At 33.1% G+C, this 72,089-nt stretch overlaps 3 protein-coding genes across 4 annotated transcripts in view; 2 read left to right on the top strand and 1 right to left on the bottom strand.

Annotated features, from left to right (window-relative positions):
- LOC128185993 (uncharacterized) overlaps nucleotides 1–13,333 on the top strand; it is a 15,063-nt gene extending 1,730 nt beyond the window's left edge. Inside the window, exons 2-13 of one of the 2 annotated variants that reach the window (XM_052855726.1) lie at nucleotides 1,053–1,166; nucleotides 2,294–2,416; nucleotides 6,154–6,201; nucleotides 6,397–6,429; nucleotides 8,160–8,282; nucleotides 9,698–9,823; nucleotides 10,352–10,429; nucleotides 11,963–11,992; nucleotides 12,196–12,225; nucleotides 12,848–12,895; nucleotides 13,000–13,121; nucleotides 13,206–13,333. In XM_052855726.1, coding sequence (XP_052711686.1) covers nucleotides 1,053–1,166; nucleotides 2,294–2,416; nucleotides 6,154–6,201; nucleotides 6,397–6,429; nucleotides 8,160–8,282; nucleotides 9,698–9,823; nucleotides 10,352–10,429; nucleotides 11,963–11,992; nucleotides 12,196–12,225; nucleotides 12,848–12,895; nucleotides 13,000–13,121; nucleotides 13,206–13,298 — 968 coding nt within the window. In that variant the 3' untranslated portion in view covers nucleotides 13,299–13,333. The remainder of the gene's footprint in view (nucleotides 1–1,052; nucleotides 1,167–2,293; nucleotides 2,417–6,153; nucleotides 6,202–6,396; nucleotides 6,430–8,159; nucleotides 8,283–9,697; nucleotides 9,824–10,351; nucleotides 10,430–11,962; nucleotides 11,993–12,195; nucleotides 12,226–12,847; nucleotides 12,896–12,999; nucleotides 13,122–13,205) is intronic. The other variant, XM_052855727.1, reaches the window with a different exon arrangement.
- Nucleotides 13,334–13,853: 520 nt separating this feature from the next.
- LOC128185991 (E3 ubiquitin-protein ligase TRIM36-like) lies at nucleotides 13,854–21,174 on the top strand. Its single transcript, XM_052855722.1, has 2 exons — nucleotides 13,854–13,944; nucleotides 19,359–21,174. Exon 2 carries the CDS (start codon nucleotides 19,379–19,381, stop codon nucleotides 20,972–20,974), a length of 1,596 nt encoding a protein of 531 aa, XP_052711682.1. The 5' UTR covers nucleotides 13,854–13,944; nucleotides 19,359–19,378; the 3' UTR covers nucleotides 20,975–21,174.
- A 41,521-nt stretch (nucleotides 21,175–62,695) lies between these two features.
- LOC128186231 (uncharacterized) lies at nucleotides 62,696–71,854 on the bottom strand. The gene is made up of 10 exons (XM_052856011.1): nucleotides 71,765–71,854; nucleotides 71,223–71,484; nucleotides 68,501–68,651; nucleotides 67,996–68,083; nucleotides 67,417–67,563; nucleotides 66,502–66,605; nucleotides 65,853–65,902; nucleotides 64,493–64,567; nucleotides 63,767–63,943; nucleotides 62,696–63,182 (listed from the first exon to the last, which is right to left on the bottom strand). The coding sequence occupies exons 2-10, from the start codon at nucleotides 71,385–71,387 to the stop codon at nucleotides 62,874–62,876; spliced, it is 1,266 nt and encodes a 421-aa protein (XP_052711971.1). The 5' UTR covers nucleotides 71,388–71,484; nucleotides 71,765–71,854; the 3' UTR covers nucleotides 62,696–62,873.
- Nucleotides 71,855–72,089: the final 235 nt, after the last annotated feature.

Below are 72,089 nucleotides of genomic sequence, written 5' to 3'. Positions count from 1 at the left end.
GTCAGCATGCGACCCAGTGGAAGATTGTATTTTTTGACATTGTCGATGTATCGACCAAAGAACTTACGAAAAGAAGTTTTGTTGTAAGGTTACCACCAATGTCCATTTCCAGTAAAATATCCAAATATGAAGCAGATGACACAGACTCTGTGGTATCTTTTATTTCAGTTTCACTGGGATATATCGAGTCGACGTTAGTACGGAAGTAACAATTGTTAATTGATAATACGACGTCGATATACCTGAATGTTGAGTTGAGTAGAAGGCTACAGCAAGTGATTTATTTTTTTCACATAGACTAAATGGAATTAAATTTCAATTCTTAACAGGTTGATAAGATGTGAATAAATTCAATTTTTTCATACAATTTGGTTTAGGTATTGATCTTTATAATAAAGGTAAGACGTTGAACAGTCACCTAATTTAAATTGATTTAACGTTAGCAATATATACTATTGTATTATATAAAACAGTAAAAATTCTATATGTTTATACAAATAAATCGAAACAAGCCATAAGATAGATATTATTTTTTTTAGAATGTAATACACATGTGCATCTTTATCAGTTATTAAGTGATTTAAAATTACGTCAGTTAAAATGTCACAAAACTGTGACTGAATGACGTTACTGCCACTGGCTTTATTTTTCAGTTTATCTCACACCATTTTGTTTAAAAATGTAAAATGGAAATTGCATTTATGTTTTGTGTTATCTATCTATCTATCTATCTATCTATCTTTCTATCTATCTATCTATCTATCTATCTATCTATCTATCTATCTATCTATCTATCTATCTATCTATCTATCTTTCTATCTATCTATCTATCTATCTATCTATCTATCTTTCTATCTATCTATCTATCTATCTATCTATCTATCTATCTATCTATCTATCTATCTATCTATCTCTATATAGTGGTAGATATGCAAAATACACAGACCTATCAAACTAAATGTACTACAAAACACCTACAGTAAATTATTCAAACTTCACTGAGTGTTGTCATATAAGATACTAATTTAAGTACTTTGATTTTGTTCCCACAGCTTGCTACGATGTGCTGGGACGGGACTGTTTCCGGTACAAGGACACAGACTGTGTGGGACCGTTTGAGACCTGGGCTAGAAAGAACTGTAGTTTGAGGTGTGGATACTGCCCTCGTAAGTATATTGATAAGTAATGAAGTGGAAATGAAGAGTAAACCTGTTAATTAGATTCTTCCAAACAAAGAAAAATGGTAAAAATGAAAATAGGATGGATCGTTTCCATGCTTCATTCAGCTTTGAATCCCAAGCTTTATTGTACATCGTTTATCAAAGTTAATGAAATAAGACATGGAGGTAATGGGACGTAAAATTTGGCAAGTAAGAAAAGGTTGCATTTGGAATTTACAAGTTAGCTAATCATGGAACCCATGAATATCTACAAATATTAAAGGGGCATGGTCACGATTTTGGTCAAAAAATGTTATTCTAATGTTTATGTTTACAATGCTTCAGTGAGGCATTATTAAAAGCAACCGAAATTTGAGTGTCATTTGTTGAATTATAAGCGAGTTACAGAGCATACAATTCTTTGCTATGGATTTTAACAAAGCTTTTGTTTACATTATGAATGTTGAAGTGAAAATTTCAATTTTATACCTAAAATGAATCCGTTGAACGTTGGGAACTGTTTATCTATGCTTAAAATTAATAAGAAGATAAAAAAAAATCAGCTTGAAAAAGGTTTTTATTGGTATATTGAACCTATGAAAACAAAACATGGCACGAGCCTTGTTTACGTGACACAGATTTGTGAGCTCTGTATCTTGCTAAAACTTTCTAAAGCATTTCTAAAGCATTGCAAATAATAAAAATAGAATTTGACCAAAATCGTGACCATGCCCCTTTAATATAAATTAATTTTAATTTTACATCGATTTTTTCTTAAACAATGGCAATTTTCTGTTGATATCCTTCACTTAAAATAGCAAAAAATAACTTATCTGTTCAACTTATCTACAATAATATAAAATTACACAGAAGCAAATATTAACTATCTGCACCCCATCCTTAATCAAAGCAGATGCTTTTTTTTTTTTTTACATAAAATTGATAAATTTTTTATCTATAAATAACAAAAAAACCCAAACAAACAAACAAAACAAACCCCAACTAAATGTGAAGTATTTGCTTAGTTACTTCAGTCGTAAAATAACAAATTCTACTTGTTTCATTTCTGCCATCAACGAGATAAGATTCTTATTCTTTGGAAACCATGAATGTAAGAGGATTGTGTCTTTCAGAGAAACTTCCGTGTGTGGACAATTTAGATTACTGTAATGAGTTTGGTAAGGAGGTTTGTGATCAAGAGCAATATGGCCAATACATGAGAGAACATTGCAGGAAATTCTGTAACTTCTGCAGAGGTAATTCTTTTAACAACTATTTTTGTAATGCTGTTATATATTGGCAAGATAACAATTTTGTATCATAAAGTAGTTTTCTCTTCGTAATGTTATGTCTTTTTTAGATAATTTTTAGACGGGGTCACGTGACCCCGTCTATTGGTTTACTGTCAGCCGAAGTCTCAAACCGGAAGGCACGCGTAGAACACATGAATTGAGTATACGCGTAAGAAAATAGTGCAGAAAGTTTTCATGCATTTCAGTAAATATGTATTATAAAAACACGCATTAAATCTTTGTAAGTCCTCTGTGTATAAACAAAATTCTATTTAGAAAATAAACAAATACGGTAGTTTTATTTATCAAAATATTCTTGCTCGGTTTCAAATGTGGAATGAGTTACGTAACTGAATGCACAGCGCCGTTGACGATTCAGTAGATATACGAGTTCATTTATCAATAGAAGAGGTTGATGGTGGAATCGAAATTAAAGTTCCCAAACGCAATGTGCCATTATTGAAGGTTGTGAATTTTATTTTGACAATCTTTCACCATAATACTTCCAAACTTCATGCGCAAGCCGAAGTTAAAATCGGGACGAGTTATACACAGATGTTTTACAAATTAAATAGGTGTTTCATTGGCTTCCAGTCTACTTGCGGTATGACTGCTGTTCGTCTCTAAAGGAATTTTGTACAAAGAAAATAAAAACAAGTCTGAATTTGCCTTCTCGTTCGTTGGCTCTTTAGTTGATTAAACTGAATTTAAATTTTAAACAATGCATTGTAAGCAAAATCTATAATTATAGATTATACATTTTGGAAGAGTTATACAATTATACAATTTGGAAGACTTATCCAATTATACAATATAATATATACAATCTTATCAATTGACGAACCAAGTTAAATGTTAATGTTCATGTTTTCCGGCTTAGTTGGAATCAGGCTTGGGGTGAATTACATTGTAAAATAATGCATTACATTACCATTACTTCATGAATTAGGGTATTAAATTACCATTACCTTTACTTAATTTTCTTGAAGTAATGCATTACATTACCATTACACGAGTAAAGTAATGCATTTGCATTACTTTGTGAAAAGTCAATAAGTTTTAAAAAAGTAATTTGAAAACTAAATAAAGAGTTTTTGTAAATATTTCCTAGATAAAACATGCTTAACATATTTACAGGTTCATGTTCATGTTCACTATCAGGTTCAAATTTAATGACTTATACAAGATTGCTGTTGCACTTGTAGTTCTCAAAGTAAGGTTGGTCCCGTAACATTTACACGCTAATGGCGGAGTAGACAATCTCTGTAATTTATGTCTCTGATTTTCGAATTATGATTTTTAATGAAAGGAACGGTTGTATCGTAATTCGTGTAGGTGATGTACGAGTTTACACAAAAAAGTAGTAAGTGGCGAACGGATTTATTGTTACCAATTAATTTTGCATGAATCGCAAAGGAATAAAATCGTGTCAGATAAGTAGGTCTTAAAAATCAAAATGGCGACCGTGACAAATCTTTTTATTGTCAAAGTTCTTGGACTCTTATTGTGAAAAAAATATTTCTAACGTCAGGTGCTGTGTTTGTTATCGGTGAACAAATGTTCACTTTGTTTGTTAATTCAGCAGTTTTAGAGTTTTCGGGGTTTTCATAAAACTTTTATTACGGATATTACCGTCCGACTTGTGGATTTTCCCTTGGATCACAAAATTGAATAAATCTAATGATTAAAATTATCTACTTTAATTGATATAGTTGTTTAATTTTCCCGTTTAGTAGTAATTTTTTTAATTTTTCCTTGGGGTCTTATTTCGCATCATAAACCGTAGTGTCAATTTTCTACAATAAATTATCATAAGGGCCGGGATTGAGTAAAATTTAGACAAAGTATCAGACAATTGCAAAAATGCCGAATTATCATAGATTGTAACAACTAATTCAAACTCATAAATTTTGGAAGCATATTCGAGGAAATCTTCTTTTCTAGAACCGCTGGCCCAATTTAACCAAACATTTCACAAGCATTCTTTTAAGGAGATTCTTAATTATTTGATTAAAAGTCTGAATCCCTTTTAATGGGGAGCTAATCACGAAACAGTGAAAATAGGGTGTGTATCTTAAAACAGTTTCTTCCCAAGAACCACTGCATCTAATATGTTGATTTTCCCAGCATATAGAGGACAATTTCAGTTGTTAAGTCTATAATCCATAAAACAATACTGGGACCTCAAGAGGGTTGCAAGCCAATACCTGGGCCCCAGATGGGTTTGAATTTTCAGCATAGAACTATTTTGAAAAATAGTATTAAAATCTCCCCCCCGAGATCGAAAAAATAAGATATTATTACGCAATCATCCTGTGAAAGTGTAGATTCCAGAATGTACAGACTGTGGTCCCAGTTCAAAACTAGGACCCAAGGTGCTGTTTAAAGTTTAATAAATATTTATATAAGAAAACTGCTTAATAATTTTTTTTCTTAAAATATGTTACATTTAGTCATATTTCTATGTCCTTCTTTTTATCTTCATATCCTCATATCAAAGTCAGAATGACCTTGTTTAATTTTTTATATTTACATTTTCAAATGTCTTTGTTTGTGATAACAATATGAATGAAATTTGTAATGTATTGTCCAGTACAGTTTATCAACGACGCAAATGACGTACTGGAGGGTGCGAGCTGGGCTTGCATAATTAAAGGAAAAGAAAGAAATCCGTAAAATGTGTGACTGTAATTCATTATATGATGAAACAATTAGTAAAATTATATATAAATACAAGTAATAAGTGATGATTTTTTGAAATTATAAGGAGATCAAATACGATCGGGCATGATAAAATCTATCATAAAGCCTTTTGGACATGATTATGATCATGCCCGATCGCGTTTGATCACCTCTTTTTACTCTTTGAAAAATACTTAGTCCTTATAAAATAATTATTGTCAAATTATTAAAGCATTTGGTTTGTTATAATCAATTTATGTAAAACGTTGTATTGTATAACATCACTTAATATTTGTTCAAAAGTAAGTCACAGGACGCTACTTTTATTTGAGTTTGTTCATTATTTATTTTCAAATTTTATAATATTTGCTTATTGTTGATTAAGGGTTAGGAAAATAAGTTTGGTAAGTTAAAGCAAAGGTTGATCTCAAAAAGTGGTGTACGGGTGAACGATGTGACCCAAATGCCTTTTGGGTTTTTATTAAGTCAAAATAATTGCAACAGACTAAATGGGATATAAATTATGTGTGACAAATTTTTCTACACAGAAGTATTGTTTTATGGTACTTCTTATTTCAATGCAAATTTCTGTTTAAAAATGCATATGGAACATAATTCTTGTCATAAAGGAAAAGCTTGGTCGATATTATAGGACATTTGCCACGAAGAAAATATTTTAGGCGAATTAAACTATGCAGACATGCACAAATAGACCATTTCATACCCAACAAAGCTTTAACTACAGTAAGGTTAAACAATTTTGGACTTCCACTAACCCTACAGTAATGAATTTTGGAAGAGTATGACAGAATATTGTTCAAGGCTTAGTTATCTTAAATAATTGTATTGAAAAAATATAAAGTATTGATGTAAAATGAATGAATACGCAATGTAAAACTCTCTCTCTCTCTCTCTCTCTCTCTCTCTCTCTCTCTCTCTCTCTCTCTCGTTCAATGTACATTGATTTCAAAGTTCATTTGAGGATTTGTAATTAACCTTTGTCTTTACTTTTATTGTAGCCCCTACAGAATACCTGGTCTCTAGTACACTGCCGACAACCACCCCAGGTCAGTTTCCATGGTTATCAAGTCTTTGGAAGAGCAAACAATAATGAAAATAATTTGTGCACTAATTGGAGTTGATAATCAAAACAGCTATGCAACCAATATATGTATTTGTTTATTAATGAAAAAATAAACTTGAAACTTGATATTAAAAAGAAGGAAATATTATCTAAAATAGCGTCTATTATTTTGTTTTAGAACCTACAACAACGACAACGGCGTTTAACTCAGGTATCCATATTTCTGATGGTTCAGTAATATCATTATCAATCTGCTGGCTGAAATCTGATTGTTTAATAAGTCCTAATCAGTCTTAAAAAATTCTAAATGTTAAAAATATCAAAGGAGTCGGTCACATTGTCACATTATCACTCTTACTGCAGATCCATTGATGTCCGAATAGCTTTTCAAAATACCTGATCATTTTCCAACTTAGATCAAATCTCAGTAAAACTGTCAATCTTGCTATTAATCTCTAATAATTGCATTTGAGGAATTCGGATAGTATAAAATTATCATTTTGACAAATTTTAAAAAAAACTGTGGTATTTTTAATTTTGGATTGTAAATATCTAACATTTCAACCAATAAACTCGCAATAAACGATCATTATGATATCAAATGTGTATCAAATATATAACTTTTACACTAGTCTAGTCGTACATGAATGTTTTGCTCTTCTTTGAATTTAGACAGAAACGTTTATTTGCAAATGTAAGTATTGTATTCTAATATATCTTACCTCCTGTTAAATTGTAAGAAAATCGTTGGCTTACAGCAGTCACATGGAGACTATGTACATTCCATACATAGTCAATAGAAAATATCACCCCATTTGAGCATTATGACGTCATTTTAGAGCATTATGTCGTCAGGTTTCGTACTAAAATTGAAACTTGTAATAGTAATACAAAAGCTTTATTTCCATTGTTTTATTACATTTTTGTCATTATAAAAAGACAGACGGTAAGATATAATCGTTACATGGTTTGTAGTTGACCTAATATGGTTTATACAGGGTCAGTAAATTCCATATGGGAGCTCGAGCTCCGCTCTTGCCCTATTTAGAATTTACTAACCATGTTAAAACCATATTGGGTCAACTACAAACCATGTAACTAATATTGTGGATCCCAGATCACTGAACAGATTAAAAATCCTTTATTTTTTGGCATTTTAAAATTGCCAGTAGCCCTTTCATACAAAAAACAAAAAAACAAAAAAAACTTACGATTGATTTTTATCGTGAATAAAAACTTTAGGTTGTGCTACTTTTAATAAAATTATTCCGAGATCCTTATCGATAGCACATACCCTCTTTTAAAGGGGCATGGTCAAGATTTTGGTCAAATTTTATTTTTCTATTTCTATTGTTTATAATGCTTTACAAATGCATTTCTAATAATCAACCAAAATTTGAGAGTCAGTCGTAGACATACAAGCAAGATACAGGGCTCACAGTTCTTTGTCGTGTAAACAAGGCTCGATTCGAGGCTTGGTTCAATAAACAGGTAATTGTCCTTTTTTGAAGTTGATATGTATTTGTCATTTTTCATCTCTCTGTTCTGATTCGTTTTAAACATAAATAAATAGTTCCTAGAATTTATCACACTCAGTTTTGGTTTAAAACTGGAACTTTCACCTCAACATCCAAAATGTAAATAAAAACATAACGTAGATTTGTTTACATGACAATGAATTGTGAGCTCTGTATATCGCTTATAACACAACGTATGACACTCAAATGTTGATTAACTATTCAAAATGTCTTACTGAAGCGTTGTAAATATTCAAAAAAACCGGATAATCTTTATACCGAAATTGTGACCATGCCCGTTTTAAGTGTGAACAATTAAAAGTAATTCTTTTTGTGAAAAGGGCTGCATGTTTTCAAACTTAAACAACAGTGAAACATTTATAAAGGTGATTCTGAGTGAGGAACAAATACTCTCATTCTACAGTGTCTACGTGGTGTAGAGACAACTCGACGCTGAACTGCTGGCACTACCCTGACGATAAGTGTGTAGGAGTTTACGAGGGTTGGGCCAGAGTCTACTGTCCTTATAGATGTGGATACTGTCCAAGTAAGTTCAATGGATGTTACCGAACGTTAGTCAAATCATAAACGCATAAGGATTAAAACATACAAATACAAAATGGAAAGGTCCAACGTCAAAATAGAAGCTTAATAAGGGTCTTCACTAATTTTGATGTAATTAAATAAATAAATGAAATATAGCGTTCTTAACCATTAATTTAACTCTAAGATCGGAGTATTTGAACATTTCAGAAGACAAATTTTGTAATTTGGAGGTATGTTTCTCAAAACGTGGTCAATATCCTTATTGAACTCATGACCTAATATGTTTTACGGTGCTACCGTTGCTGCGGGCACAGCAAGAATTACACAAACCTTGCATCATTGTCAACTTAGTGTTATTTAGGTATCAACGAACGTCAAAGAATTTTTGAGAGAGTATTTCTCTCAAAAAGTATGCCAAAAGTACTAATTTTAATGGTTAAGATACATACAGCGCAGAGAGAGAGAGAGAAAAAAAAAAAGAGAGAGAGAGAGAGAGAGAGAGAGAGAGAGAGAGAGAGCGGTCTCTGTTTGCAGGTGTGTAATTTCCCTTTTTCAAATTTAATGGTTTGACTATTAAATTAAACTATATATACATTTTTTAACTGTTTATTTTTTATCTTTATTCCTTTTTATTTCGTTCAAAATGTCCTATTGCTTATTTCCTCCCTACTCATATACTTACCTGCCTACTGTACATGGATGCACAATTAGCTTAGACATGTATCGATATGACAGTAAAGTATGTCTCTTGCTAGTATATATTTATATTATCTCTATATATCGTGTATAAATTAAAAAACAAACCATGTGTCAATGAGGCAGGTATCGCAGTCTATACTGAAATAGCTATATTATATATATTCTCCATAAAGAGAAATACAAATTCAAAGCAGAGCAACACGGACCTCTACAAAAATTAGCGGTAGGATCAGGTGCGTAGGAGGAGTGAGCATCCTCTGCTGACCGGTCACACCCGCCGTGTGCTCTATGTCGTAATCGGGGGGGGGGGGGGGAACGGAAAAGTCAGTAGAAAATTAGGTACATAATTATGGTCTAACAATTAGTATGAAAAACGTCAGTCAGCATGCAACCCAGAAGAAGATTGTATTTGCTGACAGGGTCGATGTATCGACCATAGAACTTACAAAAAGATTTCAAACGAGACTGTTGATAGTCCTGTTTTATCAACTTAAAAAATAGATGACAGTAAAAAAAAAATTCTTACTTGTGATTTACAAATTATATTCACATCTACATTTGGCTATTTGGAAATGATAAACACAACAATGTGTAATTGCAAGAATCGGATCATCCTTTTTGACTAAAACCGTTTTTATACGTGACTGTATTATAATATATTGTAACATATTAAATTGGTTTAGACTAAAAGAAGTGTTGCTTTTTTAAATTGAATAGATTTACTGCCTCCCTGCCAAGACTGGGATGTAAACTGCAAAGCGTACGTGGATGGATCGTGTACAAATACGAATTACCGCGCCTATATGAGAGATCGCTGCAGGAAACATTGTAATGAGTGCAACTGTAAGTATAAGTTAAAGAGAAATAAGAGATAAAATTTTCTAAGAATGGTTTCGACATGCAATTGATTTAAAAGAATAAACTTTATTTATTCGTCTATGTGTAATTTTTTCTCTATAGTTTGTTTGGAGATGTTCAGTTTCTACAATCCTGAATCAAATTAAAGCTTTCAACTGATTTCAAACGTTTTTGCATTTTGACATAAAAATGAACATTAATCATATCATTAGAATGCAATATCATATCTTATGAGCAAATAGATGTACTATATACCATTATTTTGGTTAAGTTGAATGTAAACAAAATTAATTTTAGCAATTATTAAAGTTAAATACACAATTTGCATTTACATTTGTCTCTTTCTGTTTGCCTTAACTTGCTTTAAATGTTAAATAAATTTCTAGTGAATAAGGGGGAAATGTACAACGATTTCCAATAAGAACACCCGACTATTTCCTGTATAGATATAAAGCTCTCTGGTAAAATTTGAACAAATTTTAATGACATCATATTTTCTTAATGCGATCACAGATCCGGGACAATACTTGATGCCAAACACTCCACCCAGCACACAGTACTTCACTGTAAACACCGTGGCAGCCAATGGAGGTTTCTAGTACTTTAAGTATTCCTTTGGTGTTTTACAGAATTTCAGTAATATTTGTTGTTTGTCGGTAACTCCAGTAAAATTTGTTGTCACTGGCGATTCTACTTATGTGTTTTGCAGAAAAGATATTGGAAAGTATTAGAAAATCTTTAGGTCTTTTAAACTGTTTCTAATGGTGTTATCAACATGATGAGGACAAGAAAAAATATTATGAAGATCATTCACACTTGATATAAGAGAGTTTGATATATTTTCACGTTTACCGTTATTTTTGCGTGATGAAAAATGCATACAATAACATATTAACGAAAGACGTCTGTACGATTGATATATACAATGGATAGAATATTACTAGTAACATGCAAATAATATGAATCATTGAAGTGTCATTATATGACGTATTCTCCAAAAAAGAAGAAATGGTACAAGCTTTGGTGTATATGAAACATATAAACATATATGGATTAAAAAAGAACATTGTAAAAATATTACTCAATATTAAAAGATTCTAAATACATGTAATACATAATATTGCATATTATTGAATTGGTATTTTGATATTTAATATTGCATATTATTGAAATGGTATTTTAATATTTATTAATTCCAATTCATGTCTGGTGTCATGTATTGCTATAACGATTTCCATTTATGCTTTTTAAAAGCATTTTGTCTGAAGATATATTATTCTCTACATGTTAATTATAATTTTAAGAATAATAATATTCATATTTAACACATATTCAATATTCATTTTTAGACATTACATTATTTTGTTTTGGGTGTGAAATATGCAAATACATGTTATCTTATGAATTATGAACAATTATATTCCTAAAAACAGAAATAAATCAAGCATTAAAATTAAATAACTGAGAACATGATTTATAACACTTTTTTCAAATAAACCCAAATTAAAATTGCTCTATTAACTATATTGAACATGATAATGATTATTTGTAATATTTAAGGTGGAATGACACATCATCACAAAATGGCTGGCCGCTGATCGAAACGACGTTTCGTATAATTAACAGGATTTTATCGACTGCAACATGTAACTTACTCCATAGCCGAGTGGAAAAGTGTCGGACTTGTTATCCTTACATCCCAAGTTCGAATCCCGCAGGGGTTTTTGTTTTTACTTACAGGAATAATTATTCTAGATATTCATTTTTTATCCCCAAACTGCAAATGTTTCGCTTATTTGACATTTGTACAGTTTTTTTTATCAGCATTATTAAAAAAATCCTGTTATTTTGAGTGACTTTTTCAGGTGTGTTATTCCACCTTAAGATCATTTTCTCTATTTTTTTCACTTTCTAAATCTACTTCTACAACCCAGCCACAGTGAATATATGTTTTGTTTTAAAAAACAACAAATCAAGTGTTAATTTTTTATACGTCTGTTAAGAATGAAAGAAAAAAACTGCAGTTTTTCATCTGAATACTTTAATCCAAGTAAACGCAATTCTATCAATTATACCGAGAATATGATGTGTTACATTTGAGATCATTTTCTCTATTTATTTCAGTTTCTAAATCTACTTCTACATCCCCGCGAGGTTTGGTTTTTAATCACTTTGCATCTTTGTTTTGTTTTAAAATCAACAAATCACCTTAAAATATTTCATACGTCTGTTAAGAAAGAAAAACCTGAAGTTTTTCGTCTGAAAATAATTATTTTAATCCAAGTAAATGTTACTTTATCAATTATACTGAAAATATGATGGGTTACATTTAAAATAATTTTCTATATTTATTTCAGTGTCTAAGTCAACATCGACATCTCCGCCCGGTACGTTCTTACTTCCAATGCAGCTATGTTTTGTTCAAAACAATTCACCTATTATTTTTTACACGTCGATGAACGGGACTTAAACAAAATTAAGGATGACAATTTTATTTTTAATTTATTGAAAACTCTTAAAAGATTTACAAAAATTCTAATTCCTTTTCAAAATATTTCGTTGCAAACAAGTTAAACTAATTCAATGTGTTCATGAATAACTTTATTAACAACAAAAAGCAAAATTAGGTTGATATGTATACTAATACAATACGCATGTAAAAAGATAGCTGGACTCGAGTTTTGTTTTAAAAAAAAAACAAAGAGTTTTAATATCTTTAACTCTCTAAAGACACTAAAATCATGGTATCCATTACAGTAAGCACGCGACCACTATATTATTCAAACAGACTACACGCAATTTGCTGACAGATTTTAGCGCATCACCTCGCTGTCTATAGATTTAAACAATCTGACATATGTCCGTAGACAGTCATTATTAAATAACATATTGATCCTTCACGTATTACAAGATAATAATTCTAGTCTTTAATGTGCTGCTTTGTTAATAATCTGCATAATTATTGGTCATAGATTTCATAATTGTATTTCAATATAAATACTGTTTCAGTTTCTACTGATCATCTTGTCTTCATCACACTTACAACATTAACTACAGGTATAGCTATGCATTTTTATATATTCCGTACTTACTGAGTATATTTCAATATGATTGCTATTGCGAGTTTTACACTTTTTTATCAATCATAATTTATCATTAAGGTTTAGCATGCCCAGAATGTGACACAAACCTCAACTGTGTTTGGAATCGGACCTGCTCATCTGGAGACGTTTGCATGCTGCTTCAATATCACAACGACCCACTCACAGTGCATTGTTCTAAGGTAAATTATCGATACTTGCCTTTTGAATGTAGTAATATTTCTGTTGCCTACTTAACTTATTTCAGATTCACCTTTGTTTGCTAGAAACAAGACTGCATTTTTATGAAGACAAATATGCACGACGCGGTGATCAAATGTTGCGAGGATCGTCAATGTGTACATAATTTTATACCATAGAAAAACAATTACAATAAAATAATTGAAAACTATCATATGATTTTTGAAAAAATGTTAGTTCAAGTATTAAACAAAATGTTTTTGTAAGAGAGAGAGAGAGAGAGAGAGAGAGAGAGAGAGAGAGAGTCGACATAAAGTGTTTTATCGTGTACATGTATGTAAATATCTTAAAAAAGTAAAATTCCTCTCTAAGTCTAAAATTGATCCTATATCAAATTATCTTCATTTAGTCATTGTCAAAAAGAGGAGAAGGGAAATCGTCCTCAGTAAAGCATTAACAGATGACGGAATCAAATATTACAAATATATAGAACTTTTGCACCCGTCTAAGCTGCATATTTTGAAAAAATCAAATATGTCATATGTCCATTGATTCAGACACCATTGCTTTAAGAATAAACAGCCACTTTTGTTATCATCGCATCTCATCTGTCAGGTGAGACATTTACCTTTCAAAAATAAATTCCTATAGGAAAATAATTTACAACCGTGACGTACATTTTCTTCAGTATACAGATGATTTAAAAATTGTGTCAAGAGCTAGGACCAGGAAGAAGAGAATTCAAATTGTAAACAAGTTTCGGTTTTACAGCAGGTAGCAGCCGTAGCGCGATATTAGGAATTTACTTGTCGTATAGATATGAAGGTAAGCAGTTATTTATTGCGTTGACTAAAACTATTTTTTACGTGATAGAAAGTCAAATACTTAAGACCTATTTGAACAAACGAGTTGCAATATATTAGTTTTGAATTACTTATACTTGATCTCGAGGCTTAAAAAGTTCATAAAAGACGGAATATTAAGGTATTCCCTCTCAGTCTTTTGGACGTTATACTAATTTGTTGTTCTTTTATCTAGTATATTACATTGAGTATATATTATCAATGACGAGTTTTAATTGGCAATCTTAAAACAAAAAGCCATTAATGCGTATAAATATACGACTTTGTATATTACTGATTGTTCAAAGAATTTAAAAGGAATGGCGATTAGAAATCGGAACAATTACTATGGATGACACACACACACACACACACACACATACATATATATATATATATATATATATATATAAAGCACTGAATAGAATCAACAACACTAGGCATCTTTTAGGTGTCGGATCTAATATATAGATACTAAACCAGTAAACTGAATATATAAAGCACTAAAAATGGCTAACGACACGAACAATAGAAATTGTCAAATTTTCGGGACAACCCGTCCCTTCTTCAGGACCAAAAAATAAATTACATAAGTAAAAAACAAAGAAAACAAAATCTAAAGCTACTACTAAACTACTTAAGAAACTATGAAAAAGAACAGCTACATTATACACATCATTTGATCACATTCTTAAAGGTGTTGATACTGTCGCCGATCGCTATAAAGTAATCAATCGACTGCCAAACTTCACGCCTGATTAAGTTAATTAGCTAATTAAAATTGACGACCGAGTTAATAAATGAAAATTTGAACCCCCGTTGTTAACTCGTACGGCACTTAGGATATAGACTCGAATTTTTGATTAAAAAGAGATAAATTAAATGAAAATAAATAAATAAATAAATAAATAAATTAATAAATAAATAAATAAAATTAAGAAAAAAATGATTTACAAATAAAAGGTAGTAAAGAAACTAATAAATGAAAGAGGCGCAGTTGACAGATTAGATAAAATTACTATGTGGGTTTCAGGTGATATATGGCTATGAGACGTTCATTTTAGTGAAGTCCATTTGTTTGTTCATGCCATCAGGTCTGAATGATTTGAGTCTGTGCATCCAGAACTTTTCTTTGCTTTTCCTCTCCGCGTCTGTCCAATTAGGATTATGGTCAATAACCAATACTGTCATGTCTTCCCATTTGTGGCCACTGGTATTAAAATGTTCTCCGACGGGCTCCTTGACTTTTTTGGTCTTTATGGTAGAGCGGTGGTTGTTGATCCTTCTGCGGAGGTCACCTGTTTCACCGACGTATTGCTTAGAGCAGACTTTGCAACTGATGAGATAGATGCAGTTGTCTGTGCGGCAAGAAGTGTTGCCAAATATCTTGTACGTGCGACCCGTGGTGGGGCTTTTAAAACTGTCCGCGTTGGTGCTGTGTTTGCACAATAGGCACCTGACATCGGAACATGTTTTAAAACCGCCATTTGGCAACGGGTTGTCTAATCTTGCCCTCACTACCATATCCTTTAAGTTCCTCGGGCGTTTAAACGCAGCCATTGGTGGATCCTTGAAAAGATCAGCCATTCTTTCGTTAGTGTAAAGAATGGGCAGATTATTTCTAAGGATGCTGTTGAGGTTCTTAAGGGCGGGGTGATATGTAGTGACAAGTGGAACCCTGCTTTTGTCTGTTTTCTCTTTGTCAAAGAGAAAACAGACAAAAGCAGGGTTCCACTTGTCACTACATATCACCCCGCCCTTAAGAACCTCAACAGCATCCTTAGAAATAATCTGCCCATTCTTTACACTAACGAAAGAATGGCTGATCTTTTCAAGGATCCACCAATGGCTGCGTTTAAACGCCCGAGGAACTTAAAGGATATGGTAGTGAGGGCAAGATTAGACAACCCGTTGCCAAATGGCGGTTTTAAAACATGTTCCGATGTCAGGTGCCTATTGTGCAAACACAGCACCAACGCGGACAGTTTTAAAAGCCCCACCACGGGTCGCACGTACAAGATATTTGGCAACACTTCTTGCCGCACAGACAACTGCATCTATCTCATCAGTTGCAAAGTCTGCTCTAAGCAATACGTCGGTGAAACAGGTGACCTCCGCAGAAGGATCAACAACCACCGCTCTACCATAAAGACCAAAAAAGTCAAGGAGCCCGTCGGAGAACATTTTAATACCAGTGGCCACAAATGGGAAGACATGACAGTATTGGTTATTGACCATAATCCTAATTGGACAGACGCGGAGAGGAAAAGCAAAGAAAAGTTCTGGATGCACAGACTCAAATCATTCAGACCTGATGGCATGAACAAACAAATGGACTTCACTAAAATGAACGTCTCATAGCCATATATCACCTGAAACCCACATAGTAATTTTATCTAATCTGTCAACTGCGCCTCTTTCATTTATTAGTTTCTTTACTACCTTTTATTTGTAAATCATTTTTTTCTTAATTTTATTTATTTATTTATTTATTTATTTATTTATTTTCATTTAATTTATCTCTTTTTAATCAAAAATTCGAGTCTATATCCTAAGTGCCGTACGAGTTAACAACGGGGGTTCAAATTTTCATTTATTAACTCGGTCGTCAATTTTAATTAGCTAATTAACTTAATCAGGCGTGAAGTTTGGCAGTCGATTGATTACTTTATAGCGATCGGCGACAGTATCAACACCTTTAAGAATGTGATCAAATGATGTGTATAATGTAGCTGTTCTTTTTCATAGTTTCTTAAGTAGTTTAGTAGTAGCTTTAGATTTTGTTTTCTTTGTTTTTTACTTATGTAATTTATTTTTTGGTCCTGAAGAAGGGACGGGTTGTCCCGAAAATTTGACAATTTCTATTGTTCGTGTCGTTAGCCATTTTTAGTGCTTTATATATATATATATATATATATATATATATATATATATATATATATATATATATATATATATATATCACAAAGAAATTCTTTTTGGATCATTTGCCATGGAGAAGCGAGCATCCTCTGCTGACCGGTCACACCCGCCGTGTGCTCCTTGTCGTAATCGGGAAAACGGAAAAAATCCGTAGACAAATTAAATCAAAATATACTGACATGTATAGTTCTTTTTATGAAAATCATCAAAATGTGACCATATATTTTCATTCTTTTATTTCGCCGCATACGTGCAAACTACATACAATCATGCTCTTCAATAGGCCAGGTGATGACAAAAATGAAATAATAATTGACAGAATGGGCATTCAAAAATGAAGTGTTTATGTTGTGAAACTGATCAAAACATGTTGTTACTAATGGAATTCATCATCAAATAACTGTTGTAGAGAGAGTGATACAAATGCTGTTCTCTCCAAGGAAACTAACTCGTTCGATGTTGATGCTAAGCTAAAAGCAATTTATACATTTAGTGAAAAATAATATTTGATATATATATTTTAAATAAAAAGTAAGAACCAGGTTTATTTTAACTTTATGTGAAGTACATGTATCTCCTCATTTCCATTTTTGAATTCATTTCTACAAAATATTGTGCATTTACTTGAAAGGCTGTTCAACCCGAATGCCTGTGAAAAGAAACCGATTTAATGTTTCTCGAGTTGCACATTTTCACACCCCATTGACAGTAGATTGACGATCAAAAAAAAACATGGCAGATAAACACGTTTAGGAATTATTATCAGCATTAACATTCATATACGTATGGAAAAGGGTAAGGCTATAACTTGGAGAATATCTAAAGGGGTTATGAAAATTTATGAAACTTTTGCATAGATAAAATGTTATTCACCCCAGTGCCTTATCAGTGTGCACATGACTCAAATAGCTAGATGGATATCGTACTCCTGATAACCTATATTTTAGTGACAGGGAGAAATTTAAGTTGCAATATATATTGAACCTTATCTAAACTTTCTTCGTAACTGCAAAGATAGGAAAGTAAATATTTGTTAAACCGCAGGCCCGACACAAATAGAAATGTTTACAAGCATTTTATAAACATTTGATCAGCAGTTTTATGATTGGGACTTTTACGGACAAATACTTCAACACAAACAAAGATTATCAGACATGGATTTTTATTCAATATTAGGAGGGCTGGATGAATGTAGCCAATTTTACACTGTAATTGGTCGCCTTTAAAAAAGAGCTCCATATCGAGTTATAAACCTTATATCATATCAAAAATTTACTGCTATACTCTGTCCCGTGTTTTTGCTTTCACCACTTTTTGCTTGATATTTCGATAATCATAAATACCTTGTGCTCAAACTACTTTCATCCACTAATTTGAAAAATGTCCAGTTTATCTGTTTTGAAACGCCCCCTCTACCGCTTCAGGTTTCAAAACACATCCAAAAATAAAAAGTATACGGGATTTTGCATTGCATCAGCCATTAATAAGCCCAGATGACAACGAAAAATTGCGCGAGGTATCCCGAGTACTTCCGAATGGAGAAAAGATGTAAACATTTCCCATTGTAAATCTCCGTAAGAAATTTGTTTTCGTTCCTGTAAATTTTTTATGTGTGAAAAATGATAATTTGTCAATGAAGATATCTTGGATATATTCCCTTTCATCGATTTCAACTTTATTTCTTTCACAGGTATGTGTATTTGTATTAAAAATCATCAAAAAGTGATGGAAGCAATAATTAAGGACAGACTATAAATCTGATGGATTATATGTTGACTACCAAGTCTCTTTGGATATTTCAGACTACATCTCATCTCAACTCTCGCCCAATGCTTATATGAGGGAGAACTAAATCTGGGTTGAAATTTATGCCAATTTGATTTCTTACCATAATTTGTGTCTGATATAAAACACAATCGAATATAATTCTTCAATTTATGTACCTTTGATTCCAGTACTTATTAATTTCATGCTTAGTGACTTTTAAGAAGCCTACATGAAGATGGTAGTGCCCATTTTTTTTTACCGTATTAATCTCCTAAAGAGGAGAGCGCTGTAAAAAGATACAGCAAATATTTACATTTTTTATAATAAAATGTTTGGACTTTTACTTTACCAAATGGTCCTTAAACACTAAACAAATCGTATCTAAAAACTTAAGTAGATTTAATGGTAATTTTGTTGATTTCCTGATTTAAGATTTAATATAATGATATTCTTCAAATACAGGTAAGGCGTTACTTCTTAATCTAAAATTAAATTCTTTAAAAAATATTCTATTTATAATTTAAAAAGATATCATTCTTACGCATGTATTGATATTTCATTGCGTTGATTATTTAAATACAGGTAGTTCATTACTGGAACTGACACAATTTCACTTAGGTTTGTTGCTAGAGATTCCTCTCATCTCTGTTTCTAAGACAGTATTTAAAACGAAAACAGTAATTATATGCTACTATTTTTTATTTTCAGAGAGTGAAATAGACCAATTAATGGACCACTTCAGCGCTCAAGTCGCACAGCAGTGTGACGTATGTCTGACGTTAGTCGCTCAGTGTCACTGTGATGTTTGTCACAAGAATCTTTGTAATGGCTGTGTCATCGATCATTTGTGTAAATCATTGGAAATCAAATGCAAAGAAATTTCTCCAGCATCTCTTACCCTGTCGTGTTTGGCTGGGAGCCATGCGACTAATAATTCTGAGCAATTCTGTGAAGACTGTGATGTTCCCGTCTGCTCAGCCTGCATGGCGTCCAAACACAAAGGACATAAGGTGATGCGTTTACTGAATAAAGGTGGTGTCAAACGAGAGGATTTGAAGAGAGATTTGGAAGAGCTGGAAAGGAGTATCTATCCAAACCATCTAGAAAATGAGTTGACGAAAAAGTCTGAAATAACGCAAGTAACAAAACACTATGAAGAACTTTCTATGGCGTTGGAAAACCAAGAGGAGAAATGGCGTAGAGAAATAGACAACATTGTCCAAAAACTGAAAGCTGATATGGACGAGATGAAGAAAAGCCATCTGGATGTTCTTCTTCAGCATGAAGACAAAATCGCAAGCAGGATTCTAGAAATCAAAAATTGCATTGCAAATCTAAGGAAATTACTAGACGAGGGTAATTTTTCTCGAGCTACTTCGTATAGATCCAGAAATGCTGAATTCAGAAAATTGCCTTCCAACGTCAGCAAGGTACCTTTGCCGAGTTTCAAGGCACCAGCGATGAATACAGAACAAATTCGCCAGCAATTCGGTTTCTTTTTGCCATTTTCTGAATTAAAAGAGCAAGCTGATTGGCTCATCAAAGCCACCATCAACACAGAATATGGGCGAGTTCGTAGTGTGACTTGCTTAAGCAACGAAAAATTCTGGGTATGTGGTTCAGACAAAATTATGAAACTTTACAACCTTCACGGCGAACTCCTAGAAAAATGCTGTACGAAATCTGGCAATGAACCCTGGGACATAGCAGTGACATCGGAAGGGTATCTTGTGTACACCGATGTTTTTGAAGGTTCAGTTAATATAATGAGGACAGGGCAAGCACCAGAAGTGATCAGACCGCGAGACTGGGTGATTTTTAATATTGCAAGGACTTACTCAGGCGACCTGCTCGTTACCATGGACTCTGAAGATAATAAACGCTCAAAAGTTGTTCGTTACTCTGGAACTATAGAAAAACAAAACATCCAATTTGACGACAACGGTCGACCTCTTTATACCACGAGTGAAGTGAAGTATATCAGTGAGAACAGGAACCTAGATATCTGTGTGTCAGACTGTAAAGCCCATGCAGTAGTGGTGGTCAATCAAGCCGGGAAACACCGGTTTACCTACGCTGGTCCTCCCTTTACTACCAAGGGACCATTTAATCCACGCGGCATTGCAACAGACAGCAAGAGTCGGATCCTTATAGCAGATCGAATTAACCACCGCATCCACATCCTGGATCAGGGCGGACAATTCCTCCGATATATAAGTGGCCATGATTTACATCGCCCGGAGTGTTTGTGCGTGGACTCTAGAGACAATATTTTTGTTGGCGAGTTTGGAGGAATGGTAAAGAAAATCCAATGTTTCGTTTGAACAATATATGTCTATGTTTTTGTCCGGCATCGACGGAACCCTACTACGATAGCTGACTATGAGCTCACTTGCTGATTTTGTTCTCATTCAAACGCATGCCGATTGTGTTTTAATTTCCTTTAATATTTGTTAAAAAACCTATCACGTGTTAATTTAAGTTACAGCATGAAATAAGTTAATTAAAATATGAAAATAATGAGTTTCAGAAATACAGATTCAAAGGCAAAGATGTATAAAAATTCAAATATTGATTACTTATTTCAGGAATATTCATGTATTGTAAGGTAAATGATATATGAGAGTGAAAACCAACATTATGTGTGTATATATCCTGATAACAATTAAAATAGTCTTAATATAACTAAAAGTGCAGATATTTGTAATGATGCTGTTAACTACCGTATTGTTAATAATGAAATAATCCGACATTCCTTTTTGATAAACACACCTGTATAAAAGAGAGCGATGTGAATCGTTGCTATTCCAAATTATAGTCGTTTCATTAGAGTCAGTCGTTGACCACTGTTGTAAAAGTATTTGGAAATGGGTAAAAATACTAAATTAATTAGATCTGATATAAGAATTAGCAGAAAAATTGGCCATTCGATAATGCAGAGGTATACTGAATTAGGGGAATTTTATGGGTCTGATAAAGTAGCTTATGATACATTCCGAAGGTGGGGAAAGGAATTTCCGACTGGCTTACCGTCAAAGATGCAGTTTAATCTGGCCGACCTGTGACTATAACAGGCAAGGAAATATTTGAAAGTGGTGACAGATTCGGGTGCACTTTATGTTGAAGCGTATTTTGAAATTAAGTAGGAATGATTTCTGACAGATTGATATCACATTTTTGACAGATTACCAAGAATAGGTACAAGTTCAAACCGCTGGGCATATGCTAAAAATGTTTTCCAAGTCCAATCATCAAAGTTTGCAAATATTGTCACTGGTGACGAAAATTGGGTTCAATTAAAATTGGAAACAAAATATGGCTAACTAGATACGACCTGTAGTTGCCCACCTAAATACGATAAGGATTAAGACAGTTTTCATTGCACACTCATTTCATGTGATGGTTTGGTCATTCAATTTCCTGTGCCGTAGGGCAAAGCATTACAGGTTGGTATTAACAATTTAAGATGTTTTTTCTATAAAAAAAAATCAAGAAATATTATAATAAACGATGCCTTCTGTCAGGATTTAGACATGTTCGTCTACTTCATGATAATGCTCTACATCATACGTTTGTGCTTGTGCATCAATTTTTATGTCGGAGAAGTTTACCATCTTGTCACACCCTCCATTATCTACAGATCTAGCCCCATGCGACTTTTTCCAAAACTTAAAAGTTACCAATATGTATGGTTGTTACAAGCCCTTAACTCAGTAATCTACCAAACAGGTTTACCAAAATCGGTGTACCGTGGCGCATTTCAGAAATTGATTCAGAGATTGAAACTATGTATTTCAAGCCGCAGAGAATTCTTTGAAGGGATGTACTGTACATTTCAAATTTTAAGTGGAATGCTTTTGAAATACGGTAACATACAATACACATTGCATATCGAAAAACTTCGTACACCCCAGTAGCAGTTGAGGATCGATAGTAAATATAAATATTACAAGGCACTGGATAATGTAGATACATCACAGTCACCTGACGTTAAAACATTTCTTTTTATAGCAAGATAATTTCCTGTACCTATTATTTTAGTAGGTTATTATCTTATTATAAAAAGACTTTCTTAAAGTCAGGTGCCTTGGTAAACATAAAATATTTATTTCAATTGGATTGATGCTTGTAGCCATCGTTTTTTAGTTAAACTAGAACCATCCTAATGGGACTAATACCAACAGAAAGTCGAATTTCAAATGGGCCAAATGTAAATTTCCCTAATTTAATTAAATCATAAAGGTTTGACACACATAAATCACTTTTTTGTAGAATAACAAAATAATTTCCATACAACTTTTTTTAGTTAAGAAAGAATTATGCAAAAATTGTCAAATTCAAACTTACTTACGTAGTTCTCTTCGTGCATAGAGCATATAAGGCCCTCACCAAGGATCTCCATTTCTGCCTGTCTGCCGACATCTGCTGTACTATGTCCCAAGTCAATCCCTTATCTTTCACCTCATTCTCCACTGACCTCCGCCATGTCTCCTTTGGTCACCCTCTATTTCTTTTTCCATGCAGAGTCCATCTTACGGCTACCCTTGGTAATTTTGACGTTTTCTTTCTCATGACATGGGCGATCCACTTCCGTCGTTTTGCTTTTACTGGTCAGATATGACAGCTGTTTGATTTGTCTCGTACAGCTCTTCATCGCTGATCTCGTTTGGCCAGAATATCTTGAGGATCCTACGGAGGCATCTTGCTTGAAAGGTGTCTAGTTTTTTATTCTTCTTTTCTGGATCCAATTGCTCTTTACGAATATATTTGTCAGTCACTAATGCCATTCTGTTTAGGATGACTCTGCTGAGAACTTTGCTGGTAATTGACAACATTAAATTCCTTTTTTATTTGTGTTAGCTAGGTCTGCTTTCTTTCGTAGTTCCTTTAGCACTGGATTTCTATGATTGATATCGATTGTCAATGACCCATCACATGGAACACACTATGCATTTCATACTCTTTAAATCAAGGGCAATATCCAAACATACATTACACACAGAGTTATTGTTCTGACATAATAATCATTACAGTTTCACAATAAGACCAACTTTCCAGTCATTTGGTGCTGTTTCTGTATGCCAAATGGTTTGCAGGATATCAGTCAGAAGTTTACATGTTAGCACTTCCTCAGTCAAATTCAAAACTTTACTTTAAGGTGGAATAACACACCTGGAAAAAGTCACTCGAATTAACAGTACATTATTTGATTATGACAGATATTATGATGAATAAACTGTACCTACATGTATGTCAAATGAGCGAAAAATTTGCTGTTTGAGGATAAAAAATTAATATCTAAAAAATTCAATTCAGTTAGTAACAGCAAAAGCCCCCAATGGATTCGAACTCGGGATGGACGGATCACAAGCCCAACACTTTAACCACCCTGCTATAAAGTAAGGTACATGTTGCCGTCGATAAGATCGTTTAAATATAACGAAATGTCGTTTCGATCAGAGGTCAGCCATTCTGTGACGATGTGTTATCCCACCTTAAATACAAATGTAATTGTAATGAAGTTCTTTTTGGATTTTGTGGGTGTGATAGCGAAAACGACAAACAGTAAAATAAACAAAAGAAAATTAATTTATTTATTAACAAAACAAATTAAAATAACAGAATATGAAGAGAATTACACTCATTAACACACAGTCTCACTCTCCCACTAAGAAAGAAAAAAAACTTTAAAAAGTTAATCAATCAACACCGACAATGAAACAACAGTGAATTAATTTTTAACACATTCAATTGTCAGTATCTATATGAAACAAGTAAATGCTTTAAACATAGCTATAACAGTATGTAAAGGAATAAACCAACAAATCAAAATTACCAATACTGTTATATGTAATTTCACAGAATAAGTAAATTGGAATGTTATCTGTTGTTAAACAATCAATTTTTATCACTAGGTAAACTGATAAATCATAGCAAAATTTTGTTCTCTTGGCAGTAACTTTTTGCCAAGATAGACAATGCGATGACGTTCTGCTTCCTTTTCCTGTAAAAGTACAACGCCTAAACCCCTATCGCTTGCATCAGTCTGCAAAATAAATTATGCATTGAAATCAGGGTTCCATAATACCGGAGCACTTACCAGATCCTGTTTAAGCTGCTTAAAAGCTTGGTCATGTTCAACTGTCCATTTTACATGATTTGGTTGATTCTTTCTAGTCAAATCTGATAATGGAGCTGACTTAGTCGAGAAATTAGGAATGAACTCTTTACGTTCGGAGTACCAGAAGCCATGTTTTCAAATGAATAAAATACAAAGAAGGTAAAACATTTTATCGTATTTGATTTAAACCCATATATTGTACACAATAATTCTTTAATTACCAAGCGAATCCATGTTTTCTTAACGATCAAAATGATCGGGATCTGTAATCAATTAACGCGGGTGAAATATTGACAATATACTGGACAAAATGGCCTCTAAATACAACGCATTTACTATAAAGAACATTTACTATATACAAGTATGATTTAAAGTGTTAAGATAGCTTTGGCTTTTGTGTTTTGATAAAAATGTATATACAATGTGACCCAGCTTCCTGTTCAATACACCGCTTAAAAGCAAACAGAATCAAAGTAAAAGCTTCTGTTTAAAAAGTCATACATAAGGCTATACCAACTAAAGACATTTTGGGTTTTGCTCAAGAAAAAGAAAGATCATGATTTTTTTTTTATTCAGGATAAATCGATACGCTTCACACAAAGGTCAAAGACATAAAATTAAAAAAATATATATATTTACATCCAAAAAGGGGTTTTCTTTTTTTTTCTTACAATATGCATAAAAAACTGACAAGACTGAAATCAGTGCAAGCCAGTTCCATAAACAGCAATTAAAAACCATCTAACTATGTATGAATATGAATTCCTCTAACTTCTAAAAGTTTCCTTAGAAATATTTTTTTTAACAAATTATATAATACATGTATATGATATTATTATCTTGGTGGAAATAACTATACTAAATATCAATAATAAATGTAAAGTATGTCATTCTTTTTTTCAGTTATTTTGCTTAGTATGGAATCACCATGCATTCTTTTCTGATAGTCTCTCCCGTTTGTATATGAAAATGGATGAAGCTGAAAAAATCTGTTACAACGCACTATTCTTCAAAGTGCTTTCATTTTGGGACCAAGTCAACATACTTTGAAAAAAAAACCCATTTTTTTTCAAAGTTCATTCATATCGTCGATATCAACGCACTTTGAAAAAAATGTTATGGGTAAAGTCCAAATTATAAGTTATTTTATAACGAATAAATGCTTGTTTTAACATGTTAAGCTTAATGGGATATATTTGAAAAAGAAGCAAATGCATTCTCAGCTAACTTGAAATAAACAACAACTCTTTGACTGAAGGTTGTATACAATACAGCTATGCATATGATACTTTTGAGTGACAAGTATTTGTCTTTTGAGTCAAATATTTACGCGTTTAATTCGATTAACTTTCTCTTTATTAATATTTATATTTTTGTAAATTAATTGTTATATTTCTCATATGCTACAATTGTTTATAGACGTTTAAAAACATGTCTTAAATCATTAGTTCATGCAAAGATAATCGTGGTTAAGAGCAATTTTACTATGTGAAAACTTGTCTTCAAAATTTCCTAATTTGTGTTTAGATTGATTCAAATACCGAACAAGACAAATTAGTAAAATTGTCTTAAAACATAAAAAAACTATTATGAATATGCCCCATACATAGAATCTATGAAGTGTTAATGCTTATAAAGAATACTTTCAGAGCAGTGAGATTGTATAAGCTTACGGTAAAACTAACCTAGGTCATTCCTAAATATACGTATACATCAACTTCCCCGTTCACTTACATGCAGCAAATTTATTAGTGTTAAAATGAGTAAAATATTCTCGCATTTTGGTGCTTAAGAAAGAACGGTGACTTTCAATGTAAGAGTTTGGTTATCGTCTGCAGAGATGAGTTCCGTTGAAGTAAGATGTATTCTTGTACTTTCCTAAAACTAAAAAATAAAAAAAGAAGAACAGTATTTTCTAGAGTCTAACTTTCGATGTGTGTGTGTGTGTGTGTGTGTGTGTGTGTGTGTGTGTGTGTGTGTGTGTGTGTGTGTGTGTGTGTGTGTGTGTGTGTGTGTGTGTGTGTGTGAGACAGAGAGAGACAGAGAGAGATACAGACAGACAGACAGAGTTAAAGTTTAATTGAAAATCGGAACTGCGTAGTTTGAATTTTACCTGCGGTTTTGGACAACTATTTAGGTAGAAAGTCAAGGATACATCCAAATATTGTCCTTTGTGATGTAATCATGACAGGTTACATGTGTTTGCCCACCAGGATTCTCCCGTCAAGAAGATGCGATAACAGAATAATCAAGACTTTGTTCTGAAAGCACCTTTTATTTTATCATTTTTTCTTCCATAATATAACAGACTTGTCCTACTCCCTAACTAAGAACTCTGTATGTAATGGCGGCGTTCATTTGGTTGGTTTGTCTCTTCCTTAGTTTAGTTTCCGGACAAAGGATGACAGATGCCACTTTGGCCACTCCAGCGACCACTAAAAGTAAGGGTCAAGGTTTTTTTTAATACGCTGGAATCATTTTAATTTGTGGGGGTCAATATTCGAGGTTAGACAACGTTTTTCTTGTTCGTGAAGACGTAATTTCGTTGGTAGCAAAATTGGAATAACTTCATTAACTATGAATTACATGCTTGTATAATTATACGTTCGTTGGGACGTAAATCTTGGGTAAGGATTACCCATGAAAGCTAAAAAATTGATGATTCACCGTAACCTTCATCATGTTGCTTATTTACTTAAGCTTTTAAGAAGAGTTCTATGAGTGCTTTTCGGGAGTAGCCATATTTTCATTTGATTGAGGTATACATATTGATAAATAAAAAAATATGCTGAAAGTTCACCAGGCTGTGCTTAAATATGGCAAACATGTTAAGCTATATAATTAATTTGTGAAATACAAATAAATGAATTAAAAGTAAGTGAAGTCTACTTTCTAAATTTTTCTGCATTTATGAAAACACACTAGCTTGATCCCAATCTATACTTATAAATTAAGGCATTTTGCAAATAAACTACAAAACTCCTGCACCAGAGTACATGCTTACACCTTTGGTATTTCAACACATGCGTGATGATATCCGTAAGGTATAACTGAAGTTTAACTGATAAGTTATTATTGTGAAATTAATCAAAAACCTACTTTCATTTTCGATAAACAAGCCCGAAATAGCAAAAATGAGAGTAAGGTGGTGGACACGCTTTGTCGGATCCAAGTCAGGGATAGTTTGCATCAAAATATATACTTGCAATAAAATAATCTTGAATGATTGCGTAAAAAGTGAATATATTTACTGAACTATTTTAAAGAATACATAGAAGTTAAGATTTGACAAATGTTGAATAAGTAAAATGAATCAATTCGTGTCTTAAGTGGGTGATTTAAGTTTTGATACACATTCGCTTGAGAACTTTCTAGAACAGGATAACCAAGAACGCGGATTTACTAATTTACGAAAAAGTTTAGGACGAGTTCATCACAAGCAGATACATTGGATCGGACTTCTATAATACAATTAAAAAGTTGATAATTAAAATGGAACAATAAATGCGATTTTAGTATTAATGGAAAGAACTTTTCTAAACGGGGTGCCCAGAAACGGAATGACTAATTGACATCATGGCGGAAAGTGTAGGGCGAGTTAAGCATTGGCCCTGACAGCTTTGGTTTAATATATGCATGCAAATGGATAATAATGCGTAACCTAGCGTTTTTTTAATGTCATACTTTTTTTATACCATGACCGATTGGTTGTTAGCCTTAAACATCAATTTATAAACATTAATGAGCAGATTATTGTATTCTACGTCTACTTGTTTAACTGAAACAAGTCCCTGACGTTCAGCTCGTAAATCAGGAAACCTTGTCTGTCAATCTGTTAGGTATACTGCTGGTGTATTTTGTTTACACTATTTGCAACAGTTTCGGTTTTGATCTCCTCTTTTCGTTCAATCCGGTTTTACAAAAATTATGTTTTGATTCCCTTACATATAGTATAGAAAATAATCTTAAAATTTTCAAATTATGTAACGAAATAGGATTCTTCTGTCAGATAAGCAGAGCAGTTTTAAGAATATTTATACCATCACAGTATTTTTTCTCTCTTATACAACGTACAGCAATGCTTTAAAAATAAATATTAATGTGTTTTTGATACCACACACCTTCTTTTCAATACAAATGAAACGTGAGAACGAAAAGTATTAAAAATCAATAGTCCTCAGGCAAAATACAAAACAGGATCACAAGAAATACGAACCTCTACAAGAATTAGAGGTATGATCAGGTGCCCTGTAGGAGAAAATGATGCATTGTTTCACCCGCCGTATGCTCTTTGTTGTAATCTGGAAAACGGAAAAATCCTCCAACAATTTGTTATAAAGTACTGGCCTAACAATAAGAATAAAGTTTATGTTTGCCGACATGGTGTATCAATCATAGAAATTGCGATACGATATCGATCGTATCAATCGAGACGTTTGAAAATCTTGTTTTATCAACTTGTTCGTCCGTAGCTTGCTTCATTTAAAAATCTAAAATATATAAAGCGTGCCCTTGCGTATCGAATCAATTAAAGACTAAAAACTACATGCATGTGAAGAGGGTAAATTGCTATATAAGTAAGAAAACTTGACGATAGTAAAAATGAAGTCAGCACGTTTATCATAAAGTTTTAGGTTACCATTAAATTATTTTTCTCGTAAAATATCTAAATATGAAACAGATGACTCGGACTCAGTGATATCTTTCATTTCAAGTTCACTGGAAGATGTCAACTCGACGTAAGTGTGGAAAAAGAATTGCTAATTGATCATACGTCGTCGATACCTAAAAAGTCGAGTTAAATGCCACGGCGAGTGATTTCTTTTTTCATATATCGGTTCGTATTATGCTATATTGTTGCTTTTATAAACACAAAAGACCCTGGGCATAATCTACCGCCAATCTCCCCACCTCCGACCACAGATATCAACACTGGTGCATCCACTGTCACTACTGTGCATGCAAAAGAAGGTTTGTAAAAACAGTATATATCCCCTTATGGTTTATTTCATTACTATTTCGTCAATGACTTTATGTCATCGAAAGGGTTGCTACTTTAAGTTAAAATTACATCTTTCCTTTTTCGTCTTTGTTTGACAAACATTTTTGATTAAATTTGATTTTGCAACTAGAAAGAAAGACATACTTAGATGTCACCATTACCAGTTTAACTTGTTAAATGATACAAAATAATGTTTCATTTAACAAGTTAAACTGGTAATGGTGACATACTTAGATGTCACCATTACCAGTTTAACTTGTTAAATGAAACATTATTTTGTATCATTTCTTTGTTCAGACTCATTTCTTGTAAAATTGTCTCTTATTGCTGGTACTTTAAGAAGAACTCAGTGTAGGGATTGCAAATAATGGGAAGAGTTCCCTGACGTTGTTAATCTATCTCTTGAACAAAAATAGGGAATTCATTTAACGCAAGAAATGAATGGCTGGCTCCTTTAAAAAGGAGTTCATAGCTCTAAAAAAATTATTTTAAAACTCAAAAGTTGAGTAGATCCCGACATCACTTTTGTTAGAAAAGTTTTGTATTTTGTTTTTTAATACACAATCACAGCATAATCGTTTCCTGTATCATACAATTATAACACAATGATAGATAATAACCGGTGGGTTGTCCGTCTATACATTTTATTTCTCTACACAGCCTATCTCAAAGGAACGCTTCATATGGATGCCCGTAAAGATACAAAACTAAAGTTAAAAATCCTGTTTTGTGTTGTAGCTTCTGAGTGGTGTAAAGATAACTCGACGCTGAATTGCTGGTACTACCCTGACGAGAAGTGTGTAGGAGCTTACGAGAATTGGGCCAGAGTTTACTGTCCGTATAGATGTGGATATTGTCCGAGTAAGTTTATGGGGTTTTCTGAATATGTAACCCCATCGTGTAAAAAAAAGGACCCTTTGGATGGGCTGAAAGTATTCTTGATAAAGTTCATAGAACATGATATGCAATTGATGCTGTATTTATGAATACATGTTAATCAGTGTTCACAGTCGAAGACCCTAACTTATTTATCCTGTCTTGATTATTTCTCGAATATAATGTTCCTTCAATTCATAATAATAATTAAAAAAAAACACCTGATAATACATCGCCAAAATCAATTTCATGTTTTATTTCTGTGGAAAAAAATAAGCAAGTTGTAAAAACTCAATTTTTTTTTTAGATTTCTATCCACCCTGCGTGGACCTTGATTCGAACTGCGCCGCTTTTAGAAACGGTTCTTGTACAGACACGAGATACCGCGCTTACATGAGAGAACACTGCAGGAGACATTGCAATGAGTGTCACTGTAAGAAAAGGGGCATTTGTTTAGCATTGAATTGTATAATAGAACAGAATATCATTTCGTAAAGAAGGGTTAGATAGACATTTTACGGGAAAATAAGAACTGTATTGTAAATACATCGATAACCCTAGTTGAAATAGTCATTGAGAGCATCGGCATTTAAACGTTATTATTTGAAGAGTGTATAGAATAATAGTTAGTGTTTAAATGAGAAAACTAATATCTATGAATTTAGAAAAATGATTGTTTTTATGCGAAAAATATTGTTATGGTAATGATATAAAGACAGAAAAGGTAACATTTATTCTTTTATATATTTTTAAGAATGACAATCCATTTTAAATAGGAGTTTTCATATAATGTTGAATCGATGTTTTCGCTAATACAACAGACCCTGGGCAGAATCTAAAAACAAACTTACCACCTTTGATCATGGATATATACACTGGTGCGTCAACTGTCAACACTCCTCCTACAGAAGAAGGTTTGGAAATCCCTTTGTTTTTGGTTTGAATTTTCAATGCAGCAATGACTATTTGTCATTTACAGAGTTGCTACTGTAAGTTTGACTCATATCTCTCCTTGTCGTTGTTGTTTGACAAGCATATAAATTTGATTTTGCAACCAGAGAGAAACATTTACGTAGATATAACCATCACTAGTTAAATTGATAAAATGAAACATTCGTACCATTTCTTTGTTCATAGTCCTTACTGTGAAGAATTGACTCTAATTATTGGTTCTATGGGACGAACTGAGTGTAGGAATTGCAAATAGTGGGATAAACTTCCGAACGCAGTAAAACTATCTCCTGAAAAAAAATCAAGGGCTTTCATTTGCCACCGAAAATAAAGGACAACCCTTTTAAATTCGGATCTTAGAGCCCTAAAATAATCTGTTTATAGTTCAAAAGTTGAGAAAATCTCGACATAAATTTTATTTAAAAAGGTTGTTTTTGGTTAATTTGCCAGTGTCATGAAAATGACAATTGTTTGGGTATTGCATAAAAAGCTAAACCTTTTAGACCTGTACTCGTGTTCATTTGGCATATATATAAAATTTGTTTTGATGTTAATGGAATTAAACTACAATAAGCAATTTGTATGCCAATGCAAAATATCTTACTTTTTCAAAGTTTCATTTAAAAACACCATGAGCTACAGACCTGCAGCTGGAATTCTGAACTCATCTTAAAATCGTCGTTTAGTAATATCCCCAATTTGGATTAATTAAACTACTTCTTAATGAGAAATTCAAATAATTCCGGATATAACCTTATCGAAAAAGTGATATTACTTATTTAAATAAGTTGTTTCACCAATTCAAAACTTTAACTATTGGGATATCTTATTGGATAGGTGAAATGAAAAAATATCAAACTATCAACCGTCTTAAAAATCCATATAGCAAAATACAAATTCAAGCAGAGCAAACACAGACCTCAAAAAGGGGAGAGGTGGAATCAGATGCCTGTAAGGAGTAAGCATCCCCTGAGACCAGTCGTACCCGCCGGATGGAAAATTTAAATTTATCCCATTTATCATATAGTCTTGTTATTATGTTACTATTAAAGTCTTTTCAAGAAAAAATATCCAACTAACGCTCTAAGGTCCCGCATTATAGTATTTTCTCTGCCCGTCTGCTTGACACCACTTTTCAGTTGTACCCTCTCTTAAGGGATCTTGATCAAAATCTCTTGGTGAAATGTCAATGTCATAGCTTGCATCCTTTTTGGTAGACGAACATTGCTTGTTTTTAACGAGTGCGCTGTGACTTTAAACTAATCATGTAATTAAACAGTCAATGTCATAGAATACATGTATGTTAAGCACAATTAACAACAGTTTTGTCAACTTGCAAAATATGTCAAAATAAAAAAAAAACAGATTGTTTATGCATTCAGAGATAACTTTGGAAATCAAGCAACCTGATTTTATTTGTGAACGAGCTAGTTTTCTGTTTTTCGGGTTTTTGTTGTTGTTGTTTTTTTTTTTTTATTGTAAACAAAGGTTAAATATATAAATCATTTTTTGTAATATTCACTCTCTCACTTCTCACATATTCACATTTTCATCCCATATTGTAATATAAAATAAAGAGTAGGGTAGTTGCTTGTGATAGTTATGCCTATGCAGTAAAACTGCAATCCATGTGAAAAAAAACCAGACAAACAAACCAAAGAAAGAAAAAAAAGACCAACAGAATACCAAAACAAAAACAAAAAAACATAAAAATATTAAATTTATGCATTATTGTACACATGTTAATTCTTAACTGCCAGATGATTAATAAAAACATTCCAAGGAGACCATGCTTTTTTTAAATTCATCAATTTCTGATTTCTGAATATAAATATACTTTTCAGTTTTTTATTTTTGATTTAAATAGTGTAAAAGCCTTAAAAAATTTGGCGTCTTACTTTGTTTTAAACATAAAAATATATATTGTTTTGTATATAGGACTACAAAGTTTAGAATTCTGGGTTTTTTTTCGTTATGTTAGTACTGGCAGGAAGTTATCCAAAGATAAGATGTATTATGAGCATTTAAATATTTTTTTTTTTATACAGAAGCCAGTTTTGTCCCAACAGCTTGTTACGATGTACTTTCAGTACTTTGATTTTGTTCCCACAGCTTGTTACGATGTACTTGGTCGTGACTGCTTCCGGTACAAGGACACAGACTGTGTGGGACCGTTCGAGACCTGGGCCAGGGCGAACTGTAGTCTGAGATGTGGATACTGCCCGCGTAAGTCACCTTTCTTTATCGGGGGACGGGGGGAGGGGGAGCGGGTTGATGGTCAAAAAAATAAGGAAGGTGGTATCATCGTCTACGCGATTCTTTTCTCTTTTGTTTTTGTTTTTAAATTTTTTAGAGTTCTGTTTGTTTAAGTTTTTTTTTTAAATGCAGGATTTTTTAAAAGTATACACAACTTTCGAAGCTGAAAACTGAGAAAATTATCAAAATCGCAATAATAAAAGATAGCAGAATCTCTTATTCAAACAGATCACATGATATCGATCACTACATAAACTTCTTTTCAAAAGAAACAACTGTTTGTTGGGGATCAGCGATTTTTTTCAATAATTTAGTTGTATCTTTCAATGGTTAAGATATATGAAGCCGGTCTAATAAAACCGTCTGCATTAAATCATTTATTTTTACTACGACTCCAAAAAGTGGTCATTTCGGGAAGAGCCATTGAAATTTGAGCATTTTGTTTTACAGAGAAGCTGCCGTGTGAGGACGACCTAGACTACTGTAATGAGTTCGGTAAAGAAATCTGCAACCAGGAGCAGTACGGACAATACATGAGGGAGCACTGTAGGAAGTTCTGTAACTTCTGTAAAGGTAAACTACTGTAGGAAGTTCTGTAACTTCTGTAAAGGTAAACTACTGTAGGATTAAGTTCTTTATCTGTAAAGGTAAACTACTGTAGGAAGTTCTGTAACTTCTGTAAACTACTGTAGGATTAAGTTCTGTAACTTCTGTAAGGGTAAACTACTGTAGGATTAAGTTCTGTAACTTCTGTTAAGGTAAACTACTGTAGGATTAAGTTCTGTAACTTCTGTTAAGGTAAACTACTGTAGGATTAAGTTCTGTAACTTCTGTAAACTACTGTAGGATTAAGTTCTGTAACTTCTCTAAAGGTAAACTACTGCAGGATTAAGTTCTGTAACTTCTCTAAAGGTAAACAACTGTAGGATTAAGTTATAGTAGTATGTAACTTCTGTAAAGGTTAACTACTGTAGGAAGTTCTGTAACTTCTGTAAAGGTAAACTACTGTAGGAAGTTCTAAAATTTCTGTAAAGGTAACAAACTGTAGAAAGTTCTGTAACTTCTCTAAAGGTAAACTACTGCAGGATTAAGTTCTGTAACTTCTCTAAAGGTAAACTACTGTAGGAATAAGCTCTGTAACTTCTGTAAAGGTAAACTACTGTAGGATTAATTTCTGTAACTTCTGTAAAGGTAAAGTACTGTTGGATTAAGTTCTGTGTTACTTCTGTAAAGGTAAACTACTGTGGGAAGTTAAGTAACTTCTGTAAAGGTAAACTACTGTAGGATTTAGTTATGTAACTTCTGTAAAGGTAAACTACTGTAGAAAGTTAACTAGCTTCTATAAATGTAATCCACTGTAGAATGTTTTGTAACTTCTGTATAGGTAATCTACTAAAGAATTTGTATAATGTAACATCTGTTAGTTTTTTCTGTAATGTATGTTATGTATCTTCTGTTAAACATTCTATAACGTGCTTTTTTCGATTTTTGTAAACTATTGTCATACCTTTGGTTGATTAAGCCCTCTCTTTGCTGTAAATAAACCTTTGTTACATCCTCTTTGTAGCTCCCACCGAGTACCTCGTATTGAGCACACTTCCGACAACCACCCCTGGTAAGTTGTCATGGTTACAAAATCCATTTAAGTGACGTCAACACGGTTTTCTTGCGAGGTCACTTTTATATTGACAACGATGAGTTGTTTTTTTTTACCCAAAATGGATTTTCACTGATCGGTAAACAAGAACATTATAACCAGTCATCAAATCAAAATGGACTCAATTCTTTGCTACATGTAACTGTTGATTTTTTGTGATCGGCTTCGGTCGATCACTGTTGTGTCCATATGAGGCATCCGGCAAATGTTTCCACGTGCGCACACATTCTGCTTGCATAAGTAGTTCTTATAAAAAAGTTTGGTTTAGTATATATATAACATTTTACTCAGTTTTATTTCAATTCATTTACCTTAAGAGATGCAAACATACATAAAATACAGTTCAACATGTTAATTCAAGAATGCACATTTTGTATCACGCGTAAGAATTTCGATCGAAAGATTCATTCAGTAATGCAGTTGACCTCGATGAACTGACCTCAATCATGAGAAGATGCTCCATGAACTGACCTCGATCTATTGATGTTGCATAATAGTAGCTAAGAAGACAGCTTGATTTATAAACAAGGTTACGTTATAATGCGACCTCAATAGCAAGTTATGATGACATTCAATGTTTTTCAGTCGCACTAAATTATTTTAATACAACTCTTTCTTTGTATACGTGTTAATGCTCTTTGAAGAGCCCTACTCAGTATCCTGAAGAAGAAGAAGAAGATACATTAACATTTAATAATTACGTTAAAAATGTAAAACTAGACAAGGAGTTTACGAACGGCTTTCCCAAAATTTATTTCAAAATTAAATTTGTTGACGGTTTATAATGATGAAATTATGGTGTACAGATTCAAAATATTCTATAGTTTGTAAAAATACAGTACTTTTAAAATTACTTTACATCAAACTGATCATGTTGATTGCTTCTAGCTATCAATATATCATTATTGCCGATCATTCCTTTAAAAGGAATACATGGTTTTTTTTTTGCTCACGCAATGTCATATAAGTGTTCTGTACACTTTTCTTTCAGAGCCAACAACAACTACCACAGCCTATAACCCAGGTAATCAAGTTTTCACTCGTCTCTATCAATTGGTCTCGTAGACGCAGAAACTCAAAATTGGTTGTAGCGTGTTTTTATGAAAAAAAACTAGCGAAGTCTTAATTTTGTAGGTTTTTTTTTATAAAAGATAACATAGGAAAAATGATAGTGTATATAGGTATAAAAAATCTAAAACGGGTTCCGTTTTGCGTTTTAGCAAAGGTCCAAAAATATAGATAATTTTTGTGCATTGTTTTCAAATAAACCGACTCTTAATTAACGTTGCTTACTACGAAACATTCTTTTTTGTAATCTGTGACAGCAGTGGGATATGATTGTTACAAATGGTTACAGTTTTTTTTATCTGTGATAGTAAGTAGGATATCATGTTACATATTGTTACACACTTTGATAACTTGTGATAGAAAGTGGGGTGTCATTGTTACAAATTGTTACATTTGTTGTCTGGTGTTGTAGCTTCTGAGTGGTGTAGAGATAACTCAACGCTGAACTGCTGGTACTACCCTGACGAGAAGTGTGTAGGAGCTTACGAGGGTTGGGCCAGAGTCTACTGTCCTTATAGATGTGGATACTGTCCAAGTAATGATATCTTTTACCGTCAATGTAATAAATCGAGAAATGAAAAAAAAACCTTACTGACAATCAGTGTGCCTGATATGCGAATAACAAAATACGTAGTTTAAACTGCATCTATTATTGATTATAAACTATAAAGTATTTACAGACTAAGTGGTTAATGTATATACATCTTTTCTTAAGCATTTTGAATTCGCGAATATAAATTCATGCTCTTTTAATTTGATATCAAATGGTGACGTAATAAAACGTCATCAAAGTTATCCTCGCGTTAATTCCGAGTTTTATTTCTAGCAAGTTGTAAAAATTCTAATTAAAATAAAAATATTCAGATTTCCATCCACCCTGTGAGGACTTGGATTCCAACTGTGCCGCTTTTAGAAACGGTTCTTGTACAGACACAAGGTACCGGGCCTACATGAGAGAACACTGCAGGAACCATTGCGATGAGTGTACCTGTAAGTCAATTTGTTACACATCAAATTGTAAAGGCGGGAAAAACGTGAACAGTTAATTTCATTAATATACATATATGAATTTAGGTAGATAATTAATCCATCAATGTTAATATAATGCGAAAAATAAGATTTTTGGTATTTTATATGTTAATTTGGCTATTCTCGGTTTTTTTTTTCTTTTGCTAATGTCTGTTAACGGATACGTTCTGAAGCATGAAAATTAAATTTTAAAAACACTTATCGATAACACATGTTTGTTATGTAGTTCATTACTTTCGGCTTTTATTTAAGATAAGATTCCTGTAAATTTAGAAGCAATTCATTAATATTTGTATGTGTCTATTCTTTTAAAAAATGGATAGAACAGTTGTCCATTATCAAAAATTGTCGACAGAGACAGGAAAAATTTCAAATTTATTGTACGCCTACAGGAAGGCTGTTAACAAGAATAAGACCATGCATCTGGAAAAAAAGAAACAGATTTAATGTCCATTTCGCGGTGGATAGCGCGATACAGCAGGAATACATTGAATAAAATAACCATACTATACGTCAATGATTGAAATTACATATGAATGCATAGACGGATCATTCTGTAGTGATTTTATTTGATATGGTATACAGAGTTATTTTCGCGATTTATGTAATTTTCGCCCTTTCACACTTGTGAACGGTTTTGCCCTGTCTTGAATTCGCCTAAATGCAGTTGTGTTAACAGTTATATCTTTTGCAACATAAAATTCGTTCAGTCTTAAATTCGCCCTCTGACAACGACAGCAAAAGGGGGCGAAAATAGAACGGGGCGAATATTTCTCTGTATACAGTATTAGTAAAATTATTGTTCATGGTTGGCAACAAAAGAGCCTTAACAGTACCGTGGTTTTATTCTATACACTACAGACCCTGGACAGGGCCTGACGCCCATCTCCCCACCCACCCTCGTCTTCATAAGCTCCACCCCCGCCTCCTCCACCACTGTCAACATCTCCTCCATGGGACCCTCGGGCGGACCCCCGGCCGTGGAACCCACACTCGCCACCGCTGGACCAGGGTCCTCTACCTCCCTGGCGCTGCCGACGGGAGAAGGTAAGATTTTGATTTAGTGTTTGCTACCCTGTTGTTACGAATTTCTTAAAATGTATTATTTACTAATCAACAATTTTTTATCGTCAATGAGTAATTAGACATGGACTCACTGATAATTAAAAAATTATTAATTAGTTAATGACAAATGTGACGCGCATTTACTAGCGAGGGAAACTTTAAGTAGTTAAAAAACACTGGATATTTTGCTACGAGCAAGAGAATTATTCATATTAAAAGAACGCTTACTAGTACTCTAGAAATTTCCCATGAAAAATTTTGGCGCCATTTTTATATTTAAAAAGTTCACTGAAAATGATATATATGCTAAGAACAATAAATATCATATATGATATTTATTGTTCTTTAGCATATCTGTCAATTTCAGTGAACTTTTCGTGATTTTTCCCGTAAATTTATGCGACTTTTCTGTGTATTTGCCTTGTATGAACAGTTAATGATAACAATGGTTGGACTGTGTTATTGCAGATTGTAAAGATGCCATGGATTGTTCGACCTACTCATCAGAATCCTGTGTTGGAGTCTTTAAAACTTGGGCCATTAAAAACTGTCCACGTACCTGTGGCTATTGTACAAGTAAACAAGAAACACCCCTCTTAAGTCTATTTACACTTCTTCTTTTTCTTCTTCTTCTTCTTCTTCTTCGTCGTCGTCGCAGTCGTCTGTATTGGTCATTGTGTGTACATGTACTAAAGTTTTGTGTTGCGACCAAATATAATCACGCATGTCCAAAATCAATGCATTATGAAAAAAAATCATGGTTATCTATATACAGTTTCCATCATCATAATTTTTATCATCAGTAATTGACAGACGATGATCATTTGTTATACAGGCACCACTGACTGTAGGGATTACGAGGAATGTGACCAACTACCTGATGATGTTTGTTCTAATCCTACCTACCGCCGCATCGCCGAGACCTCCTGCCGAAAGTTCTGTAAACTGTGCACCGGTGAGCATAACAGGCCAATTCATAAGTTTTAAAGTATAACAAGTTGCTTTGCAATGCATTCACTGTACATCCCCTTATCACAATAATTTGACAAAATTCATACAACTTTCCTGTAGAGAAGTATTATTCATTCATTCATTATTTATTTATTTAATTACATCTGCTTTATCATATATTTACAGCCACACTAGTTCCCACCAAGCCAGGAACCACCGAGGCGATGATGGTCCCCACCAAGGCTCCGGTTTCAGAGCACGCGACGGGACATCAGACCGACCAAACCACCACCGAGATTGTCTCCATGGAGCCCAGTCAGGCGGGGTCGGAGGTCGTATCTGTGCCAACCAAACCAGCTGCTTCTGAAGTAATGACATCAGGTAAGGAGGGAAGGAGGGTTGCTATACTGTTCTTATTTTAACCATAATGTATAACGTATTGTGAATTTAAGTGAGGCATATGTTATGTACAATAATTATATATCATTAATTTTTACAATAAGTTATCTGTCTTTTTGAGCTCAAATCATATCAGCTCTTGTATATGTTGTGTATTGTCTGCAAATCAAATGAGGTCCATTGTCTGGACCATGCACCATTGGTTGGGTCACTGCAGTTTGCAACAAGCACTGTAGTATTCATTATTACCTAATCAAAGGGATTTTGTTGTTTTATTACATATTAAATATTTGCGTCTATTTTGAACTGCCGGTCAATAGACTGTGATCTATTAGACCGCCGGTCAATAGACTTCGATCTATTGGACCGCCGGTCAATAGACTGCGATCTATTGGACCGGCAACGTATTTCAGAACGCGGGTATGTTAATGTTACATCCTTTCGATAGTTCTCATGGAATATATATTCCTTTACATAGACGCTGTTTTTAGTACTTGGTGAAACCAAATTAAATGTTATCAAAATGGAGTATAAAATAATCAATAGTTTTAAAGCCTCATATAAGGTAAAAGACGACATGTATTTAAAATCTAATGGGTTGAAGATTCCCCCTTCTTTGTGTAAACTTAGTATTAAATTTAGATGTTGTAATGCATGCAACAGGTTTTGTGTATGTAAAAGATGAAAAAAAAAATCTTAGTATATTGCATAATGGTACGAAAACCATCTGCAATATGCAAATTGTTAACCCCGATAACTAAAAAATTAGGTAATAAAACAATTATTTAACGCTTGAACAGTCAATAGACCAGAATTTTTTCCCTTGATGCAGGGAACAGCTCAGTATGATCTATTGCCCTCGGCCGTTGGCCTCGGGCAATAGATCATACTGAGCTGTTCCCTGCACCTCGGGAAAAATATTCTGGTCTATTGACTGCTCAAGCATTAAATAATTGTATATTATTGATACAGTGTCTTCTAATAAGAAAAAGTTGCATCAGAATTCTGACTAATGATGATACTATTTCAAAATTTCAGGTTTACATCCACTAATGATATCATATAATATAAAATACAAGTGCAAAATGAATGCCACGTTGAACAATAATGATAAATTATCATGTTGCATTCGTAGATAATCTTCAACCAATTATTGATGAAATGATGTATAAAAAAATAGAACTGTTTTGATAACATGCAATTCTAATTCTGCATGCCTCTCTGTCAGATTATTCCATCGACGTTGTTTTCTCTTATATTTAAAAAGGTTCGATCTTGTACCCACATGATTTGTGAAATTTGTAAAAGTCCTACGATTTGCATCACAAGAATTTAATTGCATCATGTGTTTAACTATTTTTTAAAATCTTTTTTGTTTATATTTTTAACCGGTCAATTATTAAATGTATCCAATGAAAATGTAGGATTTATTTTAGTGCCCTTCTGACTTGTGTGTCTTGATGACTTTGAAAGTGCTTTTGTTACCTAAAAGCAAAATCTTTCAAAATTGTTTTATATTTTCTTTTGAACCAGAAATAATTCCTCTACCTTGTCTTCTACACAGTATGTACAATAATTTAAAGTTTATATCATTGTTGTTTGTCTTTTGCTTTTAAAGTTGATTAGAAAGCAATAAGGTATGACAAAATTAAATAAAATTGTTGATATCTATGCGTTCTAGAGATTTACTGCATATAAGAGCGATATGAAATTTCATATATACTAAATATTTAACGAGGCTGGGGGGTGGCTGCCATATTGAAGCGTGTTTATCTCTACACAAAAAAGATTTTCACTGTAAGGTTCTATAACTCTTACACTGTACTGAAATTTTCTTTTGAACAATTGGTTATGATGGTATTGAAGCATTATTTAAAAAGTCAGTTGATGGTTACCAAGGGATACAAGATGCCAAAAAATCATTTTAGCTGTTTTTCAGCACTTTTTTAACTTTTCAAAGGGCGGGGGGTAACTTGTAAAACTCCAAATATTTTGTTCATATATTTTCTTTCTTTCCCTTTTTTTAATTTCACCATCGAAAATCTTTTATATTGCTCAATCTTTATTACACATGTATTGATTATCAATATGTTAAAATTTGGAAATAATCTTGTAGCTACTTTTTTTTTCTTTACACATTTGCATTTGTGTGACAAATATATTTTTGGTAAAATTGTGATATTTTCTTTATAACAAATAATGTTAAGTTTTTGTTATCGTGTTAGTTTTTGTGATGTTATTGGTATGTTTTTTGCCTTTATAAATATTTCATATGTTTTTCATAATTCTTTTTTTTTACATAATGTGCAATTTTTTTAGATGCAATAAATGATAAAATTATCGATGATTGTGATGTGGTCTTTCACATCAAAATGGAAATTAAGATTATATGAAACATTTCTGCAAATTTGATCAATTTTGGAGAATTTTTTTTACCCCCCCCCCCCCCCCAGCCTCCTTTAGCTTCTTCCTCAACACAACCAATAACTTCATTAGATATGTTTTACATAATACTAGTACATGTTTAATTCAATCTTTTAAGGATGTCTAATGATGTAAGCATTTCCTATATTTCAGCATCTTCGTTAACAACACATCAAGCAATGTCAACTATACCAGGTTAGTTTAACCTGTTTTCAAGCACAGTCATTTTTACTATAAATATGTGATCGTTACGCTTTGTCTTTTGATTTAAATTAACCAGCCGATTCCCAATCAGCACAACCAAACGGGCATACACATTAGTTTGTTCTTTCCAACCTGCATACAAACACGAAGTAAAAGTAATTAGTGAAATAACATTAAGGAAATCAATGTAAAATACAAATAGATACACTTTTGCTTAAAGCATTACAATTAGTATTTTTTATTGCACGTGTAAAATGCATTAATATTTCAAGATTAACTTTTTTAAATTAAAAAAAAAAATGATATGTGTTGTATTTGCAAAACATTATAGATAAAAATTTTAGTGTAAAGAAGTGAGTTAATTTACATTCTTAGTCTTAAAATCGATTTATTTTCTGGAAAGTTTTTTTTTTAGTGAAGAATGTTTTGTATACTTAATGCATGCTCTTCATTTATGTTATATTTCTTATTAATATACCTGGTATATAGGCAAATTTAATATTCATATGTAGGACTAATGTGTCCGGAATGTGACACACACTTTAATTGTGTGTGGAATCGGGTCTGCTATCCCGGGGAAGTGTGTATGCTGCGTCAATATCCCAACTATCCGTTCTCAGTGCACTGTTCTAAGGTAATTCTATTATGCAAATGAATCGTGTTAGTTTGTGTAACTAAACATTATCAATTCTTTTTTCAAAAAAAAAAAAAATACAATACGATATATATTTTTAAATGATTTAAAAAATATTTATTCAAGCTTCAGAAAACATTTCGTTTTACAAATTTAAAATTTTAGCCAAAACAAATGATGCAAAATATCACTTCATATTGTTTTTCCTGTCTCTACTTTTCTTAGAAAGCAGACTGCATTTTTATGAAGATGAATCTGAAAGGTGCAGATATTCTGTGTTGCGAAGAACATACTTGTATTACTGATATCATACCGTAAGAGGACATTGCAAAATATAATAAAAACTGATGTTTAATCCAGGGTTTTTTTTTCAAACATGCATGTCTTTTTATGAATTAGTGTTTTGAGAGAGAGAGAGAGAGAGAGAGAGAGAGAGAGAGAGAGCACATCAAAAACTTATGTGAAAACCTAATATAAAAACAAACTATATGTACGAGAAAAGTCCCAGGAATGAATTGTGCTTACCTAGGCAACATTAGCTAATTGTGAATCAAACAGCTACATTTGGTAATTAAAATACATTAAAGCATAAGATGAATCTTCTTTTGAATAATGATTTACTTTGAATTTTCACACTGTGTCCCAATCATCGTTCCTTACAAAAGGTTACTAGTACATGTGTATTAAAAAAATTATTAAGTTATAAAGTTTAAATACAGGTAATTGAAACCAGTTTACATGAAAGTCGTGAGGAGGTGGCATTTTTGTCATAAATTCTTACATGAATATTAAGCTATGAAGTGTAACCAATGCAAGTAATTTAAAGTTAAACTCTTGATTCAACATTTGTTTCTTAAGTTTTTGTAACAAAACTTAATTAGAAAGTTTTGTTGGAATGTTAAAAATGCATTAGTAAGTAAGTAAATAATTTATTATAGTGACATGTGTATATAGCATGATTACAAAATTCATTTTACAAATATAACACAATACACCCGGCCCAACGGACCTATAAGTCACCTTCAAACTGTTACAATATGAATAAGTTTTATATGTTTTGGGAGCAAGATGGCTTTGTCAATTGTTTCTGTCTTAGATTGTATAATTCATGAATAAAATAAGCGATTTGGCGGGGGTAGTTACATATTAGGTCAACAAAAAGAGTACTGTCATTTGTATTATTTTGACTTACAGTTACATCATATCCAATTTTATAAAATAATTGACTTCTTTGGTGATTAAAGAATGGACAAAGTAATAAAAAGTGCTTTTCAGTTTCAATTTCGTTAAGATCACAAAAGTTACATATTCTATCCTCCACCGGTTCTCTGTAGCGACCAGTCTCGATCCTCAGGGGGAGTACACCACATCTAAACATCGCCAATTTTGATCTGATGGGTTTTGGGAGATCTAGCGTAACGTATTTTTCGACTGTGTAGCTGGATTTAAAAAGGATATATGTACGAAGTTTTGGCATAATTTGGATATCGTTGTGCCATTCGGTTTCAAAATTTGTACGTAACTTTTCCTCTGCGTAGTGTAAATTACAGGGTGTAGAATTGAAGTAAGTACTTTCTATGTTTAACGATTCCATGATATTTTTAACTTGGGAGCTCCATTTAGAAGTATTGTTTTGCTCACGGTCCCAAAGAAACACGCGCTTGGTGATGCGTTCATTTTCCATGTAAATTAGTCGATTCCAGAGAGGCAACATATTCATCTTGTGGCGGCAATTACAGCTTAACCACCCGCTCTCCCCTCGGACTGCTAGCAACGGAGTAAACTGATGGACACCAAGGAAATACCGGAGGGCTCGATTTTGCACCATTTCAATACAGTGATGTTTCTTCTGCCCCCATACCCCACTGCTGTAATCAAGGACTGGGGCTACGCAATTATTGAATAATTTTTCGTAGGTTCGGAATCCAACTGATTTGATTGCGTTGAGTTTTGAGATGACGGATCCCAGGGCACGTCCTCCGGACATGGCTAGGTTTTCAGCGTTCACTTTAAAACCACGTTTTTCGTCGAAAATCACGCCTAGATATTTGTAAGACGCCTCGTAGTCCGGATTATTTTCCCCTAAATGAAAGTTAAAGTTGCTTCTTTTCGATCTCTTTTTCCTGAAGTGAACAACTTTAGATTTTTGCGAATTAATTCTTAATCGCCAATTTCTGCACCAGGCGTCGACAGTATCCAACATGTGTTGCATATCATTTTCTGAGTGGGAAATTAAAGCAATATCATCAGCGTATAGAAGCAGACTTAGGTTGTAGTTGTTAATTTGGGCTCCTTTATATAATGATTTTAATGTCACGGCTAGATCGTTTATGAATAGGGCGAATAATGTTGGGGATAAATTGTCACCTTGCCGTACTCCAACACTGCAGCGAAACCAGTCAGTACACTTGTCGTTGAGCCGAACGAACGATTCTGTATTTGAATGAAGTGATTTAATAGTGTGGTAAAAATTGCCGTCAATTCCATTGGTTAAAAGACAGTACTGGAGTTATTCTCTATCTACAGTGTCAAACTCTTTCTGCAGGTCGATGAATGTGACAAACGTTGAATTATTGTTTTGAATGACACTGTTCAAGGAAAAAAAATATGATCTAGACACGATCTTTGCCTTCGAAACCAGTATCCCTTTTCACAAAAATTCTTAAGATTTTGCATAAGTTTTAGACTTAAGAAATTCGTAAGTCAATTCTTAAGTGCTTTTCACAAACGCACTCGTAAGTAAAAAAATATTCGTACGACAATTCTTGCAATTTTGGTCTACGTGCACACTTACGATTTCACTTACGACAAAAAGCTTTCTTGACAACCTACTTTCGTTTCATAGGCACATGCGCAGTACGTATTTCCGTGTTTATATCGTTTTGTCGTCTGACCACCTAAAAATGGATAAAATAGCAAAGAGAAAACCTAACTGGTCAAACGAAGAGATAGAGGTGTTGGTACAAGGTGTCACCGATAACATCAGACTGATAAAAGGAAAATTTATACCATCGATCACCAATAAAGCAAAAAATCGTTGCTTGGTCGAGATAACGTGACAGTGAGTACACGATAGATTATATAGACTTAATAAAACTGGGTTGAATCAAGTTGTTTTGTGAAGAACAAAAATGTACAAAAAAAAAAAAAAAAAGATTTCAATTTTATATATCCAGCGCTACCACCGAAGCGAATTTAAAAATTTCCTCCAATGCATGATGCTTTCGTATCATTTGGAGAGCAAAATTTGGTAGGCTAAATGTACAGCTTACGTACATGTCTACAACTGTAAAATTGATCACCATGTAACATAAGTAAGATTTTAATACAACTTTAAATTAATCGTAAGAATTTTTGTGAAAAGGGCTACAGTTTTGTTCATCTACTAGAAGCTCGTTGTCTTCTAAGTACACCATGAGTCGATTGTTTAGGACGGAACTGAAAATCTTCGCCGTTACACATTGTAAACTTATCCCTCTGTAAGAACTGCGAACGCTAACGCCCGTTTCCCGCCTACATTTTACATCCAAATATTTCGGAATTTCTGTCAAATATTAAAAAACTAAGTCTTCTACTAAAAAGTATAACCAAATCCTAATCAATTAATATCAAAATAAAATGTGTAATCAAATTAATTATCTTTAAACAAATGTTTTGCTAACGGGGGGTTTTAAAAAATTTCATTGAAATCGGTTACTATGGGTGAGGAAAATATTTTTTAGCGGCCAATATGTGCATAAAAACTTAATAATAACATATTTACGATACACATTAAAGTAAAATTTCATTTTAATTCTTATCTGTTAATAATTTTGAGATAATTTACAATGCAAAATTCTTTTTTTGGAATGTATTTCGGTCTGTAGACATATGTTCCCCCCGTGAAACAACAAACCCTTTGATAAAAATATGCTAAATAACAATAATTAAATCCTCTCAAAAGGAATTTTTGTTTCACGGGGGGAAAGATGTTTTAAAAAACATTTCCGTTTTCCGTTATTTTCTGTTATGAAATGAGCTATTTTAACCCAAAATACAAAGTTATCTCTCTTTGTTTGACCAAATCATTTATATTTAATGAAAATATACATAAATGTTTACAGTATATTAAAAAAATAACATAGATTAGACAACTTTCAAAAAATTACTTTTAGTTAGGCGGCAAGACAATGCTATCGTTCGCAGTCCTTTAGTGGAATTCTAGGGTCCGACGATTTGTCTTTTAAAATTGGATAGATGATCGCACGACGCCATATGAACGGCGTTATGTTTGTATCGAATATTAGCATGAACATTTTGTGCAGTGTTTGAATAACATTCTCAGATTTTAAGACTTCATAGGGAAGCTCGTCAATTCCTGCAGATTTACCGGCCTTCGCCTTGTTTACGACACAACGTACTTCGTTTATGTCTATTTGTCTGTTCAGGTCAGCGTTTGATTGGTATAATGGGTCTAACATGCGCCGTTCTAAGTGGTCTTTATGATTTAAGACTTGTTGTTTAAACACACCTCACAGCCTACTCAATATTCAGGGTCATGAACCCTGGGGAACATTCATTATTGTCCCCAAGAGAGACAACTCTTGAAAACGTGCATTAAATATAGTCCGTTTCTTAATCTTATTAAAATAAATAAATTGAGAAAAGTTTTCAAAGTATTTTAATTATAAATAATACATATAACAATGAGTAAAGGCATGAAAAAGGCATGAAAGAAGTACATTTATTTATCAAATATAGTAGGCTGGTACATATACCTGGTGAATATTAAATGTATATTGCTTGTAGGTACATGTATAAATCTACACAACTACATTCAATTAATACACTGTGTTATGTAAACTGAAAAAAAATTACACAGGTCGCAAGAGATCTTTTTTAAAATGAATTTTCTTAAAATGAAAAATAAATTAATGAAATTGCATATATCATTCTAAAAAAAATCATAATACTAATAGACATGAAGTTCAACATAAATAAAGTGATACATTAGATGGATAGAATATAATGTACAGCAATTTAAGATTTAGATGTCGTTTTTCATATGAAAGGTAATTAAAACTCCATACCATTTAAACAATAAAAAAGTTGCAGAAGGCCTATTTGTATCTAGTTGAATATCATGAAAATAAATTAATGACCTTGTATACATCATTTTAAGAAAAAAAAGTAATAAACATGCTGTTCAAGAAACTAAAATGATATATTTTAGGAATCAATAGGATATACTGTACAGCAATTTTAATTATATATTGGATTTGTTTCCAAACATTGGAATAAAGGGGGAAAAAACTTTTATAACTTATTTAGATTAAATAATATTATTAAAAAATATTAATATTTGTATTTAATGGCTAAAACTGAATATTTTTCTGTCAATTTCTTCTGTTCATGAACAAGACCTATACTTTTATCAGACAATTTTTATATATATTATGTCCATTTCCCATTGTAACTAAGTATTTTTGTTCTGTTTGTATACAAAAGAGAATGTTATAAAAAATTTGTATAAAATAGTAAGGCTAAATTCCAATTTAAAAAAAATAGCTGTTTCCAAAAATGTTACATGTATATGAATATGTTATATAAAAACATATGTTAGATGGATGGGTAGGAAAAATACAAATTAAGTGCACTCGATAAAAAGTTTGCTGGTATTCATTAATATGTGAACACAATTCATCCAGTAACATTTAAAGTTATGTAACATAAATAAGAATGTTATGAATGATGTGTATAGAACAAATTCTTCTGTGGTTGGCTCCATAAATCTTGAAAAGATGGTGTGAGTTGGTAAAAAGGCAGAATAAGGTTCCATTCTAATCCTCATGCATTCCATTCAAGAAATATTCATTAATGTCATGGTCTGGAAACTAAAATAGAATAAACATAAAGTGTTAAGAGAATTACATGTAATTTTTGCAAACATTGTGCACTCATCAAATACTTACATGTATATATTCAATGAAGTTATTTATGGAATGTGCAATTACTAACAATGTAATCTTTTCTAATATTGTACATACATGTATTACATCATTTTGCCACTAATTTAAAAACCAGCTGACAGTTTCTTTTTGTTATATATACAGCGTCAAAAGATAGTTGCATCATGTGCATGTACTTTCAGTAATTTTAAAAGCCATAAAAACATTTCAGTACTACAAAACACTTTAAATTTGTCAAATAATTTTACAAATGAAATATGTACTAATATACCAGTAAGCCACAAGTGATAAATACTTTTTAAAGCAGTACAATGTATCACTTATATGACAACATCAGGAAACCTGGCTCAATCAATTCTGCACACACATGATAAATGTAATGAATGTGTAACTTCAATGGTGTAACTTCAAAGATATTTAGATATCCAGTGGACAGAAAGATATTAAATATATTGAACAAAGATCAAAGTCATAAACACTTATGTAACACTTATGTAACATATGATTGTCTGTATGAGTTTCAACTATCAACATTCTATGTACACCAAAATATGATTGCGTCAATAACAAAAACTAATCTGAAAAACATATTTCCAGCATAAGAAATACATGGAATTTCTGCAAGTCCCATTTTCTCAGAGAGTGTTAAACATATCTTTTAAAGTTTATAATATTTTCAAACTCCTTGTATTCCTTTCAGAGGTTCCCACCCCTTAAAATACAGATAATCAAGCAGATTTGCAACAAGATGCCCATATAAACCTTTCCCTTTTACACAAGGCATATTGTAGCTATTTAGATGACCTTGCTCGGCTTTCAATCAGCTTAAACCAAATATATCTACAGATGGAAGACAAGTTGTAAGTTTATTTAATGACAAAGAAGTACCTTCTCGGCTTCAGCAGACATGACTGGGTCATTAGCAATATCAAATTGACAATATTTTCTATATTCCCGATCTTCAGATCATCTGGAAGCCGCAGGTAAATCTGTAGATTAGAAGAAAAAAGATACACTAGCTATCATTACAAAGCTAAATGCTGTCATTATCAAAACAAAAGGGTGTGTCCTAGATTACACTTTTTTATGGGCACATGCAGTATCTGAGACATGGTCAAAACATTACCATGATAACAGCTATAACAACGCATTAAGTGGGAAATGACATATAACTATAAAATTTGTTATGGCTTTTCATACTCTCTCTCTCTCTCTCTCTCTCTCTCTCTCTCCATGATCTCTCTCAACATCTTTGTCAGCAATATTTCTAGTGCAATGTGGCATTATTGAAATATATATATGGTTCATGGAAGCAAGGCAATCAATAACAATTACATGTACACTGTAATTACACACACTCTCTCTCTCTCTCTCTCTCTCTCTCTCTCTCTCTCTCTGAGTCTATCTCTCTCTCATACTCTCAATTGTATAATGTTATATTTACATAACAAATGCAGACCCTTGAATCATAAACACTTTCATCGTTAATAGATAAATAAGACATAAAGTTAACAGTTTGAATGAGATAGATATCAAAACCACATGTACAGTGTACATTGTACGTGTCGAGGAAATTCTGTATGGAAAAGACTGAAAGCATGATTGACACTAACTCAATATTCTAGGAAAAACATACAATATTTTTTAACGTATGCTACGTAACAATATGTGTAAAAACTGACTATAATACACCTGCATACACATTTCATACTAAAACATGTCTTTCAAGTCACATTTCACAACGACCATTAATTATCGACATTTTTGTAACATGTGTACTCGACTTAATGCATTGTAGGCGTTTAAAATAGTTTTTGAGTAGTTTAACAATGTAAGTAAGTATGTTCTTACCGACGAATGACTACTCCTTAGCACGTTTTAGATTGTTGACAAAATCGAGGATTGCTGTTCAGAACAAAGAAGGTGTTGCAAAACAGTGGGACTATTCCCTAACGTAGAAAAGACCTTTAAATATCCGTATCGCTTGAGAGCCCTATCTAACTATAGACACATTACGTAGACGACTATATTTACATAGCGGGTATGTTCCGTATGAGGCAAAATAAACAAACATTTTACGTGCAATTCTATCACACACGGCAGCCACCAATTACTAGTACATGTATTTGGTTACAGTTAGAAAGATAACTATAATTATACATGATTTCTGTATATTTGAATGTTATAACATATCTCAATTTGATATCTACTGTCCGGCTTGTTTAAAATATCATTCTTGAGATACATGAATAAATCTGATTCTGGCTCTTTAAAACCGTCAGAGTTGTACTTATAATCATTCTATGTTTCTATAGTATCTAAATAAACGCTAAGTTTAGTCAAAAAGTACAAATGTTTCCGTACATATTTGCAGTAACCTATTGTTTCATCACCGATTCATACTTTCTCAAATGATTTTGTTTGCTTTTAACAACCTGTACATGTATCTTTGAAATCAACATACCCGTTTATTTCATAAAAAGGGTGAAAAATCAACTTTTTACATTGATGCATACTAAGTACATTGTTTTGAAATCTCTTGTTCAGAAGAAAATATTATTCAAGTTTATAAAGATGACCCCACACCGTAATGTTGAAAAAAAAAGCAGACATGCAGAATATTACATTAACAAGGGTTTAAATAATTTTATTCAGACATTCTTAAATTATATCTATACATTACCTTTCCATGCGATTAAAAGAAATAAAATTAAGATTAAAAAAATCCAACTTTTTCTGGATTCGAACCCAGTCAAAAATGTAAGACAGGGTTTTAACTTATTCTAACTGCGTAACCACTCGACTACTCTAGACATCAATTACCGAGGGGAAATTAAATACATCGTTTTTAGATTTCAAAGGTATTAATGATTTTTTCCAAAAGTCAGGTTTTTTAAAAATATGCCTCTTTGAAACAAAAATCGGAAATGGCAGTTTTCAAGAAATTGTCTTACTATAAACGTTAAGATTAAATTAATTTTGTTTCAAGGAGGCATTTTTTCACAATGATGAGGATTCCCCTTTTATATAGCGTGCATTCTGCCACATTTGTCTGTGTAACCATTTTCAAATTTATTTCATGGTCTTAAATAAGTTAGTACTAACTTTCCAAATAACATTCTACACTGCTTTATGTACAACGTTGCATGAAAAAAGATTTACATCGAAATCTTTAACTTTTATTTTTTCTATTTTATCTGCAACTCCTTTAGGAAAAATTAGCATAGGAACTGCAACACCTTCTTTTAACGAGATAAGGCTAATCACCCCAAACTTCGGCTTCACATTAATAAACAATTGTTCTGCAACTTTAAATAATTTAAAAGCTTGCCAATATAAGAAACAAAAACTTTTACTTACTTTTTCCATTTAAACTCCTCTCTCGATTTTCACGAGTATTAGACTGGTCTCGTTAAAATCCCGAGATATACGAAGTTTTGACTTTCTCGGGTTTTTTCATCCTTTCGTGAATATAAAAACCAGAAAGGTTCCGATTATGCTAATAAGGCTGTGAGGTGTGTTAAAGTTCTCGTCGAATGATGAATCCGTTTGTGGGTTATACAATAGTTTAAAGTCATTGGACCACACGTCTTTCATAGTTTCGGGATCAGTGTGTATTTCTCCGTTTTTAAAACATTCGTTAGGAAACACATTTTTTCTTTCTGGTCCCAAACGCTTAATATAGTTCCAGAACTTGTTAGGGTCATGAGTGTGCACAGCTGAGGACTCGTTATCGATAGATAATTCGGTTCTGTACTTTCTTTCTTAAAAACGGATTTTTTTGTCAAGAGTGTTTTGGGCCACTTTGTAATCATGACGAAGGACTCTTTTTGTGCCTTTATCTTTTGTTCACATTTTAAATATTGTTTTTCCTTGTTACGCATGTTTTTCCACAAGTTGGTAAGTTCATCATTCCAGTATGGTTTGTAAAAAAGCAATTTTCTTCTACCTTTATTTGACCAGTCATATTTTGGAATTGTTTCGGCCATCTCCCCGATAATTGTATCACAAAAGTCGTCGTAGACCTTGTCGATTTGGTCTTGTATTTCTCGACACATCTCTATTTTGGAAATGAGATCTAGAATTGCATTGCGAGTTCTTTCTGTGTTCATAAAATTTGCGGGGATGCGTCGTAGGTTGTAACGCTTTTTTATCCCTATTTTGTTTTCATTTACAGGAGGATTGCAAGTGTGTGAAGGTACCTTAAGTTCGAATGTTATTGTTGCGTGGTCTGGTGTTTTACTCTTCTCCCCCAGAAAGTTTGTTAAATTGTATTGCTCAACTATGTCATTACAACTTATTATTCGGAAGTTTTCGCAAAGTGGGAAAATATCATGAGGGACGCAAATATAATCAACAACTGAATGCCCACGAGTTGAGAGAGACGTGTATCCTGTCGATTGGTCACCAAATCGTCCGTTTAATACACAACAACGACTGTCGTTTAAAAAGTCTAAAAAGGACTTTCCATGCTGATTTTGTGTGTCGTCAGAAATGTAAAGTCGGTGTCTTTATTTTGGAACTTGACCCCCAAAATACCCTCGTAGGATTTGTCAATTATGTGTACATGGTAAACATTATAAAGACTGTTTTTCACTAATATACCAATTCCACCGGAACCCTTCGGTGCATTTACATGAATATTTGAGCGATTAAAGCCTATCCACTTGTAACCATGATCTGACAAGTTCAATTCGTTTTCATCGAGTAGGTGAGTTTCATTCAAACTTATAATGTCACAGTTTAGTTGTTTTATAATTTCAGATCTAAGATTATGGTTTGTGCGTGTCCATCCACAGACGTTCAAATGTCCAATCCGTAGATGTTCGGTGGGTCGAGGTCTGTCCTATCCGTCGTCATGAGTGTCTGTTAAGGGACGTTGGATCTCGTTCTGTTTTTAACGATGCGACCGTTAGACGTAGTTAGACTTAATTCTGAATTGTCTTCCGTTTGGGATTTCATTAAGAATTGTTCGGGCGTTCAATTCGATGAGACGGTCCGTGTGTGACTTACTGGATCTGAGGTATACATTTAGGTTTGTGGAAACTAAAATACCAACCAGGTTATTTACATTTAGGGTCGGTACCAAACGGATTGAAAGAGTTAAAATACCGGTATGTCAATTATAATCTCTTTATAAAGTTGATAAAAACATAAAAAGGTTAATACAAAAATATATTTGACCAGTCTTAATCAAAATAGTGATACATTACAAGTTTATTTTTATCAGTGAAGATGCAAGACGTGTTAACATACACATTGCAGAAATTATAAAAATCTCAAATACCAAAACCTGAAAGCTATATTGCTAAATCACTTGAGGGAAATTTCTATGAGAAAATACTTATAAGTGACACATAAAAAGTCACAAGAAAGAAATGATTTTACTGTATAAGTTTTCAAATTCTTTCAGAGATTAGAAATATACCTTTTCACGGTCATTGCGGTACTGCTCTTTTGGAGGGCATATTGACAGTTTGGTTAAATATGTTAAATATGATCTAACTGCAGTTGCTTTAAACTGAAGTAACTTTTTAATTACAACGATCGACAAGCAAGGTCTACAACGTATTATAATATATGTCATTAATATATAGCATTTTCATTTCGTTTTCAGCTCACCTGAGCTGAAAGCTTAGATGAGTCATTTTGATCACTTTGTCCTGAGTCCGTCTGCCTGTGCGTAAAGTTTTTACATTTTCGATTTCTTCTCCAGAACATCTTGGCCGAATTCAAACAAATTGGCACAAAACGTCCTGAGGTAAGGGGATTCAAGTTTGTGAAAAAAAGACTATTCTCTCTCTCAAAGAAAGATAAATAAGAATTAATAAAATAATTGTTTGCATCTTTCAAAAATCTTCTTCTCGAAAAACAATTGGCCAGAAAAGGTGAAAGTTGGGTGAAAGCATCCTAAGGCAGTGTAGATTCAAGTTTGTTGAAATCATGATCCCCAGAGATATAGGGGGGTCAGATTTATACATAGGAATATGTAGAGGACAATCTTTATAAATCTTCTTCTCAAAAACCCATCAATCATAAAAGCTGACACTGTTGTGGAAGCATTCTCAGGTAGGATAGATTCAGGTTTTTTTTTAAAATCATGATCCCTGGGGGTAGGGTGGGGCCACAATGGGGAATCGAATTTTTACAAAGAAATATATAGAGAAACTTTTTAAAAATATTTTTCTCAAAAACCATTTGGCCAGAAAAAGGTAGAACTTTTATGGAAGCGGGTAGTGTAGATTTGAGTCTTCAAATAATGATGCCCGGTGGTAGGGTGGGGTAACAATGATGGGTGTCAATTTTTCTAAATATAAAAAAAAAATCTCAATATCTATTTGAAGAAAAATTACATGTCATGTTTTTATACAATTTTTTTTTATTCCTATTACGTAAAAATATGCTTTTGGTGTATGTTATTGTTGTCGGTAATTTTGTTTTAAAAATTTACAAATTTGGCAAATTAAAGAAGAAAATGTCATTAAAAAGGGTTCGGTCTCAAGTAGAGGTAGCTGACGAAATAAAGAGAGATATCTGGGTAATTGTGTCGTAATATCATGTGCCAGACCTAATCAAATGTTGCAATTAGCAACATTTCTACATATCTTCAATCTATATATACAGCTACTTGAGGTTAATGGACTAAACAGTTAATCAAAGTACTGAAGTACTGACGGGAGTTGATTTTATCGATTATCATTTATGCAAAATCAACGATATGTGATTTTGCATGGCAAGTAGTATCAGTAATCGAAATCGAAAACGCTCGGTTGTCTCCGTTTATCTCCGACAAGCAAGAGAGACTCTGTTTGTCGGATATTAACGGAGCCAGCCAAGCGTCTGGTTGAACGAGACTTCATTGAACTCTAGCGTAGGAATACATACGACTTTCAAAAATATATAAACTGTTTGTACAATTTAAAATCTAACTATTTTCATGGAATTAATAAATAAGTTTTCTTTAAAAACAATGCTTCAAAGATTGCTTATGACCTAAGGTTGTGCCATGACTTTTATCCAAGGTCATTTGGGCAAGGTCAAGGTCGTTAGGAAAAATAGTGCAAAATTCGTGTCCGGTCATTATCTTTCTTATGGAGAAGCATTAAATGTTCTAACTTCACACAAATATTGCTTAGGACCAAAAGGTGTGTCCTGACCTTGACCCAAGGTCATTTGGGCAAGGTCAAGGTCACTGGCAGAAAAAGTGCAAAATTTGTGTCCGGTCATTATTTTTCTTATGGAGAAGCATTGAATGTTCTTACTTCACACAAATATTGCTTATGACCAACAGTTTTTTAAAAAAATAGAGCAGTTGTTATTTATAGAAAATGGACGGTGAAATAGATTCATCCAATATTTTCTATAATTAGAAAAATACACGCATTATGTTTTTTATCTTAGCGGGGGGTATCAATTGTGAGCTTGCTCACAGTACCTCTAGTAATTGATTTGTGCTTAGGCCCAAACACTGTTTCACTTTCGCTTTGCCCGAGTAAGTGCATTGGAGAGTTGATTAAAATCAACTCCCAAAAAATGGACATATTTGTAACGAAATACACTCGTAGCTGACAAGATGAAAAGAGATATCTTGAAAACTGTTTCATAACATCATGTGTATAACATGATAGAATGTTGAAATTAACAACACTGTTACATATTTTCAATTCAGATATACAGCTACTAGAGTTAAATGGACAGAACAGTCTAAAAATGGAGATATTTGTAACGAAATGCATTAGTCGCTGACTAGATTAAGAAGGTATCTAAAAAATTGTATCATAATATCATGTGGATGACCTAATAGAATCTTGAAATTAACAACAATTGTAGATATCTTTTATCTATATCTACAGCTACGTGGGGTATATATGGAAAAACTGTTAAAAATAAAGATATTTGAAACTAGTAGCTGATGAGATTAAGTAAGATATCTGAGTAATTGTGTTGTAAAATCATGTGGATGACCTAATAAAATGTTGCAATTAGCATCACTTGTAGATATCTTCAATCAATATATACAGCTGGATAAGTTACCTACATACACAGAACCGTCTAGAAATAGAAATTTGTGACGAAATGCACTAGTAGCAGACTAGATTAAAATTATAGCACACGCTTATCGCTTGTCGGTTGGAATATTGTAAACATAAAATCTCGGTAATTTTAACAGTTCTGAATGATTTGTCTTTTTCAGACGTAAATATAAGTAATAAACAGCAATGTTAAAAAGTTCACCAGGATATGAAGTTGGTTGGTACGTGATCAAATCTACTGAGAAGCCCTTCAGGCTTCACAGGATTTGATCACGTTACCAACCAACTTCATATCACAGTGAACTTTTTAAATTGCTGTTTATTTCATAAATCATGTGGAGGACATAATAGAATGTTGAAATTACCAACACTAGTCTTGTAGACATCTTCAATTGTGACAGATCTGTATAAAATAAATATATTTTGTAACGAAATGCACTGAAGATGACGAGATAAAGAGAGATCTCTGTGTAATTGAATCGTAATATCATGAGGATAACCTGATAAAATATTGATATTAACAACAATTGTAGATGTTTTCAATCTATATATAGAGTAACTTGAGGTATATGAACAAAACAGCAAAAAAAAAATGGAGATATTCGAAACGAAATGCACCAGTAGCTGATAAAATTAATTAAGATATCTCAGAAATTGTGTCGTAAAATCATGTGGATGACCTTATAGAATGTCACAATTAGCGACACTGGTACATATCTTCAACTTAATATACAGCTACTTGAGTTGCATAGAGGGAACCGCCTAGAAACGGAGATATTTGTAACGAAATGCACTAGTAGCTAATTGATAAAGAAAGATATCTGAATAGCTGTATCGAAATATCATGAGAAGAATATAATAGAATGTTGAAATTGACAACATTTGTAGATATCTTAAATCGATATGTACAGCTACTTGAGTAAGAGATGTTTGTAACGAAATGCACTGAAGCTGACGATATCACAAAAGATGATAAGTCAAGTGGATGATATAGTACAATGTACATATAAACAACACAGGTAGAAATCACAGGTATGTTTTGTCAATTGGTAGTAACTAGCAACTATTTGCCAAGTTTTCTTTCATCTCGTAGCCGTTACTAGTAGCTAGCTTTTCTTATTCCTCGTTGCCATGCAGTTACTAGTAGCCACCTACTAGTAGCCAACTTTTATTTCGTCTTGTAGCCAGTTACTAGTAGCTAGCTTTTCTTACTTCTCGTAGCCAGTTACTAGTAGCCAGTAACTAGTACATGTAGCTAACTTTACCTATCTTTTTATGAGTGCCTCAAACCACCATCTAAGTCTTTTTGGGAGTTGATTTTTAATCAACTCAACTATGCAGTTACTCTGGCAAACCGAAACTGAGACAGTGTTTGGACCTAAGCACACATCATCACCGCTGACAAGACTTAGTTCTTGAAAATAATCGATAAACTCGATGTAATGTATGCTGAAGCATTTTTTAAAATCAAACTTATTTATGAATACCTTAAAAATAGTTAGGTATTTTTGCAGTCGTGTGTATACCTACGCCAGAGTTCAATATACATGTAGTCTTGTTCAACCATCGGCTGTCTCCGTAAACCCCGACAAGCAGAGAGTCAGTCTATATTTAGAGGTCGCGTCATCAAGCTATCACGCAACCTGGTTTTGGCAGAGAGTACCTCTTGCTTGTCGGAGATTAACGGAGACAGCTGAGCATCTGGTTGAACGAGACTAGAGTTCATTATTGCATGGATCCATACAATTACTGATACATAGTTGAATGGAATCAATTCTATTTTTAAATATTACTCAACATGATTGACATAAAGGGTTTTCTCGAAATTCTTGTTGGAAAAGTCCGAGAATTCATATTATAAAAGTGTGCGTAATTCAAATACAGATTATAAACTACTTGCCAAGCAAAAGACATATCGATGATTTTAAAATAAATAATAATCGATAAAATAACCCTTCCGTATTTCAGTACTTTGATTTATAGTTATGATTGCTTTAATTTGTCAGTATTGAATCCTATTTTTGAAGTATAGTTACAGATGGAAATGTATTATACAGATTAAACATTTTGAAATTTATGGCACGCCATATTGTTCTATAAAGTAATTTATATAATTTTTTCTAAGGTATAAAGTAATGTTTCTACATTTTCCTATTTTGTAAATTGTTCTTTCTATTTGTTGTCGTTTTACTTTTCTTTTGTAAGACGACAATGTTTTCCACACAATAAAATATGAAACCGTGTGACTTTTGTTGTGGGTGGTTAGCTATCTGCCTGCACTAGGCAGAATATAGTATTTGTTGAAAGGGTTTAAAAGAGGTAAAGTATATTATGAAGAAACACCAATGACGATTTATTTTCAAATGAAAACAAACTGTGTCATATTTCACACTGAATATAATATTCCAATAAATATGTTTCTTTGTACATAAACGTCTTTCTCTGCAATCTGTTCGTTCATTTCTCCTTTGAAGCAGTTTTGTGTTTTATCAGGAAATCTCAAATGGATACAAAAGATTATATTGGACTGAGTTTTGGATTGGCGTTTATCATTGTGGTGGTAGTTGGGTGCCTTTGGCAAAGAAAGACGTGCTGGTATACATGGAAGAAATGCATTTTATCGCTCGGGGATTGTGATTGGTGTCGAGAAAAATTGTCTAATTTTCGTTTTGAATGAAATCGGAGAAATAGAGCAATGGAAATAAGTGTAATCTGCGATGACAATTCTAATATACACGGTATCAGCTATATACCGCCTCCGAAGTACACAGATGTGGTATACCTTCCAAATTACGAGGAAGCGATGCAGATTCAATTTCAGTAACTTTGGAGCATTAGTGAAAGACGATACATATTATATTTGTGTTTCTTACCGTTTGTAAATCAATGATATCAAACCTTTAATGAAATGAAGTGTCATTCAACAATTAGTTATTTGCAAGTATATTTGTGTTATATATATATGTGTGTTTTGAAAAAGACAAAATGTCATTCAAATTGAATTACATGATTCTTTTAATCTTGATGAATATATTTTTCTGTTTATTCAAAGCCAGTAATTTTCACCAGGATGGCTTGATGCAGATTTACAAATGCTACTAAGATATGGTCTTTGGAAGTAGCTTGATTTACATCGCAATTACAAATGATTTGAAAAGATAATTTCTGTAAATCATAACTAGCATGTACGACCATTGGCGGATTTATTTACTAAACTTGTTCATTAATTAAATTTATTGGTTATATTTATTTATTTTTTTATTAGTGGCGTGTTTCTTTACTTAGTTATGTACGCAAGGCCTTTCAAGGGCAATGGTTGCTTTTGATTTCTGTCCCTACATATTTCAAATATGTAACATCTTTATTAATATATTTTAAAAGGTTTAAATTGCTTATTAATTGCCGAAAAAGCCAAAAGTCATTTTTAAGCATGTGCAAGGTAACGTTATCCCCAAATATAATGCATCAAAGCAGTCTCAGACTATAAATAATTAAGGCATTGTTAGCCTTCTTAAAGTTTCTTTTCAAATGACTTCGTCTTAAGATTATCATAAAGCTCCACCAGTGTGTCGCAAGGAGTGTTATGATATTTATTCCGTGTCCCAGTCTGAATAAAATGAGGAGGCATAATGACAGCTTCCAGATGATTTCTCTTTTTAACTTAGATATAAGATTTTAAAATTAATATCAATTAATTACAGTGTAACTTATTAACATTAAAGTGGTATGGTCACGATTTTGGTAAAAAAATTATTTATTTGCTTTTGATGTTTACAATGTATCAGTAAAGCATATGTAATTACTTACTTACTGTGGCCTCTTCACGCCAGGTGGCACATAAGGCAGCCACACAGTCTCTCCACCCAGTCCGATCCTTTGCTTTTGCTACCACTGTTTTCCATGTTAACTCTATCTTTTTCAGCTCACTTTCTGCTGTTCCTCGCCATGTTATTTTTGGCCTACCCCTTTTCCTTTTACCATCGGCCGTCCAGAAGATGCTTTCTCTAGTAATGTCGTGCTGGTCTTTTCTAAGCACATGGCTGATCCATCTCCACTTCCTTCTAGCGATCTCCACAGCTATGTCTTCCTGTCCTGCCATCTCTCTGAGATTTTTTTACAAAGCATATGTAATGATTCATCAAAATTCTTGTATCTTGCTTATAACTCTACGACTGACACTCAAATTTTGATTGATCATTAGAAAAGCATTTCTTAAGCATTATAAACACTGAAAATAGAGAAAATGAAATTTGACCAAATCGTGACCATGCCCCTTTAATATTTATCACAAAAATCCCTTAAAATAAAATATTAGTTGAAACCCAGGAAATTATTTACTTTTGAGAATGCCCGCAACTGCATTAATATTTATCTTCCCTGTATAAAAGAGAGGCAGAACGTTAGCTTATAGTTAGATACTGGAGAGTTGTTTCCCGCACCCCCATTTTATACGCACGGACACTGCGCAACAATATTCTGGTCATAAAAAGAAACTGCAATCAAGTCCATAGTGATGATCTGACGCACCGTTGTCAGCGGTAGAAGTTTTTATATATATATATATATATATATATATATATATATATATATATATATATATATATATATATATATATATATATATATATATATATATAATGACCCGGCGTCGACAGGCTCATCACTGGACTTATGGTGGTATGGGACACTTGTTGATATTAATGTGGATAAAAGTAGACAAAAATCAAAATACTTTCACCGTTTTAGAATTGTCAAATTTCAAAATAGTTATTCCGTTATGATAAGATAATTTACCACAAGAGGGATTCCATACAATATTAGAACAATTGTTATATTGACACAAACATCAAAAAGTGTTTCCTTAAATTGCGAGAAGCGTACCCATTCTCCCTTTTCAAGAGTTGAAAAAATGATCGAGTTTTCTTTAAGATGTCTGTTCCTCTGGCAATCGATGACTCTTAATTATCCGACATTTATTAGTTCGTAGATAACGCTTTAATGTGGAATATTTTACTTCACCTTGCAAAGTTGATATTTCACAGATGAATGCATTAGTTCGGTGCTATCACTGGTAAACAATTTTCATGTTTGGTGATAAAGGGTGTTACTGAGTAATGTTAAAATGTATTACAAATTTATCCATTTTTTATATAATTTCCCGTTTTATATCTCACTGGGACATTCTCTTTTTTCAAATAACAAAGAAATTAATTACATTACATCATTATAAGACTGCCTCAAGCTATTCCTTGTAGGTTCCTTCATTGATAAGAAGGTGCACTGTGGGTTATAGAATTTGTATTTACCTGCAACAACTGATAGCACAGAGAAGATGAGGCTTGAAAATCAACTATCAGGAAAAGTTTGGGAAATCAAAATTGGATTCTCTTCAACCTCCTATTTGGTTTGAAAAAAGAAAGGCACAAACATATTTTCACTATTTACTGGTTTAATGCATATCATATGAGCAGCTAGTTGCAAACATCATGAATCTGATCCATACTCGTTTTCTATAGTAGGAAGTCTTAATGCTCACAACAAAGACAGTCAGATGTCCTGTGTAATTCATCTACAATCTACAATCACTGCCTCAATTTTACACATTCTAGCTGTGTATATCTGTAAAGATGCTGTATTTTCCCTTCAACTTTGGCATCTGGGGCATTTCATTCAATAGTTCTGCTCCACTACGACTCTCTAAGTGCTGTAGCACTGTGGAGGGTTGTTGAGGCATTGTGGGAAGCTGCTGTTGCATCATGGGAGGCTGCTGTGGCATTGTGGGAAATTGGTGTGACATCACTGAAGGCTGCACTGGCATTGTGGGTGGTTGCTGTTGCATTATGGGAGGCTGTTGTGGCATTCTAGGAGGATTCTGCACTTCAGTTCCAGTACTGGTGAAATGAGCCTCTGCTGTCTGTGAGAGAAAAACCAATACATAAATACAACAAAATAATTGATACCGGTACAATATATGAAATAAAAGTAATAAAAGTTTAAACATTGCATAGCAGAGTCTGTCATCACAATAGAGATTGTTTCTAAAAAAGATTTAAGATTATATATGTTAGAGAGAAAGAAAACTTAAGTTATCTCGAGCTAGATGGGACTGGTTAAAAACTCTGAAATATCCGAGTATTCGAGATATCAAGGATAAAATACTTAAAGTTTAAGTGTTTGGGACCTAAAAATCACTTCGACATATCCATTGCATTTGAGATATTGGTGTTTGAGATACCGAAGTTCAACTGTATTTTCATTCAGTAGAAGACACTGGTCCAAAAATAAGTCATTTAAAGTCTACTTTCCCATTCATTTACACACAAGTACTTTACTACTTGTATAATCCCTGTAGACTTGCTCCTGTGTCAGGGAATAACTAAAGCTGATGGTAAAATTTAATATCTATCACCTAAGTAATGACCTTTGTTTCAGGCATCTCTCCTACTCACTAGTACACAGATGTTTTTAAGCTAGAAAGGCTTTCAACTACAATCTGACCTTGTATTTCTTTAGGAAGAAGGGTGAATCTGGGGTGAGGTTACTCCTGTGTTTGGGGGGTTGTCTCTGCTGGTCAGGGGTGTCGTGGAAAGGTCTGAGAGCGGGGTTAAAGATCTTTGTTGTGGTTAGCTCCGGAGTGTTAGGGAGGCGATGGATTCCCGTAATATCCTGAAACTCCTGAGCAAAAAAATAAACAATTTACTGGAATGAAAATTATACAATGTACAAATTCCTGAAACATTACAGATTACTGTGCAATGACTACTGTACAGATAAGGTTATTTCATTGACAAATTTTCAAAGTTTGTTATTCGATTTTTTATACATGTATAAAGTATTACAAAGCATCATTAAAACTTAATGTGCCATTCAATACTGTAAACCAATTTTTATTTGCGGCGACTTTATTTTGCGATCAACTGCCGATAAACTGGTTCGTGACGACTAATGTTCGCGAACAAGCCTTATCCAGACCTGTATTGTTATAAGAATTGGTTCATGGCAAGAAATATTCGCGACGACAAGGCTCACACTAACCTCGCGAATATTGCTCGCACGCGAATAAAAGTTGTTTTACAGTATTTTTATTGTTTTGATTTTGCTCTCTGACAATGACAGCTTATGTGGCAATAATAAGCATTAAAGAATAGGAACATTTTCCACATACATTCATTTCAAATTCCATAACAGACAACCAACGTTTGACCTCTACATTTGACCTCTCACCTTTCCAATCCCAGAAGCCATTGCTTTGAATCTTGGAATGGGGCTTTGTGAACTGTCATAGTTTTCTTTATCTACCTATAATATTACAACCATATGAATCAATTCTTTTCAAATAATAATAAAACTCATACATGTGTATATTACAAACAAAAATATTTAACAAGAAAATTTGGGTTTTTTTTTTTTGCTAGTCATCTCTTGAAGGGTAGGGCATTCAAACTCCTTGATTATTAGAGATAAATGGAATTACAGTCGCACCTGTTTTAAGCGGCCACCTGTGGGACAATGCCAAACTGGCCGCTAAAGACAGGTGGCCTCTTATTCCAGGTTTCAAAATAATGGAAAAAAAAACATCGAGTATTTTCATTTTGGCTCTATTGCACAGATTTATTAATCGCATCTGTAATGGCGGCGTACACAGAGATGGTGAATGCACAGCTCGGAATGCTAAATAAACAGTTTATATTAATTCTAAATGGCCGTTTTAGTTCCATTTATCTATCAAGGGATTAAGAACAAAACATTTTCTGCTAAATACGCCCAAATGATAATTTTCAAGGGATTAAATGCGGTAAACAAACAGAAGTAGCGTTTCCGTACAAAGGCTACTTACTGAACTACGATAGCCGATGTTTTACCTTTTAAAAAAAGTATCAAAATTCCATTCTTATATATATTAAGAACCCGTTTTATTATCTCAAAGAAATTTTCTAGGAAAAAAGTGCATACTACCGGCTATTTTGCACATGTTAAGCTGTTCAGCGCAAGACTGGCCATATACAATGACTTTGTAATGAAGTATATAAGTACGTGTCGATATATAAACAACACAAAACAGGTGTTATGATAATCAATTATCACATTAAATCTCAGCAGACTTCAAATAACACACTCAATTATTTGTCATTAACTCATTATCAGCTTTCGAAGTTTGGCTTCTTTCGATACGGGGTCACATGTCAGATTCAAAAGTCATGTGACAAAACAGACAAAATGGCTGTTGAAAACAGGCATGTTGAAGCCACGGGACCTAAAAACAGTGGCCGCTGGCCGCGTTAGACAGGTGCCGTGGCCGCTTAAATCAGTTAAAATATAGTGTAAAACTAAACGGGCGGGATTAAAACTGGCCGCTCATGGCGAGTGGCCGCTGATTAAAGGTTGCCGTAACAGCAGGTGCGACTGTAAATGCTCTGATAAATGGTGGCTTTATTTTCAGATCATTTGTTTTAATTTTTTTTTTTAATTTTATCACCCTCCATTCTAGCAGTAGGTTTAGTATTTTGAAATTTTACTATCTTATGAGTATGTACTGTAATGGTAGTACTATAGTAACACAGACTTTTATAACAGATGTGATCACCTTTCTGAATGCACTGTCTTGAAGTTTAGGGACCAGAAACTTTTTATCATCTATGAAAAAAAATGAAAAAAAGTTCATTAAATTCATGTTTATAGAACAACATATATGGGAATAGGCAAGCTTGAAGTTATTGTTTGCATTTTACATGTTTAAAATGACTTGCTTTTCACAAAACAAAAAAATTGCACACACAATGTGATTATCAATCACAGATTTATGACAAAACTTAATCATTGTGAACCCTGTAAAGTTTTGCATATTTATATAGAAATAGCAAATAATGAGTACCTTATAATTGTTGTTCTTATGCTCTGATTTTTGAACAATTCACACATGAATCCCTCAGAGAAATGCAATGTATGAAGTCAAGCACTTGTACATGAAATGTGCTAATCCATTTTTTACAAAATGTTTCTTTTAGCAACAGGCACCAGATGTTTTAAACTTTTTTCCTTATGAATTAAAAAATTCCCTATTGTATAATAACAAGTTATTCAGTTCTATTTATTAAGAGAAAGTTTTAAAATGTCAGGTGCTTGTGCTTCTTTCACATTCCATGTAAACTACTCTCTCTCTCTCTCTCTCTCTCTCTCTCTCTCTCTCTCTCTCATCCTTTGTGTTCTGTAATACAGAACTGTTTTCCGTCTACCTTTTTTCCAGCAGGGTGAGGAATAGTTTCCGCCCAGAAGTCCAGGTGTGACTTGAAGTCCGTCGTGTTGGAAAATGTCAGGAACTGAGTCCAGCTTAGTACTCCTGTAAACAAATAATCTTAAAATTTATTAAATATATAATCCTGTAAACAAACAAAACATATTTATACGTATACAGGGTTATTTTCACCCCGTGTTGTTTTCGCCCTGGTACACTTTCAAACAGTTTCACCACATCTTGAATTTGCCCAGACACAGTTGTGATTAAATAGATATATTTCAAGATATTGGAAATTTGCCCAGTCTTAAATTTGCCTTCTGACAACAAAGGCAAATGGGGCGAAATTAAAACGGGTGAATATTTCCCTGTAAATAGTAATCATAAACTAACAAAATATATACAACTGTAAGCATACAAGCGTAACCTGTTAACAGACTAAATGAATAACCCTGTAAATGGAGCAAACAAGTGTGTTTGTCCTGTGTTTACTATTTCTGTTTGCTATTTTTTTTAAAAGGATTTTGAATTACTGTGAGCATGCAATAATTGTGCTATACCTGTGACCTATAAATAAAGTTTTACCTGTAATTTTCATATTTTGTCTTTACCTTTCTTTTCCTACAGCTATATCATGTTTTATGACAATTGTAAAATATTTGGATTATGGTGAGAATCTAGTAAGTTGCTAGAACTTGTGTTCAAAGTCACTGTATATTACATATATAAATATATTATATACAATAAAATATGTACATACCATATCTGTGACCTATAAATTGAGTTTTACCGGTGACCTATAAATTGAGTTTTACCGGTGACCTATAAATTGAGTTTTACCGGTGACCTATAAATTGAGTTTTACCGGTGACCTATAAATTGAGTTTTACCGGTGACCTATAAATTGAGTTTTTACCTGTGGGAGCCGACATCTGGGTAGGTGAACACCTGTGTTTTTTCCGGACGTTTACAGGCACTCAGGGTCAGACTGCTCAGGCCAAAGTCCTCAGGTTTGGGGGTACGGGGGCCCTTGGAGGGTGATCTCTCCCTCTTGGGTGTTGTGCTGTTATGACCAGTTTATACATAAAATGCAATGTTCAGTCAACATACATAATTTATATGGATAATGTTAAATGAAATACATATAAATTGCAGTGATGATCAATCATTATCAAAGTATATTCATTTGAACTAATCTAACAGATAAATAGCCTTCTATTCTTTCTTAAAAAATCTTAAACGAAGTTAAAAGAAACAAGATTTGATAGAGTTTATATATTCTTACATTGCCATATAGTCTGGTATTACGATTTTTTTTGTCCGAGTTAAACAAACACATATGTATATATAGATTTACATATCTTGTTAGTAGATCTCCAGCATTAAATCATTAGATTTCACGTTATCCTCAGGCTCTTACCCGCTGTCAATCATCAGTCTCTTACCCGCTGTCAATCGTCAGTCTCTTACCCGCTGTCAATCGTCAGTCTCTTACCTGCTGTCAATCGTTTTCTGGTCCCCACTACACTGGCTCTCTTTGTCTTCAACTGGTTCCTCTCTTTCCTCTTCCTTTGGCTTGATATCTACAATTTAACAAAGATTTTAACATACATTGAAAATAAAATGATCTCACAAAAACTGTCTTGTGGTTACCTGGCTCTCAAAACATATATGAGCTCAATATTGAATTACTGATCACACTAATCAGTCTTGTTTTTCCAACACATTTTCTGTAGAAGTAAACAGCCACCGTATAGTAGCGTATATAGGGAAGCCACCGTATAGTAGCGTATATAGGGAAATGTTCGCCCCCCCCCCCCCCTTCCACAATTTTATTTTCGCTTCCTTCACATTTGTTGTCAGGGGGTGAATTTAAGACTGGGCGACTCCCAGTGTCTAAAAGCAGAATCATGTCTGGGCAAATTCAAGACAAGGCAAAACCGTTTGCAAGTGAAGAAGTGTGAATATAACACAGGGCAGAAATAGCCCTGTAATGTCACCTGGTTTCTGGTATCCGTATTTAGCCAGGTACTCCTCCGTTTTCTGTACTCTCTGTCTGTGTATCTCAATGTACTGCTTGGAGATCCTCAAAATCTTGTCAAACTTTTTGCCATCCATTTCCATTTTCTGCAGTAGTTGTGTCCCTTGATTCTGTAAACAAATACAATGAATAAATGTATCTTTATTGATTAAAACTTAACAAATCAAAATGTCTATGAACTGACCAATTAGTTCATTGTTGATCTAGTAATCTATAAGCTGTGTAGTATACACAAAATTCCAATATGATCAACTGTTTACATTCATTGATCATGATAAGCAAAGGAAGAATCAGTCCTTTACTGAACATGCTGAATGCTTGCTTATTTATTGGGATGTGATTGGAATCCATCTACAATATTGAAAAATAACTGATTACTGTCATTTCTACTAACTCACAGACTTATTAATTTGATGAAACATGATGAAATACAGTCATATTCATTTTTCAGAGGTCACTATATGTTTTAAAATAAACTCCAAATAGTTATGACTGTTTTTCATCATTATTTTCAGTTATTACTGAAATAGAGTTTTATGACTAGACATCATCATTTTCAAATAAATGGGTAATTCTGGGCGCACTTAACATGCTTAAGGCATCCGATCCATAATATCCCCAGATTCAATGAATCTGGATCCATAACAGATATGTATGGGCTTAATACTCTGTATACTAGTATGTCCTAATTAATGGCCTTTTCCTTTTCCTGCTACCCTTTGCTTTTAATCTATAAAAATTAATTCGTAAAAAAATCTATAAAGTTTATAGCGAGCGCAGCGAGGCGGCGCGAAGCGCCGCTCGCGTAGCGAGCTCCATAGACAACGTGTACGAACGGAGGAAATTCGAGTTAAAATCTGCACATTGTTCAAAGAAAATTTTGTGGACCCGCGTGAAAACGTTCTACTATCCCAGTGATCCTTTGCGGTGCATAGCAACATCGTGGAACAGGAAGTGTTTCTACGGAAAATTCTTACCTCTACATCGCATACATCATTTTCATTTAACAATTAAAAAATCCTTCTAAAAACATTACAGTAAACAGCTTACGTAAAAAAAAAGAATCTGAACTTTATATGACGTCATCTCCTTCTCCGAATTCGTCCGACAATTTACGAAAACTGTCGAGCGCAAAAGAATGTTAACTATGACGTCACAAGGATCTCGCGTTTTAATTTCCCGCGATACATTTAGAGGTGGATCAAGCATATGTACTGGATCATGTAGGAAGTACTCAGTATCAGTGTTAACGGTGACTCTTTGGCTGATTAGTTTTGTTTTGATGATTTTTTTTGGCTTAGTAAATACACATGCAAGTTCCATGCTAAATTTATTGTCATATTTGCATACGTTAGGTAGGTGACAAAAAATTATTAAGAAAGAAAAGTCTAATCATTATTAGATCTACGTGCAGCCACGTCATTTTGTAATGAATAGATAAAAGAAAAAAATTAAACTGTTAAAATATCTACCGGTACATGTATTTGTTATGTAGTTGCATATGTGGTCAAATAATATTGGATATCACACACTAAGAAATGTCTACAACGCAGCGTCGCTTATATAGCGTACAAAAATTAAAAAGATTTAAAACAAAATTAATGTCACAGAGGAAAACAATTAAAACACAGGTTACAACAAGGAACAAAATGAGAAATAACAGACAAAATTTATTTTTTACTGATTTTAATGATCATTATTAAAAGGTAAAGAAAAGATAAAACATAATTGTATCTACATAAAAAAAAACGGCGTTGTGTTTATCAAAATATTTTAATACAATGTAAGTCTGTTTAACATTTTATTAATGCTCAGTGGTAGTTTGTTTAAGTGTATAAGAGTAGGAAGGGTTCATTGGATAACTTCGGGTTCCTTGCGGTGGTAAAAGTTTTCGAGACAAAGCCAAAGTTTTTTGGTTAGGGCAAGTCCACGGGCTGCATTTAACAATGATGACAGATGTGTGGTTCCTTCTGCGCTCGCCCCAACGGTCACACCGTAAAACATATTAATTTATTTTCAATAGTTTTTGTATTCCTAATGATAAAATACACCTTTCCACCAAAGCATTTTTTGAAATTCTTTGTAATTACATTTTTATTTTGAAAAATGTGCTTTTCCCCATAGACCTTAATGCAATCTTCATTAATGAATTACTGCTTAGTTACATGTAATAATATGTTTGGAAATTTCTCACGGTAAATCTTTTTCTACTCTAAAATGCTTTAAATTATTAACAGAGTATTTTGTACGTGATGGATATTCAAGGTTAGAAAAACTAGGTCCTAATATGGATCGGATATTTTAATTATCTTATTTGTTTTATATGGGCACTAATTTATTTTGGTTTCAACTGTGGGTCAAGATGTTTCTCTACAGATGAGACCATGGCAGGATAGTGTACTATGAAGCAAATGGGTTGTAACCTTGAGTTAACTTGGGAATGCAGATAATGAAAACAAGACATATTTACAAAATTTAAAAGATGTGTACATTATGTACTCAGTAAAAATGACAATAATCAGTTATTTTTCAATATGATGGATTTTAGTCACACCTCCAACTGGCACATAGCAATAAAAATATAAACAGGAGTCAGCGACAGAGAAATTTTATATTACATGTATTGATATAACAGAAAAATGGAAATTTTCAAATTAAGTAATTTTTTAATCGTTTTTCACCTGCATCTCCTCGACATCCGATTTCAGATCCATGATCTTTTTGTTGGCGCCCGCCGGCCCGCGCTTGGATCGGTTATTGTCGACCTCATCGCTCACTTCCTGTAGCCCCTGCTCCACCACACGGCAAAGCTGCTTCAGTTGTCGGAAGAAAGAGTCGCCGTTCATGGTTCAATGATTGGTTACTGCCTCACTATCAAGTGTTTCTCCAACAGCAGCCACCCAGACCCCTATGTTTCATAGATCGTGAATTTGTTTACCTTACCTACAAAAGTTAATCATTAAAAACAAAGTACAATATGTCTACAGAAACTTAAAACGAAACTTTTGAAAGTTATTGAATTTGTTTTCCTAATTAAACTGCCGATGTCTTTTAATGTTTCCAGGTTTCATCATCATCATCAGGTTCATTATAGAATTTGCGATAGATTACTCTACAATGTTTGATTGTTAACGCAGATTTAATTAGACTACAGTATCCCTCAACAAATAGATAAAATAACGGCTAAAATTTCAACATTCTTAAAAAAAACTATTATGCCTACCTCTGTCTTTAAATAAAATGTAGATTCTATATTATTTTCACAAATTTGAAATCGGCGCGCGTTTCGAATTAATCAAGTCGTACGTGTTTTGTTCTTATTTTAAGTTGTACATGATCTCGAGTACAGAGGTATCTCAAAATTTGTTGACATTATTACGCAGAGAAAAATCAATAAGATATCATTATCAAAAACATACAAAAAGAATTAAATGGTTTTATTCATTTGTAGCAGGTCAGTGCCGTATAGGTTTTTATCAGTACTTCGCGTTGTGTTTATTTTTGTTTTGAGACTGAATTTGACCTCTACATTAAGAATTAAACTTTAC

Source organism: Crassostrea angulata, chromosome 5, assembly GCF_025612915.1.
Source record: "Crassostrea angulata isolate pt1a10 chromosome 5, ASM2561291v2, whole genome shotgun sequence".
Classification (NCBI taxonomy): Eukaryota; Metazoa; Mollusca; class Bivalvia; order Ostreida; family Ostreidae; genus Magallana; species Magallana angulata.
Note: the sequence above shows the minus strand (reverse complement) of the source record. Positions and strands in the feature narration are given on the sequence as shown.

Coding starts and splice junctions, on each gene's coding strand:
- LOC128185991 (XM_052855722.1), top strand. CDS start 19,379: ATGGACCACTTCAGCGCTCAAGTCGCACAGCAGTGTGACGTATGTCTG.
- LOC128186231 (XM_052856011.1), bottom strand. CDS start 71,387: ATGAACGGCGACTCTTTCTTCCGACAACTGAAGCAGCTTTGCCGTGTG. Junction 67,564..67,995: donor CAGAAAACGATTGACAGCAG/GTAAGAGACTGA, acceptor TGGTCATAACAG/CACAACACCCAAGAGGGAGA. Junction 63,944..64,492: donor TGGCTTCTGGGATTGGAAAG/GTGAGAGGTCAA, acceptor TTTTTTGCTCAG/GAGTTTCAGGATATTACGGG.